Below are 63601 nucleotides of genomic sequence, written 5' to 3' on the forward strand. Positions count from 1 at the left end.
CACTTAATTTTAAACAAGAAATTCACTAGCGGTCCGGGCGCTTAAGCTCTAATGTAGCCTGACAGTGTGACGTGGGTTCGAGTCCCGATCCCGACTGCCTTTGCTGCGTGTCACTCCCCATTTGTCTCTGCCCGTTTCCTGTCTGTAGTTCACTATCAATAAAAGGCATTAAAAAAAATGTATAAAAAGAAAAGAAATTCACTATATTCATGAAGTCATTTATTTCCCCAAAGGAAGCAAGAGTCGATCTGAAAGACTCATATTTCACTCACAATGTATGTGGCATTTTAAAGACATTATTCCTTCTCTCAAGTTTACTACAGTGTCTTCTTGCCTAGAAATGCGGGCATAGAGTCCTCTTTCTCTCTCTCTCTCTCTCTCTCTCTCTCTGCAAAGAGTCACACAACATTCAGAGGTCTTCCTCACTCATAATTCTCCACAAATCTATTATCTGATTCTAATTTTCCTGTAATCAGCAGAGGTGAAAGTGTCAATTGTGTTTATATAAGATGTTAGTCTATTCAAAGACAATGATTTGTGCTGTGCAGACACAGGAATGCCCCTTGCGCAATGCTAAAGTCAAAACTCCAGTAAGTCATGATACAACACAAAATTAAGGTCATTCATGGACTAAATGCAACGGTGCATGCGCAAATCAGCAAGGCACAAGCAAAGCGTATACAGGCTTGTTATTCTATTCATGAAGTCAACTGTCTGTCATTAGGGAAAACAAAACAAACACAAAGAAGGTGTTGAACGTAAGTTAACACCAAAATCATTATCCATTATGTAAATATAATTCATTTTATTTTATTCATTTCTTCAGTGTGGTGTCTACTACTGTCTATCACATCTTATTATACACAAGGCAGCCGTAGCTTAGTGGTTACGAGGCCTGTCTGGTAAGCAGGTTCGCAGAAGGTCACCGGTTTGCTTTCCGACCCCGGTCTATGTGTCGAAGTGTCAATGAGAAAGGCAGTTAACCCCTAACAGCTCCCCCCAAGCGCTCATCATAACCATTTTCCAAAATGAATTTCAGGCCAGAAGAAAGACTCAGAAAAAAGGTTCTCAAATCAAAGAGGTTTCAAATTGGTGATGATGTCACAAAATCTCTCAATGACAGATCATCCTGAAAGCCTATCCTTTCTAACTGTATTCTCAGCACTTCACGGTCACACTGACATGTCACTGTCATTATTACAGGGGTCACAGGAATTAAATGCAGTCTCAATAATGCTGCACAAATGGACAATTGCACAATATTCCAAATGGAGGACATCTAATTTGTTTCTACAAATTTCTAACTTTGAACTACAGGCTTCATTACAGACAGAAACCCAAGGGGTGCACCCGTCTTTCTGATGTCATTCATTTTGTAATTTTGGCCAAATTAACAACAGTTCCAGTCTAGTTTGGAACACAACATCAATGAGATACCTCAGCCGATTAAATACAAAACAAAGGAAACAATTCTCAGCCTTTGCTCCCTTACATTAAGACTAACAATGCTACCAGTTTCCAAAGACAAAAACACATTCCAACTCAGAGGGAGCGATGTTGCTCTTTTTTTGCTTCCTGTAAAAACATCTGCTTTTTCCCCAGGCTCCGAACAGACAATGTTTAAACCCCCAAGAGATGTTATATAAATGTAGCCTTAAAGGTTAAACCCCCAAGAGATGTTATATAAATGTAGCCTTAAAAAAAAAAAAAAAAAAAAAAAAGTCTCCACTACTACATGAGGATATTGGATAAGTCGTGGGGGGGTCTTAATTTACCGTCATTCCTCCAGTACAAATACCCTTCAGAAGGAGTAAAACTATGGCTTTGGACAGGAAGCCGCAGAACCCCACAGATCCAAGGAAGGGATAGTTTGTCCCTGTTTTTCTGGAGGAAATCACACTCAAAAGTTGGTGGACTATCAAAGCGTGGGTTGAGGTACCTGCCTTGAGCAGTCATGGTGAAAACCATGCGAGACCCAAATCTTTGCGTGCATGCATGTACACAGACAAAAACATGGAAACACGCTTTTAAGTACAAATGTAAAAAGTGATGTCTGTCTTGAGTTGGATGTAACGTTACCTTTGTCTGTCACTCTTGGCTCAGACACACAAACATTATATAATATATACACACACACACACACACACACACACACACACACACACACACACACACACACACACACACACACACACACACACACACACACACACACACACACACACACACACACACACACACACACACACACACACACACAGTATATAAATATATAGCATTGTTCTTGAAAATGTCTTGGATGTAACAGTTATGTGGGAGCGTGGTGGGTCCATCCCCCTTGACCCCGATAATCCAGAAAATCGTTATCTGTAACGAGAAATGCGGAAGGCATTGCTTGTGTTCTGGACGGGGAGAGTTGGCGAGTTGGACCTGTTGCTTGCGAAGACCGAGAGTTGACCAGTAATTCAGAGAGATTAATAAAAGACCATTATTGGCGTAAATAAGCCTCTCTCATATTTTACAGAGGGAGTTATGTCACGACATGGAGCTCATTGAAATCAATGCCAAGACAAGACATAGACATTGATCTGACAATGTATATATAATTTGATGTTCAATAATTACCTGCTAATCCTTAATGATTTATGCCAATATCAGTTACCTTGCAAGTAATTGACATAGCCTATAACGTTAGGCTAACGTTAACTTAATTCAATTCACAATCCCAACTTTCCACATCCCCCATTCCATTTACCTTTGCAAACTTCAAAGAACCACTCAGGCGGAGTGGAAAGGGGGAACGAGAGGGATCCAATCCCCCTCGTTAGTGTTGCTGTAGATTTGTGGCTTTTGTGAATTAATAATCACATCGCAGACCACTTTGCCCCTCCAGCCTATAGGATACCCGTCTGTGAGGAAGTGGCAAATCAGGTGCAAGCTATCCGTCCGGCGTATGGGATCTACACACTACTAGTAGTACAGTAGCTCCTGTCCCATCGGCTGCAACTACTACTTTGCATCCTAGTTGATAACAGAATCATGTCAAACTAATTTCTCAGCAAATTATAGTTACACAAACATTGGCTTGGCAACATTGTCAACATAGTTTTGTTCATCATTGGGGACATTTCTAAAGATTGCAATGTCACGCAGTGTCTCTACCACACAGCGCCGTACTGACACATACACAGACAGAGGGGGCGAGAGGGAGAGAGCGAGCCTCAGACAGAGACGGAGAGATGGAGAGACAGACAGGGCGAGACTGAAATATACATACACATAGAGAACACAGTTTGTTACAACATTACATCATCAGACAGTATGAGAACATGCAGCCAGTGTGTAGACTTGAATAGTGCAGGTTCTGTTAGCCCTCAAACCATGTTTTTGGGGACATGGTTTCAGTTCAGTTTCGGTACAGTTTGGAGGAAAAATGTTTGAAAGAAATATTACCAAACTTCACACACACGCACGCACGCACGCACGCACGCACGCACGCACACACACACACACACACACACACACACACACACACACACACACACACACACACACACACACACACACACACACACACACACACACACACACACACACACACCTTGCAATGACAGAATGTTACGTTATTTTCATTTGACCATGCATGCTGCTGCTTCAGTTGGACATCTAGCAGGGCTCCAGACTAACTTTTTACATTGGTTGTACTGGTGCGCCTGTAACTGTCATTTAGGTGCACCAGCATATGATATCGTTGCTGCGGGGCAGAAACCAGCTAACTCCCTTTTTCAGCTTTTGCCTTTTTTCCCATAAATCAGTGCTATTGAACACCCTTTACGCCTGTGTGTTGGTTGAAAAAATATTGAACCAATGAAAAGTATTAAAAGGTGCTTCTGACAAAAGCAGCTAACTCCATTGGATCCTCAAACTTTCTGCTAAACCAGCTAACTCCACCAAAGGGGGGTGGAGTAAGCTGGTTTTGCTAACTCCAGGCTCCACCCCTTTTGACCTCCAACCTCATTGTGAACTTGGAGGTCCATTCAGCTGTTCTTATCAATGATGAACAAAACCTCCTTACTCCACCTTTTGTTTTGTTTTTGTCACTTCCTGAAAAATGAACATTTTGGAGTTAGCTGGTTTCTGCCCGAGGTATAATTTAGGTGCATCCAATGTTTTCACTTCAATTTTGCAACGCTAAATCCATATTGTATTGCATTAGTAATAAACAATGTGACAACATAGTATAGTTTACAAACGGAGCCTTTGGGTTGGGAAGCGATATCACGTATAGTGGTAGTGCATGCTTAGCCTGTGTGTTTTTAGTACAACACGCATTCATTACAGCAGCTTGCGACTGCTATAGTTGTACACATCAAACGCAAAAAAAACTAAAACTATACAATCTACAGTCTTCATGGTTTATCTGGTCAGGTATAGGCTACAGGTATATGTTCATATTGGTCGGATCGGCGGTGTGACGTAGGTCTGAAACGTAATAATTAGACACCGGCTTCAGAACAGATACAGTGTGCAGAAAGCATCCAGGTGGTTACCGTAATTACTCCAATAGAGGCAACCGGCCGCATGAGTTTAATTCAAATTACTATAATCCTTGAAATAAGTGTCGGGAATCACAAGTCCCCTCCACCCCTCAGGCATGAGCCACTACACACAGGCTTTCGTTCAAACACAATACTATGCTAGGTGGATTTCACAGATAAATACAACCAGAGATGTGGTGAAATCTATCTCCCATTGTACTGCTTGTTTGGAATGAAAACTCTTGGCCCTCCATTTTCCGCATGGCTGGACAACGCTCCTTTAGAGGAAGTGGTGTCCTTATTATTAACAGCCGATACGCTTTGAATATAGCCTATCTCTGATCTCTAGCCATCTAATATGGCTCAGATAAGAGCAACTAGAGATGGAAAGCAACTGCAGTGCCCAAATGCACTATATCGTTTCATATGGACCACAACAACAGACTGCTTAAACCCACACACATCCACATGAAAAATAATTATCACCAAATGAAAGTTGCACACAAAACAACCAGTTCAACAGCCAGATACTGTAGATGTTCAGCAAGAGGAGGAATACACCAACATAAACCGACAAACAACCCACACCACTCAGTTTTGAGCCAACTAATGATGAATACACCTGATGTTTGCATGCTGTCTGGCTCTGGTATACAGTAGCTTGCAAGTAAGTATAGCCTCCCTAGCACGAAGGACGCCTAGGGAACTCTCACCCAACAGTTTGTTTATTCTGCATACTTCAATAAAGCAATAAACCATCTTACAAATAGCCATTTATACAATATATGACAATTACTCTGTCACCTGACAGGCAACTGGCCATAGTTATACAACAACTTATGCCATTTACAAATTAGAGAACCCCTTCCATGAAGGCTCAGAGCATTTTCTCCACTTTTTGGAGGGAAATGGATAACAAAGCTTCAACGAAAAAATAGTTCAGATGCATTATGGATGAAATGCCCCTTTAAATAAATGCAGGTGACAGGGTCATCTTGTGGCCATTGGGTTCGACATTCTCATACCACTAATCTCAGTCGAGAATTAGCAACAGGGACATTTTTAGCTCCGCCATGGAACTTTCATCTTTTAACTCAAGTGCCGCAGGTGGGTAACTTGTAGCACCTACTCCAAAAAGCCAACATAACACAAAAATGCTTACTTTATGAAGTAGCTCGCCCCGTCGTCTGTAAATCCTTCCTCCCATCCCGCAGGTAAGTCTGAAAAATAAATGAACAGGCAAAGACAAGTTGGTGTTAAGTGTGGGTTGGGTTAAAGTTTGTTTTTTTTAGGCCTGTACTACTGTACTCTGTAAACACAATAGAAACAGCATGACCAGGTGAAAAGTAAACATGCACAAGCGGCAGTTTGCAGATAAGCCTGTTTAAAAACAAATGGCACGTTAGTTTAGAGCAGAGGTTCTCAAAGAGATTCCAGGCAGGGACTCTCTGGGTTCCTTTGGGGTCCATTTGGTTCCATTTGTATGCTGTCAGAGTTAAGGGGAGACCTTGAAATGTAAATGTTTGATAACCATTGGTTTAGTTTAAAGACTAGTCTGTCTCTACCTGAGCGAATCATGTGCCCGGAGTTGACAGGCTCCTCGGTCCGGGGATGGAGCCAGGTGGTGCTGCGGGTCTCATCACTGTGTTGTGTGTGGAGACAGAGAAGAGAGAGAGAGCGAGAGAGAGAGAGAGAGAGAGAGAGAGAGCAGGGGTGTTAAGTAACTAAGTACATTTACTCAAGTACTGTATAAGTACTTAAGTACAATTTTGAGGTATTTTCTACTTTACTTGATTATTTCAGTACTTTTACTTCTACTCCACTACATCTCAGAGGCAAATATTGTTCCTTTTTTTTTTTACTCCACTACAATTATTTAAAAACTTTAGTTACTTTGTAGATTAAACACACATTAACCACTTCACTTCAGCCCTATTACAGTATATACATTTCGGCCAGTTGACAATTGTGAGCTTGTAATGCCATTGTCAAAAGATTTTTATATTAAAATGTATTTGAAAAAACTTGTGAAAATGGGACATTCTGCATAACGAGTACTTTTACCTTTGTACTTTTTTGATACCATTACTTCTGTACTTTTTTACTCAAGTACATTTTTTTTTAATTCCTGACTTTGACTTGCAACAGCAGTATTTCCACATTGCAGTATTGATACTTTGCTTCACTTAAGTACCAAAACGCGAGTACTTTTTTTTCCACCACTGATCAGAGAGGAAAAGAAAAAAACACCTGTTACACCCCAGAGGAAACCAACGGCAGGCAGCCAGCCACACAGAGAGCCAGGGCTGAGGCGTGCCGCAGTAACTCAGCCGTTAAACCGTAAAAACACAACATAACGGGCTCGTTAAAACCCACTCACTTGATGAAGAACACCCTGCCGTCCCCGCAGACGCCGTACGACCAGCGCTCAGGTAAAGAGTCCCGGCTGAGCGGCGTCGCCATGATCCTCCCAGTCAGAGTCCTTCTGTTTTCATTCCCTTCTCCATGGAGTCTCCAGGGAAGCTCAGTGATCATTACGGTAACCGGAAGACTCGCCCCAAAACACGCTCACCCCTAGCTGTAGAATACAACTCTCGTAGACGTATTTATGATTCTGACGTTTTCAATCTACGAGAGTTGTAGGATTGATCCGCCATGGACACAGGGACTTTCACCACTATACCCCGTAGACACTCCAAACGTGTACAAATTGAAAATAAAAATAGGTGCTTACCGCCACGCCCCAAATGTAAACACTCGCTACGGGGTAGTAGTGTAATGTAATAATCCATATCTTTCAATAAAGAAGTGTTTTAATGCCGTCTGTGGCCGATTCTGTCGGAAGTTCCCAATTGGCGGTAGTAACGCGCTCATCTGGTGAAACCCGGAATTACGCTCAATGTAAACAGGAAGTAAACGAGGGTGGAAAAAATGGCGTTCGGCCACAGAGGGCATTAAAACACTTCTTTATTGAAAGATATGAATTATTACATTAAACTACTACCCCGTAGCGAGAGTTAACATTTGGGGCGTGGCGTTAAGCACCTTTATCTTCAATTTGTACATGTTTGGAGTGTTTACGGGGTATAGTGCTGAAAGTCCCTGTGTCCATGGGGGGCGAACCCTACAACTCTCGTAGATTGAAAACGTCAGAATCATAAATAGGTCTACGAGAGTTGTATTCTACAGCTACCAGTGGTTATTCTTGTATTCTTGTATTTGTTTTACTGAGGATAAGGTCAGAAATAATACATTTAGGGTTAGGCATAGTTGTACAGAGGATAAGGTTAGGCATATTAAAAGGTCATGAATAGTTTTACTGAGGATACGGTTAGAGTCGCCCCGGATTTGCCCCGGGGCGACTGTGTTTTGGGGCGAGCGTTCTGGTATTCATCATTACCGCTAGGGCAAAGAGCCTCTTAAAGGGGAGGGCTCATAGACCACAACAGTGAGAGGAATCCGTCAGTCTTGACTTTTTTGCCCGCAGACAATAATTGGGAGAAACTGCATGTAGATGGAGAGCATAATAATGCGCAGTGGTGTAAAGTAACTAAGCACATTTACTCAAGTACTGTACTTTACTGGAGTATGTCCAATGTTCAATACTTTTACTTCTACTCCACACATCTCTGAGGCAAATATTGTACTCTTTTACTCCACTACAATTATTGGAAACTTTAGTTACTTTGTAGATTTTGATTATTAGTAGAGTACAAAACACACATTAACCACTTACAGCCATTTTAAAATAGCAGATCTACTTGCTCACAATGCGTTGCGATGCCATGCATTGTGAGCTTGTAGATCTGCTAAAGATTTTTATACGTTTGAAAACTTGAAATGGGACAATCTGCATCATGAGTACTTTTACTTTTGGTACTTTAAGTCAATTTTGATACCAATACTTTTGTACTTTTTTCTTGACTATTGCTTCTTTAAGTAAAAAGTTAATAGTATTTTTTCCACCACTGCATAATGCCCATTTAAAACCCACAACCAGCTGATGTGCCATGTTATTATTTTTAATCATTCAACAAGAGGAAAATTGATTGTGCGATTCAATTAAAGGCTTCACTTTAGAGGCTTGAAATGGCTTAGCCCAAATACTTCAGTCATGTATCATAGTGACAGACAGTGAGACAGATAGATAGATAGATAGATAGATAGATAGATAGATAGATAGATAGATAGATAGATAGATAGATAGATAGATAGACAGACAGACAGACAGACAGACAGATAGCATAGATAGATAGATAGATAGATAGATAGATAGATAGATAGATAGATAGATAGACAGACAGACAGACAGACAGACAGACAGACAGACAGACAGACAGACAGACAGACAGACAGACAGACAGACAGACAGACAGACAGACAGACAGACAGACAGACAGACAGACAGACAGATAGATAGATAGATAGATAGATAGATAGCATAGAGGGGTAGACAGATAGATGGCATTACATCAGTTACGAAACACAGGACAGCTACATAATTAATTCATGACCATTGCTATCAATGCATTTGATCATTTTGCCATTTTTCCAAGACCTTCCTTAAGCTATCATTTCCAAAATTATTAAAATATGTAACATTTGCATTACATTTAAAAAAAATATGTTTTGATTATAAGACTGTCACCAGGGTTAACAGGAATGACTGTGTAATCACAATGATTGTAAAAGCCTGCTGCAAGCTAGAGTAGCCTGCATGAGTAGCCTAATTTTGTCTAAAATGTGTGATAAAAATCTAAAATGCATTTGGACTACAGTAGGCGAAACATACAACATACATTTCATTAACACTATGCTGTGCTATTCCTAGCCCCAGGAACAAAACATTCTTTGAATACTTTTAAGCACTTATATTCATTGTGTTACCATTGTAAACTGTAAAGCATGCCACCGACACATATAATGCATGGAGAGAACCAGGTGTTGTTGTTGGGTTGGGTTGGGTGTATGTTGTTGGTATAGGTTTCCTAACCTGAAGGTTGAAGTAGTCAATTAAACTAAAGCCTACGACAACAGTAATTCACAACTTCAGCCTTTGTGACCAAAAATACTGCTTGTTTTCACGTTAGTCAGTTCATATTTTAGACCATGGGACACCAGTGAGTGCAGTGGTGGAAAAAGTACTCACATGTTTTACTTAAGTAAAAGTATCAATACTGCAATGTAGAAATACTCTGTTAGGGTGCGCTCCCACCGCACTTTTATTTTACCTCTGGGGTGGAATCTGCCAATGCTTTGTCAATGCAAATGCGTGGATTCATGGTCTTGCAGATTTTTTCCAGGAATCCACGCATTTGCATTGACAAAGCATTGGCAGATTCCACCCCAGAGGTAAAATAAAAGTGCGGTGGGAGCGCGCCCTTACAAGTGAAAGTCTGGGATAAAAAAAATACTTGAGAAAAAGTACAAAAGTATTGGCATCAAAATGTACTTGAAGTACCAAAAGTAAAAGTACTCATTATGCAGAATGTCCCGTTTCAAGTTTTCAAATGTATACACATATTTAGAAAATAGCAGATCTACAATTGTGAGCTTGCAGATCGGCTATTTTCAAATGGCCGAAATGTATATAGGGCTGAAGTGGGTAATGTATGTTTTGTAATAATAATCCAAATCTACAAAGTAACTAGTAAAGGTTTTCAAATAAATGTAGTGGAGTAAAAGTACAATATTTGGATCCAAGATGTAGTGGAGTAGAAGTAAAATATTGGATATTGGAAATAGTCAAGTAAAGTAAAATACCTCAAAATTGTACTTATAAGTACAGTACTTAAGTACATGTACTTAGTTATTTTCCACCACTGAGTGAGTGCAATTCAGTGATAGAATGGATACCGTTGTCTGGAGCTGAGATCCGCACTGCCTGCCTTATTACACATGTCTACACCTATAGCTTGTTGTGAGTCACTTCAGGAAGCATGAGCTCATTATGGCTGTGTGTGGGGCCAAACGGACTGCTTATCGTGAAGGCTTGTGGCAGCTTGCTTATGACAACATGACAGCACGTTTTCCATCCAACCCCCCTCTCGCAAGGCCTATTATTTGAGTTCCTTGACTGAAGTGGCTTGTTTTTCACCTTGCATAGATCCAGGAATGTCCCTGTCCAAAGGCAGATAAGGATTTTTGTAGGAAATAAGACAAACAGGGTCACATTGATCACGGTATCACACTTTTAACCACATGAAACTTGGCATCCCTATGTATTCTGGGGTGAACATTTGGTGAAAGTAGCAGATCTAAGCTCACAACATGCCACAGCAATGTGACACGTTGTGAGCTTTTAGATCGGCGAAGAGTTTTGGTGTAGAGGAAAAAAGGAGGGGGACCAAGTGTAGACCCCTGGGGGTCTCTGGTCAATGAAGTATAGGGTTTAAATCTAAGACTAAATTAGTATAATGTGAATATACTCTATTATTAGTAAACACAAATAAATATATTTACTTCAGAGAACATTATGTTTTCACTGGAAAAATAATGAACCAGTTCCAAAATACAGAAAATGCTAAAATGTATATAATACCAGCTGAAATGAAAAATATGTTTTTCATTGTTTTAGAGCATATCCGGGTCATGGGGACATAATTAACAATAAATCAGAAACAAAATGTGTATTTTTATATCAAAAGTCCAATCTTAATTATTTCCTGTCATACGAAAACATAATGCGTTATTACAGCAGGTACTAACTAATTTCAACCAATAAAATGACTGGCACCTGTCAATCCCATCCCTCTTCCACGCCTAGGTATAAAATAGGGCTAAAGTGGTTAATGTATGTTTTAAAAAGTAACAATATATATCTGCAAAGTAACTAGTAACTAAAGTTTTCAAATAATTGTTGTGGAGTAAAAGTACAATATTTGCCTCTGAAATGTAGTGAAGTAGAAGTAAAAGTATTGGAAATTGGAAATACTCAAGTAAAGTACAAATACCTCAAAATTGTACTTAAGTACATAACTTAAGTAAATGTACTTAGTTACTTTACACCACTGCAGTACACACTCAACAGTACACTCAAGTTTGTGTGTCCTACAGATTTCAGTCTGATTTTCAGTCTTTGTGTGTGCGTGTGCGTGCATGCGTGATTTCCTCCCTTTCTTTCCCGTTCGGTTTTCTCTTTTTCTCACTCACAAAGACACACTTCCTCAAAGCGTTACACTATTCTCTCCCATAACACACATACTGTACACACACTCAATTACTGTGTGTGTGTGTGTGTGTGTGTGTGTGTGTGTGTGTGTGTGTGTGTGTGTGTGTGTGTGTGTGTGTGTGTGTGTGTGTGTGTGTTCCCTGTAGGCACCTCCAAACCCCTGACACAGCGGACTCAGGGAGAGAGGTCAGAGAGAGGTCAGAGAAGAACGTCAGCAGATATAAACACAGAACTGCTAAAAGGACAGAACCAGAGAGGTGTGTTTTCTCTTATCTGTGTGCGTGTGTGTGTGTGTGTGTGTGTGTGTGTGTGTGTGTGTGTGTGTGTGTGTGTGTGTGTGTGTGTGTGTGTGTGTGTGTGTGTGTGTGTGTGTGTGTGTGTGTGTGTGTGTGTGTGTGTGTGTGTGTGTGTGTGTACTGTGCATGCATGGATGTGTGCGTTTGTTTACCATCCCATCCATAGCACTTGTTTCTCCACTGTTGGACTACAAGAAAAACTGTACATTTGCAGTTTAGAACTCTCCCACCACACCCACATCACTCACATAGTAGAGTGTACACAGTGAATGTGCAGTGAAGCACACATCTCTGCAGACATGAGCAGAAACACACACACACACACACACACACACACACACACACACACACACACACACACACACACACACACACACACACCAATTTACATTTTCTACAGCTCTAGAACAATGGTTCTCAAACATCTTCACGTCGAGGACCCTCAAATGATTACCTATTTGACCACGGACCCCCTTCTGAAAACATTTCATGCCAGGGCTCCCATGCAAGATTTGCGTTGTTAAAATGTTTACAAAATACACACACAACGCATTGCATTTGAGCTTGTACTTCGGATATTTTCAATTTGCGGAAGCGGGTTAAAGTGGTTAAACTGGAACCCTGGAACCCCCTCAAGGACCCCTGTAGGGTCCCTGAACCTTACGTTTGAGAACCACTGCCCGGTTTTTGAATGGTCTCACTCTGTCCTATCCACAGGAATGTTGAGACAGAAATCATTTACTTTGCATATCAGTCATAGTAATACAGCAGCATCTCCTACGACAGCTGTTGCCAAGTGTTGCGAAGCCAGATGATCGGCATGCATGTGTGTTTCTCCATTAGGCGCTCTCTCTCTCTCTCTCTCTCTCTCTCTCTCTCTCTAGGCAAATTCACTCACATCTGTTCCCCCCACTGCACACAAACCTGTACAAGGTTCAGTTTCCTATGAAGTATACAGAACCAGATAAGTATTGTATCCAGGCGTGTCACAATGGTTTGTCAAACATTTCCGACAGCTCCCATATAAATAAGCATTTGGCCAAATTCTCCAATCTGAGTCTGTTTTAGCAGGAGGCGTCCTTCTCAATCCCTGCCAGCTCACAACATGCTATTTTTAGACTGGATTGAAATGGTATACTGCTGTGTAGAGACACAATGATTAGAGTAGGCATAGTCACACTTTGTAATGCAATACCCACTCCCAATTGGATTAACTAGATTGTTGCAATCTTTTCAAACATTGTCCTGACATTTTATCTTTTATCTTTCAAAATCAAGATTACCATCATCTCCAATGTATCTTACGGTACTTCTTCTTACTCTGTATCTGAGTTAACTGCTGTGCTGCCTTCTGGCGACTGAATTTATTTGGATCAATGAAGGTCTGTCTGTCTGTCTGTCTGTCTGCCTGTCTGTCTGTCTGTCTATATCTATATATCTATCTATCTATGAATGAATTACCCACCTGGGGATCCCCCTGGGACCACCGGGCCTATCCAGTGAGCCAGTCCAACTTGGGAGATTTGGGTATTAATGATGAATTCATGATGAATTCATGTATGAGTTCATCATTAATTAATTCATCGTTAATTAAGCATTAAATTACATTTATGAATTTGAATATTCATGAACATGGTAAGTTGTGACCAGAGAAATAATATAGTGTTAGATACAAGACAACTATGCTCAAGACCTACAGTAGATGGCAAGTGCTAGGGACTTAATTCTTTGTTGCATCCTTACCTGACAGGCTAAGCCAGGTCCACTCTACCTGCCTGTAAACCACAGTGTCTCATCATTAGGAGCTAAAGAATGCATTACTGAAAAGGGGAGAGAGGTAGGGGGGCTGGGAGAAAGAGACGAGGCCTTTTATGTTCTTCAATATAACATCTCACAAAAATATAAAGAAGAATTTACACCATAATCTAACCAATATCTAAATATCTCTCTCACTCTCTCTTCCCTATGAGAGAGAGAGAGAGAGAGAGAGAGAGAGAGACTGAAAGACTAAGAGAAAAATGAGAAAGTGTTAGAGATTGAATGGAATCTTATATCGAATCCTGAGAGTATGCCGGGGGCGGGTGGAATTTAAATATAGAATTATCTCCCCATGTATCCATCATGTGAAATCGGAGTGTAGGTAGGCCTGGACAAATGGCGGGGTGGCCATAGCTGAGTGGGTAGAGAGATCGCCTGGGAAACAGAGGGTCCCACAGGTTTGATTCCCAACCCCGGTCTACGTTATCAAAGTGTCCCTGAGCAAGATTTGGGGTGTTAGGTTTACAATTAGGAAAAGATTCAGGTTAAGGTTAGGATTAGGCATTTTAGAGGTTAGGTTTAGGTTTTGGTGTTTGAGTTATGTCTGATTTATACTTGTTGCATGCCGGTGTCATGCACCAAAAGAGGGTGATCTACAAGCAGTGAGCACAAGTAGTAAGCTTGTACTGTAGGTCGGCTACTTTCAGCTTCAGCGTTAGGATTAAACATTTAATTAATAATAAATATATTGTAAAAATGCCAAAATACCAGCCAAGGCTGCTATAGTCAGCCATTGCTTGGCATAGCATATAGCCACTTAAGCCCTATATTATACTTTAGAACATTTTCAAAAGTAAAAAGTTGACAACAAGTCGATGTGTGAATCATTGTGAGCTTTTAGGTTGGCTATTTTCTAAATGTTTTGAACCTTTTCACTTCATGCCAAAAATAGGGACACCAGGTTGACCGCAAAAAATAAACATCTGATACAGGACTGCCTCCACACACACACACACACACACACACACACACACACACACACACACACACACACACACACACACACACACACACACACACACACACACACACACACACACACACACACACACACACACACACACAGGCACAAGTTTGCCCATTGTTCATTATGCAAAACTCTTGTGAATAATGCAGGGTTGCTTTGTGATAACAGTCTGTGTTGTCTATGTCCAAGAAGCCCTGCTGCCAATTCCTCCTCAGACCAGGGCCATCATTTGGGGTCTCAGGGAATGGTAATTGCCACCCCCTAGTGTTCACATTTAAACTCAGATTCAGGTTCTTCTATACATGTTTTCTCCACCTCTGAACATTTTTTGCAGATTAATTCAATTTCCATGCCTGTCCATCTACATGTTATAGACACGTGTCTTGTTTGCAGGCATACATTCATTAGCCATGCAATTTCACCCTGCCGTCTCTATTTTGGGTCAGGGGTCATTATGTAGCAGTGGCTACCTGATGAACAAAATCCTAATACCTCCGCCCGGCCATGGGGGAATTCCCCTTTTGGCTAGTGGTTAAGATGTTGGGAGGCCCGAATTCGAATCCCGGGCATTACAATTATAGGCAAACATTTTCAAGAATTTTATTCTTCTCAAAAATTGTAGATTAGCTATTTTATTTATTTTTTAAATGGGACTTATTAAGTGGTTACTTTTTTTCAATGTGTTGCAATGCACCACCTTGTGAGCTTGTAGATTGGCTGTTTTTGGCAAAGAAAAAGGAATGGGCCAAGGATAGACCCTTGGGGGACCCCAGCCAACAAAGTACATAGGGTTTATGTGGTTAATAATACAAATCTATGAATTACAGCTTCTGTCTTTGAGAGTCGTCGTCTGCCCAGAACCTTCCTAATGTTTTCAATGTTCAAGGTGGCAACAAAATACAGGCAGTGACATTTGTGTACTTCAAGCCTCTACAGTGTGGACAAAAATGAAAATAATAAATTAGGGAAGATTCTGAATAAAAATAAACAATACTTTAGTCTAGAATAGATATTTTGTCATTAGTTATCTAATTAGGCATTAGCTAGACCCCACTACCAGGTGAATGTAGTAGTTACAGGTAGGTACCAGTTCCAATTAAAGACCAGCATTACCAGGAGGCCTTGAGGCTTGAGCACCAGATTTGCGAACCAGTTCAGACTGATGGGACCACGATAAAACACCAGCAGGCAACTGGACCATTTACTATGATACTGTACTGCCCTCTACTGTCCATTCTCTTGAGAAGCTTGAATATTTTAAAATGGAGATAGTCTCTACTACAAATGTGGATAGAGTTAAGGTTGACAATGCTGTAAAGAAAACTCTTCGGCCAATTTCAAGTTGGGTATAAGGAGCAGTGTGAACTCTAGTCTAGGGATGCTAACAGGTCTTTTAGGGCCCTATCTCTGTGTGCTCCAGAGTGTTGGTCTTAAAACACTTGCACCTTAGACCAGCTCTGACCTTGTCTAAAGCCTAGCGCCATCTAAAGTCCCCCGGCGCAGTATTTCCCCAATACTTAAATAGCACAGTACAGTACAGTAGAGTGACCTATATAATTCAACACATTCAACACACTCACATTCAGCCTGGTAGATGACATTTTTGAGAGACTCTGCATTGATGTTCAAAAAATAATGAATGATCTGCTGGACACTGATTAGACTGATACCAGGATACTGACACCAGGATACTGACACATAGCATCACACATAATCAAATATTAGGCTTGTGGGTTATGCAGTAATGTAGTTATCACAAAGGTAAACTATCTGTAATGCATAAGGACATTTCCACGAGGCTTCTTTCACTAGTTGAGGCAAGGTGTAGAGTACTAGAACTATGAACTACCTAATTTGCTTCATAGAAAATGTACTAATTTTAATAAACCAATCATATTTCACCTGCTATTTGAATATACCTGCTTGATTTTGGAGAGTTTAAACAATGTATAAACATTTATTTTTTCATGGGAATCCTTCATAGACATGAACCCAGGTAATGACATAACATTGTGAGAAAATCAAACAATCACACACACACACACACACACACACACACACACACACACACACACACACACACACACACACACACACACACACACACACACACACACACACACACACACACACACACACACACACACACACACACACACACACACACACACACACACACACACACACACAACCCCAAGGCATGTTTGTTAGAATAACATAGATGTTGTTCAGTGAACCACAAGATGGCAGCACAGTCATGTACAGAGGCTGAGAGGCATGACTTTTGTCTACATTCTAGAACCTCAGCTAGGTAAACGTTCTTACACTTCATCTATAATTAGATTGGTCTTTATTATTATTATTGTTTTATTTATTTTAAATGATATGAAAATGAATGACTATAATGATAAACCGTTTTAGCAGTGGATTAGGTCATCAGTCATCACAGCAATGAATGGGTGGCTGTGCACATAATCATGATCACACAGCAAAACCTTACACTTGCACAATAGTCATCTCAAAATCTAATGGCAGAATTCCATGAAACGTGCTGCATACATTTACATTGTAAAATCATCCATGTTAATTTAACTCAGAGTGTGTACACTCTCAGAATAAAATAAACACTGAGGATTTTACAATGCATGCTCTTTTTTCTTCTGGTGCCACCCTTTGGCCAATTTCCAATTTGGTTTAAGGAGCAGCACAGCCTGTAGTGGCTGGTACTAAGGAGTCTCCTAGTCTTGTTAATACTAAATGCAAAGCCATTTTTCCTACCTACAGTATACCTATACTATTTTATTTGCACCTGAAGAAAGCCATAAGAAAAGTGCACAGCAGCACAGGAAAGAAAACTGATGTTTTCTTTCTTTATTTCCTTTGAATTCAAAATGGATTAACAAGAAGTACAGAGCTTCAATTCCTGGTTCACCAACACCACAATCAACTAATAGTAAGAGATAATGCAGATCAAGTGATCCTAGAAGGATCTTATATAGGCAGAAGAGAAGAGAAAAGAGTTGAGGAGAGGGAACAAAGTACATTTTACCATCTACATTTAAAGTTGAATACTAATTCAATCTACATCATTATCATGTTGATAACGTTTATGAGAAAACCTTAGCTTAAATGTATTCATTTGTTTGTAACTACAGTATGTTCAGAAATTGGCTCTTGCAATATAAATGGCTATTATAATGTGCACATAGTATAACATCTGAAATGCTATAAATGTAATCGGAATATCCCAGATTTGTGTTTAAAATGTCAGAAATCCAAAGGAACGTTTTATGTACAAAATCTTATATTTTAATACAATTAATTGTATTGAGTTATTTTTTTATGAAATTATTTTTGTACCTAGAATTATTATCGTCAAACAGATGGTAGCATTGTCATGGAGAAAAGTTAACAGACCAGACAAGTGGCAAATGGCTAGACGAACTGTCTTTGCAAAGAATTACCTATTCTGTTAAAGGAAAAAAGAGACTTTTAAAAAGACTAGAGGTTCGGGCTGCAACGTGGCCCTCACACCTACGTCGCACTGCCGATCCGACCAATATGTCTGAGTCATGTGTCGGGGGCTTTGTCAGACCTGTGTCCCTTTTATGCCCATATATGGAGGTCCCTGATGTCATTAGTACATATGCCCATACCCTGTATATCGGCATGCCCATTTATGGGCATATTGGTTGGATCGGTTCCGGACAACTAGATATCCATATATGACCATATGTGGACATATCGGTCGGATCGGTGGTTCTGGACAACGGCATTATCCGAACGACTCAACGGCGGGCACCGCACTCCCTCAAATCCTTGATGATGTGCATGCCGAGTTTGATTGGATTTTAATATAGAATATGGGGTCCACAACTTTGGAATGGACACTGGGTTGGTTGAGTGATTCTGAGGAGGACTGACGTATGCTAGGCACAGGACTGGAGCCTGGCATGCCTCACAATACGTGGACTGTGTGGTGGAAGGAAGACTATGAAGTGAGATGTCTGTTTGAGAAACTTTCAAAAAAGAATTTGCTCAATTTGAGTTGTTTTGTTAGTTTTTTTGTGTGTGTATGTTGTTGTGGTTGTGTCTTGTTTGTTTGATAAAAATATAATAAAGAAAGTGTTCAAAAAAGAGAGAGGAAGGTGTGGAGCCCCTAGTGGTTCGGTGGAGAGTGGAGACCTAGTCAATAGCAAAAACCCTGAGTGTGAATTATTTGAACTGCTCATTGCTCAATGTTTTCATCTGTTAAGTAATGACTGTGGTCATGAAGAGGAGATTCATATGAAATGGAAGACACAGCTTCAAGGTGGAGTTTTAAGCTTTGAAGCTACTGACGTTATGTCTTTTCCACGTTTCAAGTTCATGTGAACCTGTATTTAGTGGTGGTTAGTATACAAATAGACTACCTTTGTCCTTTTTTTCTCTGTCATGAAGTCTATGTATCTGTTATCTCAGTTACCACTCAGACACAACAGCTGCTGGAATATTGCATCATCACACAGAAAAGATGATAAGAAAATATAAGAATAGAGGAGAGGAGAGGTATAATTGCGACCCAAGAGATACCAGTCTCTGCAAGCAAGGGGGGCAACTGTGTGTGTGTGTGTGTGTGTGTGTGTGTGTGTGTGTGTGTGTGTGTGTGTGTGTGTGTGTGTGTGTGTGTGTGTGTGTGTGTGTGTGTGTGGCTGCTGCTGCTGCAATCACCTGCAATTCTTTCGCCGCCACATCGCTCCTGTGTTGCCTAGAGATGCGGTCACCTAGGCCACCAAGCTAATGGTACACTGATACAGGAGAGAGATGGAGAGATGGGAGGTGGGCTGGGGTAGAATGTAGATAGAAAGATAGATGATATAGATATACAGATCTATACAGGTGAGAAAGAAAAGGAAAACAAAAGGGAAGAAGAGGAAAGAATCAGAGACAAAAACAGATGGAGAGCAAAATTACCTATACTGGAAACATTACATCTTCACTCTCATTAAATACCTTAATTACTACTAATTAGTATTATTCATCATCTAATAAGTAACTAATCTCATTAAAATGTAAATGAATTTAACTGAAGGAAAGAGTCAGGCAGGAAGGGATAGTAGGAATTAGGAAGCTGGAAGCTGAAATGGGGGAGGCGGGTGGAAAAGGAGACAGAAAGAGAAAAGGAGTGGAGAAGAGGGGGATCAGGGTCCTGGCCGTGCCCCCTGGCTAGTGAAGTCAAGGATCCCCCAGGAAAAGAGGGGGGAAGCCGGTGTCCAGCGTGTCCCTTCCTTAAAAAAGAGATTCCTTGCCTAGACACAGAATCTGACACGAATTCTGACCTGATGTTCAAGATTCAATGTTTCCCCCTGCCCCGAGCACCAGGTTCAAATCCGGGGTAGAAGAGGAAAGTTACATAGTGCTCGTTTAACTGCTTTCTACATTATTTTTTTTCTTACAATCAAAGTAAAGTAAAAGGTAAAATAGTGAAGAGGTAAAATAGTGAAAATAGCAGATGCAGGCTTAGCTATAATTACATATTATGTCATTATATGAAATATTTATAGATTATGAATTGATTATTTTGTTAAATTATAGATTGATTTTTTTTATAAATGATTAAATTGATTAATGCCATTAAGTGTGGCACCCCTAAAGATTTAGGTGACCTTAGATGTCCTTAATACGTTCATGATGAAGGTCACAGGAGTGGCCCCTGTGGAATTGTATGACTTGGGGACAACATTAAACACTTAAACCCTATATATGCTGCATTAACCCCCAAAGGATAGAACCCCAGGGGTCTATACTTTGTCTCCCCCCCCCCCCCCCCCAAAAAAACCCAGGTAGGAGCACGTTTCAGGGCATTTGGAGTCGATTGGTAGTACTTTGTAGTGACAATATTTTGGGTCCAGACTTAGCGAGCTGCAGGCACACTTCAAATTTCTTAGAAATGTTGTTTCTAGTTTCAGTTGCTGTTGGTAGTCATGGCTGCCAGTTCCCACCTGATGTTGTGTGGAAGTTCCGACTGCTCCAGACCGTACTGGATAACTGCTAGTTTGCACAACGTCTTCAAACTAGGACTCAAGTCTACGTACACATGTACATTGGTTGTTGATAATCCAGTGTGGTAGATACGGTCTCCCACCATGCAACAGCACCACACTGACAGGCCTTTGGGCTTAACCTTCTTCCAGGAGATGGTCTCTGGATTGAATTTCCACATATCGTTTGTGTTATAGTCAACGCCCGTGCCACCAATTATGTACAGTTCTCGATTGTAGGCAAAGGCTGCATGACCTCTGTGTTTTTCCCGAAGAAGCCGTGTAGAAGGTGTTCTCAGCCAGCGGTTGGACTCTGTGTCAAACACTCTCAAGTTGGTGTTCCAAGTTCGTGGCCTCCCCAGGCCCCCAAATACAAACATCTTTGTCCCGATGATGGTGGCAGAGTGACATTGGCAAAAAGTGTTTCTGGTGTTAATTGAAGACCAGACCATTGTGTTGGTGTCCAACTTCAAGAGGTCATTACAGAATCTACCACTGTTATGTCCTCCACAGATATACATGACCTTCTCTAAGACACAGGCTGAGTGGTCGACCCTCCCCTCTGGAACATTACCAAACACCTTGGTCTCAACCCATCTGTGGGCGTCGACATCAAATGCATAAAGCCTGTTGCAGTACTTCCCACTGTAGCCCCCCCAGATGTAGACGATATGTTCTATTAGCACAGCTGTGTGGCGAGTGTGCATCGAGGGAACCTCAAGGTGACGTTCTCCTTTTTCAGTTGTCAATGGTGGCAACTTCACCCAGCGTAAAGACAATGTGTTGAAGACGTGCACACCAATCTGATCCTTGTCCACGTCACAGACGCCTCCAAATGAGTAAATCGTGCGTCCTACAGTCACCGCAGCGTGACCTTCTCCCTCTGATCCCTTCGGATGCGTCGTCCAGCAGAACATGTCTCACAACCACAAACTGGATTTATCAAATATCGATATGTAAAAGAATCAATCTGCAAAAAATATCGATACAGAATAGAATATATAGAGTGTACTGATGTCATCAATATGATGTCATAGACTAGCCTAGACGCCATATTTGGGCATGCCTGGCACGCAACTCTATATATGGGCATAAAAAGGACACAGACAGACAGGTACAGAAATCTCCGTAATATTTAGGCATAAAAGGGAGACAGACAGACAGACGGGTACAATGGGTACTCTGACAACGGCTACAACGGGTATTGCATAGCCGGGTGGGGCATGCATTTCCAACTTGCATCGTTCTCAACTTGCATCGTTCCGAGTAGGCCGGCAGCGGTCTACAGTAGTACTATCAATGAGCCAAATACAGTCATTCCTACACACCTGGACACCTATAAACTGTGACAAGGGAACACCAGCCTCTATAATAATTCATTATAGAAACTGAACAGCTGAATATGATGAAATGCAAACAGACAAGTCAGACACAATCCTAAGTTAATTTGTAACAGCCTTGTAAAGAACATTCAGGGCATACTTGCCAGCATTAGCCTAGCCATAGATGGATAACACCGCAAGGTGGATCATGGCAGGATGCCCAGAAACCTATATAAAAGGATGAATGACCTATTCAGTCCCGACCTTTAGTGACCCAGTCAATCCAAACCTTCCCATATATGGAGATCCCCATAGATGGAGACAATCAACCTCCACAAGTCTGACATCATAGAATCTCTCTCTTAGAGCAAATAATGTCTACTAATGGGATAAGTCAGCACTGGTTTTATGTTTTAAGTCCACTTACAGGAAGTAGATAGACTAACTTAGAAGTAGTTGACAGACCATATATCTGCGATGGTTTAAAAGTTTTCTTCATCCCAAAAAGAGGATATCCCCTCCCTCCAATGGAAGTGAGTACGTTCAACCCCCCCACCCCCTACTGCGTGCTTGCTTTTCCCACCTCTGACCACGGAGGTAGTGTCACTGTCACCGACATCTGTCTCAGTGTTACACCGATATTGGTAACCCAGCGAAATATGTGATAATATGTGATAATCTAAAAGTACCAATAAGTATCAGCATCAAAATGTACTTAAAGTACCAAAAGTAAAAGTACTCATTGTGCAGAATGTCCCATTTCACAAGTTCAAAATGTATCAAAAATATTTTGAAAATAGCACATCTACGAGCTCATATTGTGAGCTTGTAGATCTGCTATTTTCAAATGGCTGAAATATATATAGGGCTGAAGTGGCTAGTGTCTTTTGTAATGATAATCCAAATCTACAAAGTAACTAGTAACTAAAGTTTTCAAATAATTGTAGTGGATTAAAAGTATAACATTTGGCTTTGAGATGTAAATACTCAATAATTGAAAAAAGGTAAAAAATAAAATAAAATAAAAAAGAATACCTCACATTTTACTTGAGTACAGTACTTGAGTAAATGTACTTAGTTACTTTACACCACTGACTGTAAGATATGACACTCATTGCTCACATTTGCACCATACCCTCGCGTGTGCATGTGATAGTGTGAGAGATGGTGGCGTCGCTAATTGATTTCGTCCTCTGGGGGCGTCGTTTCATCATACTAGTGTGTTTTTAACCCCTCTCTTACACCAGCCTTGCAGCAGTCGGAGTTCACAGCCCCGAGAGAGAGAGAGAGAGAGAGAGAGAGAGAGAGAGAGGGGGGGGGGGAGGGAGGGAGGGGGAGAGAGAGAGAGAGAGAGAGAGAGAGAGAGAGAGAGAGAGAGAGAGGGGGGGGGGGGGGGGTAGGAAGAGAGGGCGGCTAGATAGAGGGAGGGAAAGATCAAGAGCAAGGAGGGGAGGGATAAACCACAAAAGGGAGTGACAGGGCGCATTGTATTTAGAGACCCAGGGAGGTCCTCAATACCTTTCACCCATACTGAACACACTTTTATTTGGTTTATTTGACACACCTTCAGCAGGCAGCAAACCAGTTTTACTGGTTTTCCTTCTTTTTTTTAATAAATGTAGAATTTGCATACAGATGTGAGGGACTTTATTTAATTGACTATATACATATTTTTTTATATTTTATTTTAAACAAAAATCCTCTCTCTCACACTTATGCCAGTGTGCCAGAAGTTTTCGCCGGCTCGGCGAGGAAAGTGTGCCAGTGACCCTCCCCTGTGTCAATGTTGGCACCCTAAGGTTGCCTACCCCTGGACTACAGTATACTGTAGGCTAGGATCAATGCCAGTAGTATCAAAAATTTTGATACTAGGATACTTATTCATCAAGTTCTCTATTTTTTCTCTGAAAATGAATGTGCCCAGCAGAAAACAAGTATTTTTCTGCTACTGTAGGCTTACTAGGCTACTGCTGAATAATTTGCTATTAAACTATCTTTTTTGTATCTCTGACAATGTTACACCAGGCAAATTTGTCCTAGCATGTATTGTTGATCTAAAGACAAAGTATTTGGATAGAAATCACATCCTAACTCTGGCTGTGATTCACTTTGTGATGTTGGGTTGGGTTACCCATGTACCACACCCATGTACACCTGCAATAAACTATATTTATTTATTTATCTACCTAACACTGCTATACCAGCCCTTACAGTCTATAGTGTACATTGTATATTCTTACCGGTATGCTAATTAATATAGGCACGTACTAATGTAATGCATGTATTAATAATAATAATGAATTACATTTTTATTGCGCTTTTCTAAATACTCACTTACTCAAAGCGCTTTACAATGGTTCATTCATTCATACATACATCATTGTCTGTAACATGTATATTGTATGTCATAATATCATAGTGTACATTATATATATCCATTTATATTTCTATAGTGTACATTGTATATTGCATATGAATAGTTTCTCATTATTTTGACTTATACCTTTATATCTTTATATTGTTGCTTATCTTGTATTTTGGGTCCATAGCTGTAAATAATGCGGCTGTGTCTATGCTGTTGTTATTCAGTATAGACCAAAGCACCACCCTCACAAAGACAAATTCCTTGTATGTGCAATGATACTTGTCAATTAAAAGAATTCTGATTGATATGCTGACATATGAACCATAACTGTTGGAACAGTGCCAGGAACAGGTAGGTTAGATATATTACATTGGGGCAGTGTATACATGAATCCATTAAGACCTGGAACGCATCTGTGTCACGTTTTGATTTGAGCTAAAAAGCATTATTTTACACTTTGGCTATTCAAAAATAGCAGATCTACAAGCTCATAGTGCGGCACCGAGTGCCGCGCTACGAGCTTGCAGATCTGCTATTTCTGAAAATTTGTGAAAATGTGTGCAAATCTTATATATTGTTTTAAAGCGAACATTTTTAACTCTATTCTTTGCTTCTGGAAGTCCCTGGAACAAAATATTTTGAGATGGGGGTTGGCGGCCAAATACATATAATTTTGGGGGTCCTTGACATGAAAAAGTTTGAGAACCACTGACAGCAACATACGTTTTTTCAAAAAAACTGATTTAGAAGACATTTTGTAGAATCGGCTTCAGGTCTTAATGGGTGAATAGATTGATTGGTTATAAAACCGTGTCCATTCCCTGGAGGGGTATTGTCATGTTGTCCTTGAGACAGTTAACTGCTAACTGCGACCTCAGTGCACCTGTTTAGCAGCTAAGGGTAGAAGACTGCGTTATACTTGGCAGCTCCCCTGTGTGAACATGTGCAGCTGTTTGAATAGAAAGTAGGGCAGTTATAAGAGCATGCAGGTTCCACAAAACTATTTTCTGAGTAACTGCAGCTTTAGAAGAAATACGTGTTATGTGACCTGGGAAAGGGGAATAAGTTGTGATTTCAGAAATAGGAAATAAACTGAAGCACAATGAGTGTTATAAAGGGGAATCCGAAACGCAAAAAAAGACTGACTAAACCATTCCCTGCTCTATACATCTTTCTGATTCCCTGGGATCAAGTTGGCTGTGAAGTATTTGTTTCTGTTCCAAGCAGAAAGAAGAGAAACAAGATAATTCTCAATTTTCCATCCATCAAGCCCCCAATCACGTAAATATCACAGGATAAAACAAAATCCGCAATCACAATTATTGGCAAGCAAACATGACAGTGACAGACTCTATGAACTGTTATGGTGTGATACAAAACTTTATTTATTTTTGATAGCAGCACCTAATAACGAATGCCATTTGCTACAGACCGTTCTACAGGTAGATTCAGCTACATGACAGAGCTATGACAGGCTGTCTACATAGTTTGAGATGTCTCTCAATAATGACAGAAATATGCCTTATTCACAGTGCAGAAAGACAATCGAAAAATCTATGATGAAAGTGAATTAATTAGACAAAGATTTAAATAATTTTTAACAAAGATTTTTATATTCCTCAATGCAAACTGACAGTAAAAATAGAAATTAAGACAAACGGCATGAATGCCAATGGAAAATAACATTTTGGTCAGAGCATAATTATGTACGATAAGTGTTTAAATTGTCGCAAGAAAAAACATATAACACTTTGTTCTTTTCCAATTCCCAGCCTGTCATATAGCTCTATCACCATCTACCCATAGTAGCCTTCTAGTAGTATACACACCACTGCTCTTTTGTTCACACATAGAAAATATATATACAATTCAAATAGTTGAAACCATCAATATGAAAAACAGCAATAAATTACATTACTGGGTCAGTGTATAAGGCATACAAAAAACAACATTCCATACAATGAGGTTAATAGAATTACAAAAGTGTCGACATCAGTGCATCAGTGCTATTACAAAGACAAACAGCAGAAACTATGGGATTTTCTTTTTTGCCTTAAAATGTAATGATTCTTATTTTTTTACTTTCACTACGTACACAGTTACTGCTGTTTGGCTTGGAAGCGCATATATGCTTCAGACCATATTCGCCACGTGTTGAGGTACAAAGTTGTTTACTTGACATCAAACAACCATTAAGCCTATAAAAACAATGTCCCTGTTGCATTGCAACCAATTGAAAGTTCTCATAAAAAAAACAACGAAATAAATAGTTTTGATGTTTGAGGGTATCAGGGAAGGAAGGCAGAGTTTATTCATTTTGTCGTGCTGTCCAGGTAAGATCGGATCTTCTCCCTGTGTGATTGGCTGAAGCAGTAACCAATGGCCTGCTCCGTCTCCTTGATTCTCCTCCGGTGACGGTCGCGGTCACGAGCCATTTCCTCCCAGTGTCCTTTGCGAGACGCCTCTCGGGCGAATGGCCAGGTTCGCATCACATGCACCTCGACAACATTAGAGAAACGCACCTGAAATACACAGAGGACAAGACAGTACAGATGTTAGAATGAGATCCAGGATCCAGAATCTGAGGGCAGTGTTGCCAACACCATCTATTCAATGCTAATGCATAGACAGCTAAAACATAGTAAACTAAGTGTCAGCAAAGAGTCAGCAAACCTGACTTATCAGTTTTCTCGCTGTATGATGAAACTGGTTGTTAATAAGCTAAAGGTTAGTCACAGAGTACAGTATGCTGCAACAGCCACTAAGTCCTCCTGGAACTCAACTCTCTGCTGACTCTCCACTGTCATATGACCCAGCTTAGTCATGGCGACCGCTGTGTTGCTACCCGACGCTAAACAAGGGTTTGGCAGTACACATAGTGTGTATACGTGCCTTCTAAGGCGAGCGATATCCCTGACCTCACCCATCAGTTACAGTAGCTGATTACAAGTCTGTTTCTCTGAAAAGCTAGGGTTGGGATTTCTGAGATGATAATGGTACAGCATTACGATAATGACTGATGATTATTATTATGATCTTTATTATTATTATAATAATTGTTATGGCGGTGACCCTGCCTCTTGCAAAACTCCAAAGGCTCAGGTTTATACAAGAGTAAAATTTTACACCTGTTTTATGCCAATTGAACAAGCCCTCAAGTTTCATTTTGTCGTGTGTTTTTTTGTGTAATGACCTTTTTGTGAGTTGTCCTGGTCTTGCTGTCTTGCCTCTCCCCTGCAGAATATCCAGATGTTTGTCCAGGTCTTCTCCAGGGCACCAGAGTAGTGTCTCTGTGTTGGTGGGTCTTCCTCGGCCTCTCAAGCAGGACAGGCTTGGTGGCTGTTGATTTTGTGGGGCTCGCCCTCTCTTCTTTACACTGCTTATCTAGGGAAGATGCACTTTGTGTGGGATGTTTATCTGGGTGTCCTCCAACGTAGAGCTCAGGTGAGAGTATGGTGGCAGGTGAGGTGTGGAGGCAGGCCTGGAAGTTTAGGGGGTGATAAGGGTCATTGTTTTGGCTGAGGGACCTCCACAGTTGCTCCTCTTCATCTTCTGACAATGAAGGAGACACGCTGCTCTTTTTCTTCTCCGAAGCAACTAGCTTAGAGGAAGGTATAGAGGGGATTGGGGCGAGTTGGGTTCCCTTGGGGGGAGATGGTGGTAGCTCTTTAGCAGTTTGGGGGTCTGGGTTGGTGACTTTGCAGGCAGTGAAGCACATGGGGTTGTAAGGGTCCGCAGGGCTGCTGAAAAACTCCCAGAGGCTCTCACTCTCCTCACGGTCCAGTTCGACACACTGGGACCCCTCGGAGCTGCCCCAGCTGCTTTCACTGTCTGATCGACTGAACCAGAACTTCAGGCCATGGGGACCCTGTACCTCATCACTGGGCAAGACACCTTCTGGGTCACTGCTGCTGTCCCTTGTTTCCTTCATAGTTTTCCCCATGTTGGTGGTGTTTGTGGAAGTGCAGGCAGAGAAAAATAAGGGGTTGTATGGGTCACTGGATCTGGAGAGGGACTCCCAAAGCGCACTATCAAACTCAACTAAGGTTTGGTCCTCCTCGCTGCTCCAATGTGTACTCTTTTCCTCTTCAGAGGTGTCCTGTTTGGCATCTTTACAATAGGTGTCATCTACAGAAGTGCCTTCACACCCCGAAACAAAGAAGTTCCAATCACCCGGGAAACCCATCTTCCAGCTGGGGTGGTTTCCGATGAAAATACCGTCTTCTGTACCTGTGGTTCTTGACACAAAGTCGTCCACCAGCCCGCAGCAGAGATCGTCAGCGCGTAAACTGGATAGCAGCGCCTCGGCCGTGGAACCGCCAGCGAACGGGTCGCCAACCTCGGCGCAGAAATTGGAGAGTGGATTAGAACCGCCGACCATGACTCCGCTCTCACCGTCAAACAGAGAGGAGAAAAGGAAAGACTCTGTCGGGTTCGTCGCCGTACTCATGTGCTGGACGTGTTGGCCTGTCTCGTCCGTGATTCTCAGATGGACCTCGAACCTGAACATCTGGAAAACTAGAAAATATGTGAGATGTGAGAATCGGTGTCATAAAAACAGTTAAATAATACTTATTATACTTATAAGTACTTTGAGTGGACAAGAGGCATTCTATGAGTGCATATAAAGTCAAAGTGGTTCAGTGGTACTTCCTACTAGACATTTTCATGACACGGAAGGACCCCCAAATTGCTGCGTATTACAGGCTGTGGACGTTCAGGGAAATATGAAAATGCTAATATGTGATTGAGTAATGTCGTTCAATGTAATTGTCACTAAACATTAGGAATGTTCTGACCCCCCCCCCCCCCTACCTGCATTCAGTCTTGTCACCCATCCCTTAACTGTATGCACACCACCCCCATAAGGGAACATTTTACATTTTGATCAATAGATTTATTACAGAATTCTTTTTTTTAAACAGTGGATAGAGTGAAACCTATGATCTTTGAATTCATTCTTATAATTATGTCATAGGGCTAGACTAGGCATTACAATTTTCTCTCTTTGCTGGGGACTCCCTGGAACCCCCCCAAGGACCACTGGGGTTCTCCCGGACCCCAAATTGAAAATCACTTGGGAGTATGACAGGACTGGGACTTTTGACTGTACAAACCATATCAGTCGGTCGATCGTTAACTCATATCACACATGATGTCACCAAAGCGATTGTCAACACTCTTGAGGGTCACCTTTGGCACCATTAAAGTAAACATAGCCTACAGCCAAATTGAACATGTTAACAAAGTAGCTTGGCCCGCGGTAACGCACACAAAGACATGTTTGTGTTGCTTGGCAAGAATGGCAACAGTCCGGTCCAGTTCCAGACCAGTTGCGTGACTGCTATAATTATTGGCGCAGCTAAATAAAATGATAACATAAAACAAATACTGTTGTCTGTTGTAATCATACTGTCTTAAATGGCGTTTGTAAGTGTTTTATAAAAGCAATATCACAATTGAGATCGTGCCGTTAGCGTTGGGTCAAGACAATAATAATGCATTTTATCGATTTTGATATTTTTGTATCGTAGATACACAAATATCAAAATCGATCAAATAGATCTATAATAATAGTCTGGATCCAAGGCTACTGTTACTGTTATCAGCACCGACCGGGGATTATCTTCGGCTGGATCACAGCCGTGCTGAAGTACAGCACTCCCTCTAGTGTAATGTTGCATTTCCTTGTATTGTATTGTGTTCTCTTGAAATTCAAGGATACATCATCACCTCGGTGATCAAACTACTTAATTAAGCTCTTGCCCTCCTTGACAACACTTTCGGAGCACTTCAGTTGACTCAGCACCTATTCTTTTGTCATAATGATCTTACGGTTATAAAACGTTTGGTTGATTGATTGATTACTTTAGCGGTTTACAAAATAAGCACAGAAGCTACAGTTCTATACAAAGGGATGCTAAAAAGGATTAAACCCAAGAAATTACTATGGCTTGTTTCAATTGGGATCATGTAAATAGTAAAGTATATTAATAGTAAAGTAAGTAGTAACGTCATAGTACTCAAATTATACAATGTAAATACCTGACATGAAGCTGTAGTAGATGACCTGAACCAACAGGCAGAGTTGTTCCCACAGCCCTATGAGGATCTGTTTGGTCCAAGGTAGAAGAGCCATCCCTCCGCTCCCGAACTTCTCCATCGCGGTCCGGTGGTCGGAAACCTCGGACTGAGTAACACCGATCGTTGCCATTTTTGTGTCTTCCTATGGCGATCAATCAGACAAAAACTGGTCTTCACGTATTCTGGTATTCCTCGTCAAAAACAAACAGATTTCGCCACTGCGTCAGTGCCAGGTTTACGATGAAGTGTGGTCGCTTCATTTTTCAGCTAGTTGGGTGGTTTTGGTTGATTTACAGATCGCTCGTCAAAGGTTTTGCTGTATGTTCTCCATGTTTTCTATCGATGTGTTGTCTTCGCTGTATGTAGGAGTAATGACAGAGGATTGCAACACCATCCTAAAATAAACAAGGTTTCGACGTCAGGTACCGCTCTGATTGGCCGAGTTAAGTGTCAGTCACCGGAAGGCCAGCCCATATTAAGAATTAATGACGTCATCACGTGACGCATGGAAAGTGCCCGTAATTTCCCGACATACCCACATGTGGGGATGCCCTATAATATACTATTATTAAGTATTAATCAGGCCCAACTAGAAAGTGAATGACTTGTAACCATGTAGAGAACTGAAAGAGCAAATATGGCAGGCCTATGATCCATTGTTTTCATTATCAGACCAGTGTCTTTCAAGTAATCTTCCAACCTGTGTTAATTTTGACAGCAAAATTTGATTTAGTCTTTTGAATAACACCATTTAGTTGGTCCTATTTTAGTCTTCTGAAATTGTTTAGTCTTAGTCTAGTGTCTCAGTCGACTAAATGTCAAAATCTTAGTATTTTAGTCTTAGTAAAAAACAATTACACTGCAGCAAATTCTGATTAGTCCTTTGAATAATACCGCTTAGTTTGTCATATTTTAGTCTTCTGAAAATGTTTAGTCTTAGTCGACTAAATATCAAAACCTTGGTCTTTTAGTCTTAGTCAACAAAATTAACACTGCTTCCAACCCAGTTTTCTACTCTACATTGCCCTGCCTTTGAGTAGTTTCTGGTAGACAGGCATGGGTACGGTTTTCACCCACACCCACACACTCCCCCCCCCCCCCTTCATTCTGTAATAATACCATGACAAACAAGATGCATTTTTTAAATGTGCGTTGAAATTAAAAATGACAATAGTAACATGACAAACAATTGAAGATGCATTTTCAAAATGTACCTTAACAAAATATGCAGTGGGGTTGACCTTTATGCTTCATTCCAGATACATATGTGTCTTGCCGGAAGGTTTGTGTTGTTTGAGTTGACTTAAGTGCTACAGAACATAAAGCTTGAAAATAGAAATTGCTACAAATAATTTAAGACATGAGAACATTTTCCAATCTGAAATCTTTTTTTATTAAACCAAAGTCATTTTTTATGCCACCAATGCAGAGGCTGTAGAGGACTCGCTGTAGAAGAGGGGAAAAGAAAAAACATATACAGGGTTAATGTAACAAGGACACCAACTCAGTGACAGCACAAGGCCTGGAAATCACTTTGCATTTCAATTTCCAAAGCAAATATTGAACACACCCATTTAGTCACCATTCATACCCAACCTCAATTACACCATGTAATGAAAGCAAGAGAGCAAAATAATCACACCACTGAATAAATGTAAAGTTTAACAATCATTTATGTCAGTGAACGCTAAATGTTTTCTATTGTATAAATGTACATTTGCTTTTGTGTGAAGGTGACTGGCAGATGTGGCACCAGGTAGCCGCTCTGCTAATTAACCTCCAGTGTTCTCTGGCACAACAGAAATATCACAGCTCTAAAAAGGGAAGAGCAAGACAACTACTGTGCTGTATAGTCCATGGATTTTATGCATGCAATTTAGGCATTTAGCCGATGCTTTTATCTAGAGTGACATACAATAGACCGGTAACAAACAGAATGCAGAGAGAACAATGTAGTGCCTCAAGAAACTAGGATACCAGGTAAACAATGATCCTAGCATACGTCTAAACAACATGACATCTAAATAACATTCTGTACAATGAAACTATAGGATAACAGATAACAGGAGACCACTAGTCACTGTTGGGGACATGTTTAGCAGTTATGGTTAATTTATCAGTGTTTCTAGTTGGGACACCACAGAAAGTTACATATTTCACAATACACATTTTTCATTCACCCGTCTTTTAAAATCAGGGGAAATAAGTAACAATTTGGCCAGAATGTGACATCTTACAGCGGTGATCATCATCTCCAAAATATGTTCACAAATATGCAAATGACAATTTGTGTTTGCTTAAGGGTAATATAAAATGAAGGATCCAATACGTACTACTTCCAGTTAGGAGCCAGAACTCTCTTGGTTTTGTAGTAACGAGCCAGTCGGTGGATTCTGCTTTCGGTGAGAATGAGCCGAAATTTGGCATCTTTATCCTGTGAAAAACAGGAATACACATCTAACAGTTAACACTGATAATTAAATGCAAAGCAAGCTCTTTAGATCATTAGATGAACAGTCAACATGTGATCAAATGTGCAATAAACTTCTGGAATAATCTATACTAATTGTGATTACACCATTTAATGAAATAAATATATCTTTTTATTAATCAGCTGCTGTTTGTCACCAAGACAAGCAGGACATCATGAATGCCCTCCAACATTGAAACGAACATTAAGTTGGCGGTATACTTGAAACAAATGCCAAGTTGCCAGGATTCAAACTGCAGTTGGACACAGCATCACATCTGTGTGTTTAAGCAAGTGAGCAGGATATTTTATTTAACCTTGCTTTAATTTCGTCCCCACTGTTACATCAGTGAAAGCTACATTTGTTAAGTTTATAAAGCTATAATTATATGTTTGAAGGTGACTGGCAAAGGTGGCACGACGCCACTCTGCTAATTAACCTCCAATGTTTCTCTGGCACAACAGAAATATCACAGCTCTTACATTGAAAGAGCAAGACAATGACTGTGCTGTGCTGTATAGTCCACGTATTGTATGCATTCAACCAATGTGCAAAGGTTTACACAAAACAAAAAGTTCATCGGTCACATGAAGTGAAAACAAATGACTCACCGTTTTCACATTGTAATCATTTGAGATAAGCTGTTTACACCATACGCCCTCAAACATTTAAACTTGCCTCGACTGTCTTAATGAACCGCCTAACAGAACATCCTAATGTTAGCGGTATACTTGAAACAAATGCTAAGTTGCCAGGATTCAAACTGCAGTTGGACACAGCATCACATCCATGTGTTTAAGCTCCATTCCAGTGTGGCAATATGAAGCAAGCCAGAAACATTCACGTTTCCAAATGCATACCGGTGGGCCTGTGCAAACTACAATGGTCATAGATGCAGTGCTTAATTTTATTATTCATTGTTTTCCTGAACTCTCCACATGTGTTCATAGTCTGAGTATTGACAAAACTAAAAGTGTTTGTTTTTTTGTTTTACTTCCGTGTTGTGTAAATATACAGTTGGTAGCTAATATATGGTGATGTTTGTACCTTCCTATTTCTCTCCAGATGCTTCCTGATAGCCACCGCCTTCTTAATGAGGTGGTACAGGTCCTCGGGGAGATCAGGAGCGAGGCCCTTTGACTTCAGGATCCTGAGGATTTTGTTTCCGGTGACAAAACGCACCTGGGCCACACCGTGGCTGTCCCTCAGAATCACACCTAGATTCACAAGAGGTTGAACATGGTCAAAATATATCTAGATGAGTTTTTAACATATCTAGAGGACTAGAAAACACCAAGTCAGTGATCGCTACACTAGGCCTGGGAATCCCTTTCCATTCCAATTTCCAAAGGTCTAATACATCCATTTACCAGTGGGCTTCATGGCTATACTCATCAATACAAAACAAGTGAGCAGAATATTTTACTGAACCTAGCTTTCATTTCATCCCCACAGTTACATCAGTGAACACTACATTTGTCAAGTTCATAAAGTTATAATTGTATGCTTGATTCTGTGTGAAGGTGACTGGCAAAGGTGGCACCAGGTCGCCACTCTGCTAATTAACCTCCAATGTTTCTCTGGCACAACAGAAATATCACAGCTCTTACATTGAAAGAGCAAGACAATGACTGTGCTGTGCTGTATTGTCCATGTATTGTATGCATTCAACCAATGTGCAATGGTTTACACAAAACAAAAAGTTTCTTTCACATGAAGTGTATACAAATTACACTACTGTTGTAGAAATTTTAACCATTTGAGGAAAGCTGTTTACACCATACGCCTGATTTGTACTTATTCACAGGCCAGTGTATCACACCAGAAATAGCAGATCTTCAAGCTCACAATACATCACACTATTACACAAGAGCTTGTAGAGCGGCTATTTCTGGTGCAAGACACAATGTGCAATCCAGTATAACTCAGGCTTTATGGCACATTAAATGAGTTTAGGTTTTATTTTATTTTGATTAATGCTTTCACTTTTGTATCACATTTATAAGGGATAGTGACATGTGATGCAGCTAACTGTTAACAGTTGCAACCATTACACTGAACCATTTTCCTTACTCGGGCAATTGCATAGTCTTAAAATGACACTGGTGGTCTGGAATGTTTAGCCTCTTGGCCATGTTTACCAAAGAATACCTTTTGATTTGAGGAAGCCATTTGTTTCAGTTCATTTCAGTACAGAGTGAAAATCAACTTGCAGAGACAGGTATATTGCTCGATATGGGTAATCCAACACTAAGTTAACTGTGGTTATATTTTGTCAGTTTGGATTTAATTGATTTAATAATACCAGGGGAGGTTGATTGAGCTTAATTCTAACTTTAATTAACCATTCAATTATGGCCGGCCAACATTGACTAAATTATTCAGTAATACTGTAACTATACAAAATGTTTTGTGTGGAATATAGCCAGAGATGCAAATGCACCACATACCTTAAGTAAATCCAAAAATAATGAATGACATGTTCAATTTAAACTAATGATTATAGAACAGTAATCATTGAACATGTTACATTTGATTATTTATTTCACACAGCTCAGAGCTTTGTTCCATGGTCTTATGTGTAAATCTAAACTGAAATTTGCTTTAGTTTTTTTAAGAAGCTGGGAACACCCAAAGCACCAATGTTGTATTTCTGTACACAACCGTATGTAGAAAAACACTTACCAATCTGAGATGGGGTCAGGCCTTTCTTGGCCAGCTTGAAGATCTGCTCTTTGACGTCATCAGATGTCAGTTTCAGCCACTGAAAAGTAGGTTTCAAAATTCACCACTGACCAAACGAGTAGATTTATGTGTGCTTCCATGTGTTTAGTGTGGTATAATATACTCACGGTAGGAACACTGCGGCGGTACGGTAAGGCCGACTGGGACAAGCCCTTTCTGTAAAACAAATAAATAACGTTAGCTAAATGCCGCAGTCACATTAACATCATCAAAGTTAACTTTACTTGTTTGTTTAGACAGGACATCGCATATTAATGAACATTACATAGCAATGCATCGTAAATACATCGGATTTGGCAAAGACGCTAATTTACATCCGCAGTCTACACAGAAAACATGAAAACAAAAGACAAGACAGTGGAGTACATATTACACAATGAAAAAGGCCATAAATACACGAACATGGTACAAAGCATATCTAATGAAGGCTAAGACTAAATCAAGTTACACGTTGGCTCGTGTAGTATTGCACTGGGAAGTTAGCAGCGTTTTAGAGGGCAATATATATGTGTATACTAAAGTGAGTGGTGTATAAAGTATAGTATTGAATAAAGCAGGGGTCTTCAACAGGGGGTCCACAGAGTTACTACAGGGGGTCCAACAAATCTTTGTGATACGATTTTACTTTTATCTTAACCACTTGAACACTAGCATCCCTTTTCTGATGAGAACTTTAGCCAAAAATAGCCGATCAACAAGCTCACAACTGCGAGGCGTTGTGAGCTTGTAGAACAAAAACAAGTTTAATGTAAAACACAACATAGGGGGTCCCTGCTTCATCTCTCTCAGCTAGGGGGTCCTTGGGCTGAAAACGTTTAAGACCCCTGGTCCTAGGGTTTTGTTTGGACTTTAAGCTGCATGGGGACGAGTGGTGTGGTGGGCCACCTACACTAGCATCGATATACCTAACCAACGGATGCCATCATTATTATAACTACGCTATTCGTCGATAAAAGCACAACTGACCACTTACAACGACACCTCAAACATTAAGGGGAATGACAAAACGACTTGAGTTTGGACATAGTGTAATAAAGAGAGCTGGATGTCACTGTGGGAGAAGAGCCACTTAGCATCTCTAAGCTAACACCGACTGGAAGTCAGCCATGTAAGTGAAGACGCCAAAGCCCCGGACTGAGCGTTCACTTCGGATAAAACCTATTTTCCTGCTTTTAGGTCGAATTGGAGAGCTGGAAACGACGGCCGAATGTTCTTAAGAGGTTTATAATGCGTTATCTCTCGCCAAAAACTACTTTAACCGGTGAAATATCACCTTTATGTGACAAAAACGAAAGCCTACCCGGGAGCGTGCATGCGACCCATGATGGCGGTAGAGGAAGAGAGGCCGCACACGCGACGGAAAAGGGTCTTGTGCGCCTGCGTGGGAGGAAATGACGTTGGCTCGCGCAGGCTGCTGATCCGGTCTAGGGCGGATACGGAAACTGTGTGGGCTAATATATCAGTGGTGTAAAGTAACTGAGTACATTTACTCAAGTACTGTACGTAAGTACAATATTGAGTTGTTGTTTTTGACTTGACTGGAGTACTTTTACTTCTACTCCACTACATCTGAGAGGCAAATATTATACTTTTACTCCACTACGGTTATTTGAAAACTTTTACTAGTTACTTTGTAGATTTGGATTATTATTACAAAACATACATTAACCACTTCAGTCCTACATACATTTCGGCCATTTGAAAATAGCCAAGCTTACAATGCGTCGCGAATGCGATCCGACGTATTGAATACATAATGATGAATTTCTACTTTTCGTACCTCGTACATTTTGATACCAACACTTTTGTACTTTTACTCAAGTACATTTTGAATCCTGGACTTTTATTTGTATAGAGTATTTCTACATTGCAATATTGATACTTTTACTCAAGTTAAACATTTTAGTACTTTTTCCACCACTGTGTGTGTGTGTGTGTGTGTGTGTGTGTGTGTGTGTGTGTGTGTGCGCGCGCGCGTTTCTACTCATATTATATTAGGATAATATAATGAAGGTGAGCCTGAAATGCCATAGAATACACTGGATAAATAATCCCTTCTATTTTTGGCAAGAAAATAGAGACATCTCTGTGCATCTAGACCAGTGGTTCTCAAACTTTTTCATGTCAAGGACCCCCAAATTGACACTTATTAGCATGCAGACCCCCATTTCAAAAGATATGCCAGGGACCCCCATAAGATATTTTTTTGTTTACGGCTCTAGCAGTGATTCTCAACCATTTTAATTTCAAGGACCCCCAGTTTGACATGCATTAGGCTACAGACCCCCATTTAATGGCATTTCTATCACTTGGACCGCAATTTATATTGTACAAACCAGCGGTCATTGTGTGCTCAGCTGAGAGCTGGTATCCTGCCTCTTGCTATTGATCAGACGTTGGAGTGGTTGTTTAATTATGAGGTATTTAAGACGGCACATTTTGTTTCTAGTGTCTGGAGTAGAAGACAATCTCATCTCTTCAAATAGGTTCTTGTCCGGACCTCTGTTAAGATGTGAGGTAACAGGCCCAATGTTGTATTTTAAGTTGTATTTATGTAATCTGCCATGGGCAGGAAGCTTGAGTGTTTTAGTTTGTTATTTGTTTGTTTATTGTTTTGAATTATTATGTTGGTTCATCGTTTGTTAAATTAAATGCTAGTGTCCTGTAAGTCCATATGGGCTGAGCTTCCTTTGGAAGCATGACACTTTAATAAAGAAAAAAATCAATCAATCAATGTACAATCTATGTCAATTTAACTCTGAGAGTGTACAAATGTGTCCATTTGTACACTCTCAGAGTTACAGACCCATAAGGGGCCATTTGGTGCCTAATCTATCATTTAGCTGGGGACCCCCTGGAACTCCCTCAGGGACCCCTGGGGGTCCCCGGACCCCACTTTGAGAACCAATGGTTTAGATCACATGACGAGAAAGGTTTACAGTCAGAATGGGGAAGTTGTGTCAACTTGTGTGTGAAGTTCAGTGGTGTTAAGTAACTAAGTACATTTACTCAAGTACTGTACTTATAAGTACAATTTTGAGGTATTTTGTTTTATTTTACTGCAGTATTTCCAATTTTCAGTACTTTTACTTTTACTCCACTACATCTCAGAGGCAAATATCGTACTTTTTACTCCACTACAATTATTTGAAAACTTTAGTTACTTGTTACTCTGTAGATTTTGATTATTATTACACAACTTCAGCCCTATATACATTTCGGCCATTTGAAAATAGCCGATCTACAAGCTCACTGAGCTCTGCTATCTAAAAAAAAAGAAGAAATATTTGGAATATTATTAGTGTGTGTGTGTGTGTGTGTGTGTGTGTGTGTGTGTGTGTGTGTGTGTGTGTGTGTGTGTGTGTGTGTGTGTGTGTGTGTATATATAAATAAATAAATATATACATATATATATATATAAATCATGATTCATATACTATAAATATTTCATATTGTGTTACTTTTAGACAATTCAATTATGAATACATAAGCATGTGCTCTTGGTCAAATTTAGTTTTAGTCTATGTGGTGCACTAAACCCTAAGACCAGCAGAGGGCAATGCTCCGTAGCAGCAAACAGAATGTTTGTGCACAAGTGGTCATACCTGAAAATAGCTGCTACATCCCCATTTGGTGCATGAGCTCTCTGTTTCAGTGGTTTTCAACCCTTTTCATATCAAGGTCCATTATTTAGTCGGTATTTGAGCCACAGACCACCATTTGATGAGATTTAGCCTCTCAGACCCAAAATGTAGCATTTTTCGTTGTTGTTGAATAAGATTTTGTCCACAATTCCTGTATTGATGTGGTACCATAGGAGAGAGGACAGGCAAACGTTGATCAAAATAACAATTCTTCTACATCCTGATCCTACAATTGTGTAGACTTATTGTTGATTAAGTAATGCAGATGTTTAACCATAATTGAACTCTTGAGAGTGTAAAATGAAACCAAATGGACCCTCTAAGGCCCTCAAGAGTTAAAGATCTACCTAATGAGGGTCCATTTGGTTACCAACTCTCCATCATTTAGTTGGTGACCACCTGGAACCCCCTCAAGGACCACTGGTTGAGAACCACTGCTCTATTTTATCAGAGTTATCCACAGTGTTTTCCAATCAGGTGTCTATTGTCAACGGTCAGGTATCTTTTTATGTATGGAAAATAGCAGTGATTTTCAAACCTTTTCCATCTCTGAATCCAAACTAAGTAAACAGTGGTTTTAGAAGTTTAGACTAAATTAAATTTTGCATTCCTGTTCAATAAGTCTTACTCTACTGTAGTAACACTACACTGATTTCAGTGAAATCAGTGCACTTGATAGTTTCTTCACATTTTTCACTACCACTCCAACCACCCCCCATGCCCACGGCCACCCACTGTAAGTTTGCTTTCTACTGTAAGTTTGATTCCCAAGCCACTGAAATGGAGTTGAATACTTAATTAACTATTTAATCATGTCATTCCATGAAATGGATGCAATATGTAATTTCTGTTTTAAATAATATTACCTCTTAAAACTTCCAAGAAAACATGTTTTCCCACCTCAGGAATAAAAGCCTTTCATTGTCAATTCTGACAGGAGACATCTGATCTGCCCAACATCAAAATTGCTGTATATTAGCTTAGCCTACACTATACATATACAGCAGCATGAAACATATGTTAAGCCTCATATAATATAATAAATGCTGCTGAGAAGTGATCATCTATAGTAAAAAATGTATGTCTTTGTGACTCCTACCATGAAAATCTCCCACAGCCTCTATAATGTTATGATGTTTTAACAATTGAAGGAATGAAGAAGAGTTCTATCCACATATGCATTACGTCGTCATGCTTTGTAAACTTTAAGTCCATCACAGTACATTTTCCACAAGGCTGAGTTTATTGTCATTATCATGTAGCCATCTTTCACATTTCAAAACATACATAAATTGCCCCTGAAATCTCCTTTTTCCCCCCTTCAGAAATATACCTGCATTTGAAAACATTATTTTGCAATTCAGAAATGAATTATCATAATATAGTAACATCTACAGTATAAACCAAGCTAAAAGACGTCTTTGTTCCAAATGGAATATATATATTTAAAACCAGTATTTCCTCACAGGATTGGTATATACAGTCACACTACAAGGGGGCTTACATTATGTATTCGAAGGAGGCGCTAGAGCAGTGGTTCTAAAAGCCTCAGGGTTCCTTGAGGGGAAACGGACCCTTACAGGACTGTAACTCTGAGAGTGTACAAATCGAACTAAATATTTAAGGTTCCATTTATACACAGAGTTATGGGGTCCTTGAAATGTTGAAGTTTGAGAACCACTGTGCTAGAGGAAAGGCCATGGGGTCACTATAAATCAGTAGGGTTCATCCTGCATTCCACACATTGAATTTAGAGATATATTCTGGACAACTGGAACTTTGGCCCAACAGTGTCATCATCATATGTGTTCTCTCTCCTGATTGGAAAACAATTGGTATCTAGCAAAATGTATTTTACATTTTCTAAAGAACTGGAGATATGGGGGGAGACCCATATCTGTTATTTAACAGACAACCTACAAAAACCAGAGTATTTAAAACTTATTTGAACTGGGGAAATATCACACTGCTTTCAACTTCAAATATAATATGATATAATGACGACATTCCATTTCTTCATTTAAATCTAGGCCGAATTTACCTGAATTATTAAGGGTCCAAGCACGTCTTGTTTTTTCAACATACCTCACTCAGGTGCACCCCACAGGACTCAAGCCCACTTAGTGTATGTGGGTTGTATACGGATTGGAATGATTTCTCTTTAAAAGTGCATGAGCAGATAATAAATCACTTCAATATTACAATTTAGGCATTGTAGTAGAGAGACAGTGTAGTAGTGCCTCAAGAAACTAGGATGAAACGTTAATCAAGAACCTAGCATCAGCTTAAACAATATCAAAAATATGAATCTGTATACTGAAACTATAGGATACCAGGTAAAAAAAAAAACGAACCTAGCATCTGTTTAAATAAACTGCTAATCTAAATTACATTATTAATATTGTGGTCTAGAAAAACAAGCCTAAAACAACTAACAAAAACATGAGAACGAATGACCAATATCTTGGTCAATCGCTAGGATCAATGGAGGCAGAAGGTGGCAGGAAGGGGTACAGGGAGAGTGAAGTGCTAGGGGGTGAGGTCGGCGTGTGGAGCGCTGTCCCGAGGTGTGCTAGGGAATGTTCACCTTTCATGCCTTGGCTGATCTGAGTGAGCAGGAGGGGTTGTAGGGTTGGATCAGGCTTTGAAGGTAGAGGGTGCCATATTTCCTTGTAGGCCAACATCAGTGTTTTGTCATCTGTGTGGGCAGCAACTGGGAGCAGGTTGGTTGAAGACCGGACGTGCTGCTGCATTCTGGATCATTTGGAGGGGCTTATGTGATGCATGCCGGGAGGTCAGTAAGGAGGGAGTTACTGTACAGTAGTCAAGTTTTGAGATGACTGAGGAATGGACACTGATGGACCTGACTATTCTGATGATCCACCTGGAGTTTTAAAAAAAGAAAATGGATTACTGGATTGTCTTACTGCAACCTAAATAAAAGCAGCTAGAATGCTTTTACAAAACAAAGAAATTGAGTTTCACCTCTTTCTTCCTGTCCAGCTTAGCGTGGAGACCTGACACATCACTGGTATTGACATGGGATGTATTCAGCAGCTGGAGGGGACAAACACACAACATTGCATTAAGGTGGTGGAGTGGAGGACTGGGGTGATGTGACTAGTTCAGCTTCCTCACAGGGCAGGATGCATCATTTACAGCAGAATAATTACTACAGTGAGTGATTTGTAATAAATCTACTTTCAAAGTGATTGATTGCACACCCGCTCCTGTATGGTCTGATGAGAAAAGTGTCGCTCCTGGTAAAGTCAGACTGGGATTATCTTTCTCGTTGCTGCTGTGTCAAGGCGCATAGTCAGAAACATAACTGCACGCTTTAACTTTTTTGTCTCAATGCTTATAGCAACACAACATGTCGCAGTAGTAAAACAAATAGTGTAGGGCAGGCTATACGTGAACAAACCATCACATGGAGGATGGTCGTTTTCCAGCATGCTTTTTCTACATGCTTGAAAATGTAATGAGATCACATAACCATGAGATGGTTCAATGGCCAGCTCTTTGTAGTTTTTAGACTGAGCCAAGCAATAGACCTGTTAAACCTATACATTGTTATACCTTTCAATCCGGAACAGCATCTGTGTCACATTAGTTGTTGCCATATATACAGTATATAGCAACATTATCACTCTTTTTTTTTATCAGAAAACTTTAGTTAGAAGGCGTTTTAGAATGGCCCCAGGTCTAAATTGGTTAAACCATTGTCTGTCTAACTATAAACCAAGTAAAAAAGGTGAAATTAACCATTCTTTAATCCAAGGGTTCCCAAACTTTTCAGGCCGCGACCCCCCAAAATAATCATATTTGAACAGGGGACCCCCACCTTGACAAGCACTAGGAATTATAGGAAGTTAGTTTGACTCTGTTCCGCAGATAAATATTGTGAAAATAGCAAATCGGCTATTTTCACAATGCGTGCCTCTTTCTTACATAATATTTGACAATTTGGTATTAAAAAAAGGTCTTAAAAGTCCCTAAATTATCACTTTAGAAATGCAAATACACAGTTTGAGAACCACTGCTATAATCGATGGTCGTCATCAAGGGACAACTCCATGTTTGTAGACAGAAATTATCTGTAATAGGCCTGCTGTTCCATTCCAAGACCAAGCTTTTTAGGCCCAGAGGACAGAGAGAGAATTGCTGTAGTGTTCATAACATACTGCAACTCCTACTAATCTTAAGGATTATTTTACAGTGGTTGACTGCCCCTGTCTCCTCTGCGACCCCGTCAGTTAAATCTACGGTATTAAAAGCGACGGGCGGCTGCACCACTCCTCACCTGGTCAGCGGTGCTGTAGGCTACAGCTTCTCCTGGGTGGAGGTCAGCTCAGAGCAGACAAACTGCTCCTCGGTGAGATGTTTCTTTTTTGTCTCCTCTAGCCTGCAGTGTGAACAGAAAAGCTAAATTAGTTAATATACCAGCTAAATGAGTTAATATAGCATCACAAACATTGGCCATTTGAAAATAACCGATCTACAAGCTCTCTGCCCGATCAGAATTTTTAAACATAAATCTTGTATGGGGGTCCTTGGCACAATAGCTTTTCAGATGGGGGGTCTGTTGCCAAATATATCAATTTGGGGGTCCTTGAAATGAATGTTATAAGTTGTTATGCATAGTTATAAATATTTATAACGAGTGTTATGAAGCCTTATAAGTGCATTAAGAATGCATTATAGACCCAGCCTTTAAGTAAAGTGTTACCCCAGTTTCCTTCACAGCAGAGCTCTGTTCTGAACACATCCTAAACAATACTAAAGGAATATTGGCATAATGAGTCAGACAACAGTTTATATAATAGTTCTTACATACTGTACCAGGCTCCATCACTGGTGGTTTCTTTTGGGTCCAGGAGATTCCATTTCATGCTCAAACCTACCAAACCTAGGAGGGGCGTCTACCTTGCACAGGTGTTGTCGTGGCTGGTATCTCCTGCCTGGAATGCTTTGGTTTCTGTAACATGTTTGTTTTAACTATGGATTGTCCTTAGTCTGATCCCTTACCCTTTGAGCTGCTCGGCATGGTGGCACCTGCCAGGAGCTTAGCTCTCTGGGTCACTGGGATAACGCAAGCTCCTCCACCAACGACAAGGTGACAATCCTAGGAGGAGATCCCAATTTAGTCATCGCCAATTCCCAATTTTCCCCAAGTGTCCTTAGGTCCCTGTTGCTGGCACCACAACCACCTCCACAGCTGGAGAGAGGTATAAGCTACTGTGTGCATCCTCCCTTACACACTTGCCAGTAACTTCCGCTGTGCAGCAAAAAGGACGGTCACTTGATCTATCGCCAGATTAAGTTCCCACCCGTAAACACGGCCAATTGTGTTTGATGGAGCGCCCGGGCCAAGTTGGAGGCACCGCCGTTACTGCTGGGTGTTGAACCCAGCTTTCTGCTGCGGTGGTGGGAGAGTGTGTTTACCTCTACCACACCCAGACGCCCCATAGACAGACAGACAGACAGACACACAGACAGACAGACAGACGCTAAAGGCTCAGGACGCCAGGGCTAGAGACCATCACATAGACAGACAAATGTTTTTTTTTTTTTTTTTTTTTTTTGGGGGGGGTGGGAGGGGGGGGATTTCCTGAACAACACGCATTTCTAATACGACTATTACCACTTGATATTAAAAGTCAGAACCCTATCAAGTCATCAGCCAACAGAATAAAAAGTCAACAACCACCCCTTAATTTAACCTCAACTTAACATTAAACGACCTATCAATATCACAACATTATAACAAACAACATACAATCGGAGCAACAGTGTGCCCCAGAGGCAAGGACACACCCTGGCATCAGCCAACCTGATCCTATCACGACACACTGACATCATTGTTGGAACACTATGAATAACAATTATATTTCTGGTTGGCTTTTAGCCTCCGTAAACAAAAGTTGCACATAGATCTGCTTACTGTTTACATAAAATAAAACATTAATAGTGGAAATAGCTGATACAAGCTAAAACATTTTTAACATGGAAATGATTATTACGATTATGATGATTATGCAAAAAACAACTGCGATTATCTCAAATAATTGCGATTAGGCGATTATGTAATAATTGTGACAGGCATACTCACCTACTCACAAACTGCGACCTTTCCTTTAAGTGGTGCCTCCCCGACAGGGTTTCCACCAGCATCTAGTCCAGTCCCGGAGCGGTGATGTCCACTGAGGCTACTGTTCTCTACCAGCATCTAACTCCAGTCCCGGCGCCTCCTGTCCCTCCGCTCCTTCAGGTGGTGCTAGCAGCCCCTTTCAGGGGTTCCAGGTGCCCCATGCGCCTCCACTTCTAAGTGGTTTTCCCTCCAGCTTTGAATGGGTGTTTCAACAATCCCACGCCTGTCTGCGTTACAGTCTTAGACGTGGCTTGCTTCGAGGGGGGCTTCTGACGATGGTCTCATCGACATTAGCCTCCCTCTTGCCCTGCGTAGAAGGGGAAGGCGCCCCGTTGCTGAAGACAAAACGCCTCCGTACCTTATCGCCGGGGAAGCTACAGAACACAGACAGCATCATCTGTCCGTCTGTCCTGTACACGGACACCCTGAACTGGCGATGGAGCACCCGTCCCCCCTTCTCCCATGTCGTCTCCACACAGGAGATGACTCTGGGCAGCTGCTGACCAGAGACCTCCACTAGGTCGTACTGGTTGCGGGCGTGCCTCCACCCATTGAAGGCTGATGTTAGGGTGTTGGGGTGGGGCGGAGTCACCAGGGACTCGGAGAAGACCTGGTAGAGAGCCGTATCTGCAGTGGGCATCACCCCTGGTGGCTTCACGGTGTTCTGCTTCCAGGTGTGGCTGAAAAGACAGTAATACCATTTACTTACCTTACCATCCCACAGGGGCTCTGGCTTACGAGGCGGCACCGTGAAGTCCTTTGGAGGCCTGAGCAGCTCCTTGTCGACCAGTGTGAGCGAGGAAAGGTCCCTCGTCTGGTCGATGCGAGTGTACAGCTCAGGGATGCACGCTGTGATGACCTCCATGTCGTCATCGGACAGGGGACGGTTCCTAAGGTTGTCCACGTGAACGTTGATCAACCTGTTGTTCGCCCTTCTGGAACGTTCTGCAATGGAAAACACAACATTAGTTTACTATTGTTATTCTTAACTGAAAGATTCCTTAAATTCCAAATCAAACTGCATTAAAAAAAGAATGTGGATCTATTGAGGTGAACGAGCTAAACATCAAACAGCAGAAATTGATTACAGTAATTAATCATTGGTCAAATTAGAGTAACTTACTTGCAAATCCAGAGGAAGGCCCAGGGACCAACGTTCTTGTAGAAAAATAGGAAGCCGACTTGTTGATCAACTGGATGTGATACAGCTCCATCCTGCTCTGTGGAGAGAGAGAGGGGGGGAGAGAGAAATAGAGAGAGGGAGCGAGAGAGAGAGAGAGAGAGAGGCTGAGCACTGAGAAGGAGAGAGAGTTGAGAGCTGAGAAAGAGAGAGCTGGGACAGCTGTGAAAGGGAGAGAGAAACAGAAAGATATGTCAGTTTGTTATGTTAGTGGTGGAAAGTAACTAAACATTTACACAGATACTAACTGACTGCAGCCTAATTAAGTACAAATTTGAGGTTGGCTACTATAGTAATATGGAAGTAATCCGAGTAGGCTTGCTTCTACCACCATTGAATTAAATATCATTGTGTGGGGGGAGCCTATAACTGCTCTCCTCCTGTGAATTGAATACACAGGCAGTGGTGGAAAAAGTACTCAAATGTTGACTTAAAAGTATCAATACTGCAAACAGAATCTGTTACAAGTAAAAGTCCGGAATTCAAAATGTACTTGAGTAAACGTACAAAAGTGTTGGCATCAAATTGTACTTATGTAAAAAAAACGCATTGTGAGCTTGTAGATTGGCTATTTTCAATAGGGCTGAAGTGGTTACTGTACGTTTTGTAATAATACATCTACAAAGTAACTACAGTTTTCAAATAACTGTAGTGGAGTAAAAAATACAATATTTGCCTCTGAGGTGTAGTGGAGTAGAAATAAAAGTACAGAACATTGGAAATACTCCAGTAAAGTAAAAAAAATAGCTCAAAACTGTACTTAAGTACACTACTTGAGTAAGAGTACTTTACACCACTGTACACAGGACCCCAATGGAAGCCATTGGCTTTCTTGGGTTTATCCTTTTAGCATCCTTTTGTATGAATCTGTACCTTTTTTTTTTTGCAAACCGTTAATACAGTATTTAATCAATCAGTATTGACAGTATTGACAGTATGACAGTATCGTTTGCTAAAGTAGAACAGATCTACAAGCTAAACACAGCCCTAGCTCTGAACTCCTCTAACGCTATGGACCAGAGCTACAATGGCCCCACAAATCGATTCAGGTTGTTAGCTTAACGTCTCTTGAACGACAGCGCCAATTGTTTGTTTTCAATTATAAACAAGCTACAATGAGACGTTTTGAATGTATGAAACTCATTTCAACCCAGTACAACCAATTCAAATGACATTTCCACCTTAATCCCAAGAGCGTTTTGAAACGTTTTTTGAAAATCAACAACACAACATACATAAGAGACAGCAGACGTTACACAGCTATAAACAAGCTAGCTGTCATTTCGAAAACGATCGTGCAAAGACGGCAGCACGACCGTTAACGGTAAACAGTAAGCAGATCTACAAGCTCACAACGCATCACGATGCATCTGGCGTCGTTGTGAGCTTGTAGATCTGCCATTTCAACGGTTGATGCTGTCGTTAACATGACAGCAACGGCCGTTGGCGCATCGCGAGCTTGTAGATCTGCCATTTCAACGACAGCACGACCGTTAACGGTAAACAGTAAGCAGATCTACAAGCTCACAACGCATCACGATGCACCTGTCGTGTAAGTTAACATGACAGCATCGACCGTTGAAATAGCAGATATACAAGCTCACAATGCATCGCGATGCGTCTAGCGTCGTGTAAGTTAACATGGCAGCAACGGCCGTTGACGTGTCGCGCGACACGTTGTGAGCTTGCAGATCTGCCATTTCAACGACAGCAGCACGATCGTCAACGGTAAACAGTAAGCAGAAAAGTCATCCACTAACAATTGTAGCCTCTAAACTTGTGAAAGATCACGCTACAATCAAACATAATCAATAAAATAGCATTAAAATGACAGTTCCCCCCTAACCCCCGGCCCCGAGCATCATGAAAATAAATCAAACTCACCAGTTGTAGAGGAAAAAGTTGGTTGAAAAGCAACAAATTAGCGCTGCTGCAAGAAAAAAAGTAGAAAAGTAGAAAAAGTAGAAAAGTAGAATCTGTAGGTTCTTCTGGTTGATGGTTCCGTCTGTTAGTGGCTGATATAGCAGGTAAAGTGGCTGTTAAGCTCTGGGTAGATGCGAGTGAATCTATGAAAGTCTCAAACACATCTAACGCTGCTCGCCCTGCTTAACGATTTTATACCTGCAGCATCCCGTGATCCCGCATGAGCCCGCCTCTCGCTCGTCGCTGATTGGTCAGCTGTCGGTAAACAATTTCAAATACGAGCGAACTCGTGATGATAACGTCATCGCGTAACGTAACAAACGTATGTGTGTTTATTTTTGAAATGCAATTGTTCTTTTTTGATTTCGAATAAGAAAAGACTATTTCTGGTCATTATGTGACACAAATACGTTTAGAGGAGAAAATATTAATTATTGAACTAAAACAATATATATTTCCATCCTGTGTGCAGTGATGGAAAAAAGTACTCACATTTCATACCTAAGTAAAAGTATCAATACAGCAATGTAGAAATACTCCGTTGCAAGTAAAAGTCCGGAATAACAAATGTACTTGAGTAAAATTACCAAAAGTAGAAAGTACTCATTATGCAGAATGTTTTCAAATGTCTAAAAATCTTTTGAAAATAGCTCATCTACAAGCTTGTGAGCTTGTAGATCTGCTATTTTCATATGACCAAAATGTATATAGGGCTGAAGTGGTTAGTGTATGTTTTGTAATAATAATCAAAATCTACAAAACAAGTAACTAAAGTTTTCAAATAATTGTAGTGAAGTAAAAAGTACAATATTTGCCTCTGAGATGTAGTGGACGGAGTAGAAGTAAAAGTACTGACAATTGGAAATACTCCAGTAAAGTAAAAAAAAATACCTCAAAATTGTACCTGAGTAAAGTACTTTAGTTACTTTACTCCGCTGACAGTTTACGTGACATCACGTGTCAGAGCACGTTCAAGACAGCCATTAAGCAACCGTTCTGATCTGCTGTCAAGCTACTTAATAGAGGATATGCGCAGGCTTAAAGTGAATGGCACATCGAGTGGCAAAGCGAGTAGTCTCGCGTCACCAGACTACTATTCCACAATCTCTGAATGCTATGTCGGAAACATTTGTAAATTGTGGGAGGCAACAGTCTGGCCACGCGAGACTACAAAGCGAGTGGCAAAGTGAGTTTAACATTGTTTAATGTTGTTTAATGCAATCAGATATGACTTTTCTGTTTGGATGCATGGGCTGTCAAGGCCAGAAAGTATTTTTTTGACACTCAGTAGTAGGCCCAGGCATATCCTCTATTAATGGGGTTGTTGTGTATTGGTTTAGATCAGTGGTTCTCAAACTTTTTCATGCCAAGGACCCCCAAATTGACACTTATTAGCATGCGGACCCCATTTCAAAAGATATGCCAGGGACCCCCAAGAGATTTTTTTTTACGGCTCTAGCAGTGATTCTCAACCATTTTAATTTCAAGGCCCCCCAGTTTGACATGCATTAGGCTACAGACCCCCATTTAATGGCATTTCTATCACTAGTTGGACCGCAATTTATATTGTACAATCTATGTCAATTTAACTCTGAGAGTGTACAAATGTGACCATTTGTACACTCTCAGAGTTACAGACCCATAAGGGTCCATTTGGTGCCTAATCTATCATTTAGCTGGGGACCCCCTGGAACTCCCTCAGGGACCCCTGGGGGTCCCCGGACCCCACTTTGAGAACCAATGATCTAGACATTTGCATGATTTTTCAGCTGCTTCCAATTGTTGAGATTGAAAACCTGATATTTCTCTGAATGGCGATTTTATGAGTTGCCACAAGAGGGCAGGCTTTTAAGCTTTTATTTCAACCCTGAAGCTTCTATCAAAGGTACTTGATTTGTATTTTTCATAATCATAATAAACATTGTTGTCATCAGCCAATTGGTTGATGTTTAGCTTTTTATATAATACTGTCAATTAATCATCGCCTATCACCAGTGATGGAAAAAGTTCCCCCATTTTTTACTTAAGTAAAAGTATCAATACTGAAATGTAGAAATACTCTATTACAAGTAAAGGTCTGGAATTCAAAATGTACTTAAGTAACAGTACAAAAGTATTGGTAACAAAATGTACTTAAAGGAGACACACCATGAATTTCTTTTGGGGGGGGGGTATTTTTTGGGCTCCCCAGTGTCTCTTGTACCCCAAAAAATATATTTTTTTAACATTCAGTCATTTATTCTCATTTCAGAGATTTTCAGAATGGGCGTTTCTGAACAGGCCATCTCAGAATGGCAATGTTTGCTTACATCTCGAACCATTCTGCCCATGTATTTTGACAGACAGAATTGCTCAGTAGCACCCCTCTGCCCAACAGGACGTTTTGGTATTGCAGCTGAAAGTGCTTTATAAGCCAGAGAGAAGTTAGTTGGAATGAGTATATCTGAGGCTTGATTTAGGCTCAAACCTTTTGAAAATGGTTTGAGGGACATACACCATATGATATTAAATATATATATATTTTTTTAAATTCATGGTGTCTCCTTTAAAGTAGAAAGTCCTCATCCTTAATGAAATAACTATAAATCAAGTACTAGACATACGTTCTTGTGAATGGATGACCTTGCTTAATCCCCATTGTGTCTAAATGTATTTGATTAATACCAGTTTTTAATCTTCTGTCATATTTATGTCTTAGATTAGCATATTTAGATCTTTTCCAGGTTTAGGAATAAGAGGGATGATTCCTTGCTTCATAGTGTGTGGAAGTGGAATAACCTAGTTTTCAATACTATATGAAGTTTTTAACCGATTCCGAAAAGTGTCTGTAAAATGATCCCATATATCCATCTGATTTGTCTAAGGATAAACATTCCATAGCCTTTTCTAATTCTACCATTCTCCGTTGACATTTATTGTGACCTTGTTTGAATTTTTGACCCCAGAAGTTAGTCATCTCTTCAGGGGAGCCAATGAATTTCATGAAAATCTGCCCACGTTCTCAAGTTATCTGGTAATTTATGGTAAGGGTACACAATGCAATAATACAGGGATTTACGTGAGTTCACTTTGCTTCATCCGTGTCCACATGCATAAACACACAGGAACACCACGTCTAAATAGGCAAACTAATAGGCAAATTTGACAAAAATAGCAGATCTACAAGGTCACAACGTGTCACGTTGTGAGGCCTACAGTAAGTCTGCATGGTTGTATCAAACATTGTCAGTTATCTTATTGTATATACCCATCATAATCACAAAAAGAAAATATTGAATCAAATTCCTTAATTTCTGTATAAACGACTTGATACATTCATATATTTAATACAATTTCTCAAATATGATTGATATGATTAGAAAGTATTAAGTAGTAAGAATGTATCCATATATTATAATATACTATTAATAAGAGGTCCAACAAGAAAGTGAGTGACTTCACTGACTTGTAACCACGTAGAGAACTGAAAAAGCAAATATAGCAGGCCTATGATCCATTGTTTTCATAATCAGACCATCGTCTTTCAAGTAATCTTCCAACCCAGTTGTCTACCCTACATTGCACTGCATTTGAATAGTTTGTAGACAGGCATGGATACGTTTTTAACACACACACAACCCTTCATTCTGTAATAATACCATGACAATTGAAGATGCATTTTTAAAATGTACCTTAACAAAATATGCACCTTTATGCTTCATTCCATACATATGGTCGGTCTTGCCACCAGGTACCACACTGAGTTGACTTAAGTGCTACAGAACATACAGCTTGAAAATAGAAATGTCTACAAATAATTGAACACATGAGACCATTTTCCAAATTAAACTCTTTAATTAACCCATTAAGACTGGAACGCATCTGTGTAATTTTAGATTTCTTTGGCTATTCAAAAATAGCAGATATACAAGCTCATAGTGCGGCACAGAGTGCCACGCTACAAGCTTGTAGATCTATTAAGCTAGCTGTTTTTCTAGCTATCTTGAGAAGAAAAATCTTGAACATTTTAACTCAAATCTTTGCTTCGACCTGGGGATCCCTGGAACAAAATATTTTGGGATGGGGCAGCCTTAGTCTTAATGGGTTCATGCCACCAGCGCAGCTGCTGTAGAGGACACGCTGTAGAAGGGGGGAAAAAGAAGAAAAACATACAGGGTTAATGTAACAAGGACACCACCTCAGTGACAGGACAGCACAAGGCCTGGAAATCACTTTGCATTTCAAACAAACAAATATTGAACACACCCATTTAGTCAGCTTACAGATCAGTCATACCAAACCTCAATTACACCATGTAATGAAAGCAAGTGAGGAAAATAATCACGCCACTGAATAAATGTAAGCAATTTAACAATCATTTATGTCAGTGAACGCTAAATGTTTTCTATTGTATAAATGTACATTTTGTGTGAAGGTGACTGGCAGATGTGGCACCAGGTAGCCGCTCTGCTAATTAACCTCCAGTGTTTCTCTGGCACAACAGAAATATCACAGCTCTAAAAAGGGAAGAGCAAGACAACTACTGTGCTGTATAGTCCATGGATTGTATGTATGCAATTTAGACATTTAGCCGATGTTCTTATCTAGAGCGACTTACTGGTACTACGAACTAGACAGGTAACAAACAGAATGCAGAGAGAACAATGTAGTGCCTCAAGAAACTAGGATACCAGGTAAACAATGATCCTAGCATTTGTCTAAGCAACGTGACGTCTAAATAACATCTATCTACCGGTATATATACAATTTGAATCCTGCGCCATGTCGGTTGTCTGTAACGTTGTATGTAGCCAGTGTGACGTCATATGACATCACGGTCGTGACATCACGATGAGACACGCCAGTGTGACGTAATCTCACGACAGCATGACATCACATCCTACCTATAAATAGGTAGGATGCACCAGTTCGACGGCTTCCATCCTCAACACAACCCACGCCGACGACCCTTTACACAAATAAACTGCTAACTTCATCTCCTGCGATTTCAACTATCTTTTCACATTGTACACCACTGCACACTCCCCACAGGTCTGCCATACCAGGTCTGAGTAATCACAAAGTGGGTTTTGGTCATTGGAGAGGTGATGCACGTCACCTCTTTCTGAAGTGGGTACTTTCAAAGCCTGCCGTGGATTTAGGAGAGCACAAAACTCTCTCTCACACTGTGAGGTGCCTGTAAGGTGGCACTGCAAAGTGAACGACGCGTCACGCTAGACGTTCGGGCCGCGTAGCGGCCCGAACTTCTAGTTCTGTACAATGAAACTATAGGATGCCAGATAACAGGAGACCACTAGTCTCTGTTTGGGACATTTTGAGCAGTTATGGTTAATTTATTAGATTCTAGTTGGGACATCACAGAAAGTTACATAATCACAATAATTTTTCATTCAACTGTCTTTCAAAACCAGGGGAAATAAGTAACAATTTGGCCAGAATGTGACATCTTACAGTGTGATCAGCATCTCCATTATATGTCCAGAAATATGCAAATGACAATTTGTGTTTGATTAAGGATAATATAAAATGAAGGATCCAATACTTACTACTTCCAGGTAGGAGGCAGAACTCTCTTGGCCTTGTAGTAACGCGCCAGCCTGTGGATTCTGCTCTCTTTCAGAATGAGCTGAAACTTGGCATCTTTATCCTGTGAAAAATACAGGAATACACATTTAACAGTAATTAAATGCAAAGTAAGCAGAGCTGTGTAACATTTATTTGCCTCTTCTCTTGGCCAGTGCGCACTCGTAAAAGAGACATTGGTCTCAATGTGATTTTACTGGTTAAATAAAGGTTAAATAAAAATAAATAAATAAAAAGCTCTTGAGATTAGCTGAACAGTCAATATGTGATCAAATAAGTGCAATAAATTAACCTAACTTCTGAAATAATCTTAACTAATTGTGATTACACTATTTAATGAAATAAATATATTTTTTCAGATGCTGTATGTCACCAAGACAAGCAGGGCATCATGAAGGCCCTCAAACATTGAAACGTGCCTCGACCGTCTTAATGAACCGCATAATAGAACATCCTAAAGATTCAAACTGCAGTTGGAAACAGCGGGATATTTTAGTGAACCTAGCTTTAATTTCGTCCCCACTGTTACATCAGTGAAAGCTACATTTGTTAAGTTCATAAAGTTATAAATATATGTTTGATTTTGTGTGAAGGTGACTGGCAAAGGTGGCAACAGGCTAATTAACCTCCAATGTTTCTCTGGCACAACAGAAATATCACAGCTCTTACATTGAAAGAGCAAGACAATGACTGTGCTGTGCTGTATAGTCCCATGTATTGTATGCATTCAACTTATGTGCAATGTTTTACACAACAAAAAGTTCATTGTCACATGAAGTGAAAACAAATGACTACTCACTGTTTTAAACAAGTGAGTTTTAAACGAGACATGAGCCTTGTTCATCAGCCTGATGACAGGCGGTGCTTTCAGGCTGGTCTCGGACCTTTGCTCTTACTTGGACCTATCCGTGGCTTATACCAGTGACAAATTACTTTGCTTTTTTTCTTGCTCTTCCTTATGGACCTACTTGCGGACTATACCAGTGTCAGTCTACCTTATGTGGATAATGCGGTCAACACGCCATGACATTTTGCACCTTAATCCCTTGTACAACACACTGACCTTTATTATTATTCTAGCACCTTAACTAACGTCCATAAGCATATCATGCACAGTATACATCTGTTGCTATGCTCACGCACCTTAAAGTATATCTTATCTCAGGTTCTTGTGTAAATATGTAGATAACTGTTCTCCTTTCCCACTTTCCTCCCCCCTCCTTCTATTTCTATGAAAATGACGATACGATGGGAACTATGCACAAATTAATTCCACCCACTTTTTTGCTCTGTAAACTTGTGATGTGACAATAAAGCTGATTCTGTTATTATAATCATTTGAGGAAAGATGTTTACACCATACGCCCTCAAACATTTAAACTTGCCTCGACTGTCTTAATGAACCGCCTAACAGAACATCCTAATGTTGGCGGTATACTTGAAACAAATGTTAAGTTGCCAGGATTCAAACTGCAGTTGGACACAGCATCACATCCACGTGTTTAAGCTCCATTCCAGTGTGGCAATATGAAGCAAGCCAGAAACATTGACGTTTCCAAATGCCTACTGGTGGGCCCGTGCAAACTACAATGGTCATAGCCAATTCAGTGCTTCATTTTATTATTCATTGTTTTCCTGAACTCCACAGGTGTTCATTGTCTGGGTGTTGACAAACCCAAAAATATATTTTTTGTGTTGTGTGAATACACAGTTGGTAGCTAATATATGCTGATGTTTTACCTTACGGTTCCTCTCCAGGTGTTTTCTTATGGCCACAGCCTTCTTAATCAGACAGTAGAGGTCCTCTGGTATTTCTGGCGCGAGGCCCATGGACCTGAGGATTCGGAGGATCTTGTTTCCCGTTATATAACCCACCTGGGCCACACCATGGGAATCTCGCAGAATCACACCTAGATACACAAGAGGTTGAACATGTTCAATCAAATATAACTATGAGTTTTAACATATCTAGAGGGCTCACTGTAGAAAGAAAAACACCAAGTCAGTGATTGCTACACTAGGCCTGGGAATCACTTCACTCCAATTTCCAAAGGTCTAAATACATCCATTTGGCATTTACTAGTGGGCTTCATGGCTATACTCATCAATAAAAAAACAAGTGAGCCGGATATTTTAGTGAACCTAGCTTTCATTTCATCCCCACCGTTACAATCAGTGAAAGCTACATTTGTCAAGTTCATAAAGTTATAATTGTATGTCTGATTCTGTGTGAAGGTGACTGGCAAAGGTGGCACCAGGTCGCCACTCTGCTAATTAACCTCCAATGTTTCTCTGGCACAACAGAAATATCACAGCTCTTACATTGACAGAGATAATGACTGTGCGGTGCTGTATAGTCCATGTATTTTATGCATTCAACCAATGTGCAATGGTTTACACAACAACAAAAAGTACATCTGTCACATGAAGTGTAAACAAATGACACTACTGGAAAATTTAAACATTTGAGGAAAGATGTTCACACCATACACCTGATTTTTACTTATTTGAAGGCCAGTGTATCACACCAGAAATAGCAGATCTTCAAGCTCACAACACATCACACTGTAACACGTTGTGAGCTTGTAGATCGGCTATTGCCAGACACAATGTGCAATCCAGCATAAATCAGGATTTATGGCACATTAAGGTAGGGTAAGTGATTTACTTGGGCTATAATAAGTGTTAAATATCTCTATATTCTGATAGTACTCTAGTATTTGTTCAGTAAAAGGAGTCTCCCATGTCTCTCCAGCTCTTTATTAAACAGAAAATGCATTTTCAGTGCCCTCTTCTGATTGACTTAAAATGTGTCACCTACCTGAAAATGTACTATATTCTGTTTACTGAAGAGCTGGAGACCCCTGTCAGCTATGTAGCAATGATTACTATCAGAATATAGTACTTTAACCTTTTTAACAAATGTATATATATATATATCACTTACCCTACCTTTAAATAAGTTTAGGGGCAATTTAGTATTATTTTGATTAATGCTTTCACTTTTGTATCACATTTATATGGGATAGTGACATGTGATTGCAGCTTAACTGTTAATCATATGCAACCATTACACTGGACCATTTTCCTTATCTTGCTTACTCGGGCAAAAGTAAAAAAAAAAGTCTTAAAATGACCATACTAGCAGTCTGGAATGTTTAGCCTGTTGGCCATGTTTACCAAATAATACCTTTTGATTTTGAGGATTTCAATAGTGTGAAAATCAACTTGCAGACAGGTATATTGCTTGATATAGGTAATCTAACACACTAAGTTAACTGTGGTTATATTTTGTCAAAGTCTGGATTTAATTTAATTAATAATACCAGGAGAGAGGTTGATTGAGCTTAATTCTAACTTTCATGAATTAACCATGTAATTATGGTCGGCCAACATTGACTAAATTATTCAGTAACAATGTAACTGTAACATCTTAACAACACAAAATGTTTGGTATGGAATATAGCCAAATAAAATAATGAATGACATGTTCAATTTAAACTAATTATTGTAGAATAGTAATCATTGAACATGTTACCAAATTTGATTATTTCACGCAGCTCAGAGAGCTTTTCTGTTCCCTGGTCTGATGTGTAAATCTAAACTGAAATTTGCTTTAGTTTTTTTTAAAAGAAGCTGGGAAAGCCCAAAGCGCCAATGTGCAATGAGGGCATACTTGGGCAATACTTTAAGGTCAACTGTTGTACTTTGTGTACACAACAGTATGTCGAGAACACTTACCAATCTGCGATGGGGTCAGACCTTTCTTGGCCAGTTTCAGGATATGCTCTTTCACATCTTCGGGTGTCAGTTTCAGCCACTGAAAAGTAGGTTTCAAAATTAACCACTGACCAAACAAATAGATTAGTGTGTGCTTCCTCCATGTGTTTAGTGTGGTATATACTCACGGTAGGAACACTGCGCTTGTATGGGATGGCTGACTGGGACAGGCCCTTTCTGTAAAACAAATAAATAACGTTAACTAGACGCCGTAGTCACATTTCTAACTATATAAAAGTTAACTTTACTTTACTTATGAACATTACATAGCAATGCAACGTAAATACACTTGATTTAGCAAAGATGCTAATTTACATCTGCAATCCCCACAGAAAACTAAACTAAAACAGGCAGACAGCGGAGTACATTACACTACACAGGGAAACAGACAATAAATACAAGAACAAAGGTACAAAGTATCTGTAAGTAAATCTATTTAAGGCTAAGACTAAATCAAGTTCCACATTGGCTTGTGTAGTATTGCACTGGGAAATTAGCGTTTTAGAGGGCAATATGTGTGTATACTAAAATGAGGTTGCTTTCAAATAGTACAGGACAAGTCAAATAAAGAGCATGATTATAAATGGTAGCAAGTTTGGTTATCAAGTAACGATTTTTTGTACTTGGAAAGGTAGGACAATCTCTTATGGCCAATGGAAGGTTAAAGGCTTTTGTAGATATAATGATCAATGGTTGTTGGGGTTCCTTGGGGGGGTTCCAGGGGGTCCCAGCAACTGCGTTAATATAGCATCACAATCATTTTAACCACTTTAACCTTTTATACTTTGGCTATTCAAAAATAGCAGATGTACAAACTCATAGAGCGGTGCTATGAGTTTAAAGCTAACATTTAACTCAAATCATTGCTTCTGGGGGTCCCTGGAACAAAATATTTTTACATGGGGGTCCACGGCCAAATACATTTCATTTTGAGGGTCTTTGACATGAAAAGGTTTGAGAACCACTGACTTAAAGGGACATTTCACTTAAAAAAAAAAGAATTGGGTAATTTAATCATCTTTAATCAGTATTTATTTCATTAGACACAAACCCATTGTAATTTTAACCATGATAGATTCATAAAGAAGACCCATTCTTGGTTCTGGGGACTCACACTGCCCTCTTAATACGTGAGGGGGCCCGTGTTCTTTCAAATACTTTTTTCATAAAAATAAAAATAAATTTAGAACATGAACATTTTTAATACAATAAAAAAATAAATGAAAAAAGTAATCGAAAAAACATGGCCCCCGCACGTATTAGGAGGGCCGTATGAGTCACCAGAACGGGTGCTATTGATGAATGGTTAAAATGGAGTTTGACGTTACAATGAGTTAGCATTGGAAGGGGGTGTGTCTGATAAAATGAATACCAAATATCTAAATCAGGGGTCTTCAACAGGGGCTCCTCAGAGTTACTACAGAGGGGCCGCCAAATCTTTGAGATTTTTACATTAACCACTTCAACCAAGCATCCCAATTCTGAGGATAACTTTAGCCAAAAATAGCAGATCTACAAGCACACAATGCCTGTAGATCTGCTATTTTCGGCAAAGAGGTTTGATGTAGGGGGAAAAGAGCACACCAAGTACAGAGTGGGTCAAGTTTACTTAGTATGGACGGTTTGTGTGGTTAAAAGTCTGAAAACACATTAAAATGAATCCAACGCTGATGACAGTGCTGTCAAACAAGTCTATGAAGCTATCTATGAAAAGATTATCTTCTATACAATATTGGGGGTCCCTGCTTTATCTCTCTCTCAGCCAAGCGGTCCTTGACCTGAAAACGTTGAAGACCCCTGATCTAAATACTGAATGAGCGACATATAAACTATCTTGGGTGTTCACAAAAGCCTGAGTAGATGACAAAACGACTTCAGTTTGGACATGTAATAAATATGTCACTTTGGGAGAAAAGCCACTTAGCATCTCTAAGCTAACATCGACTAGCCAGCCGCGTGTTAGCGACCAGTGTTGCCAGATTCTGAGAGAGAAACAAGCAACCAGGTCTAGGAAAACCAGCCCAAAAGCAGCAACTATGGGCCACATCATGAGCAATTTAACATATACATCAGCTATTTGAAAAAAGCAGATCTACAAGCTCACAACCCATCGCATCGGAACTTGTAGATCGGTTACTTTCAAATAACATCTTGCGGGGAAATTATGATAAGCAGATCTGGCAACCCTGTTGACAACGTCAAGGCCGGACTGAGAGTTCACTTCAGAAAATAACAATTTTCCTGCTTTTAGGTCGAATTGGAGAGCTGGAAATGACAGCAGAATGTTCTTAAGAGGTTTATAATGCGTTATCTCTCGCCAAAAACTACTTTAACCGGTGAAATATCACCGTTATGTGACACAAACGAAAGCCTACCCGGGAGCGTGCATGCGACCCATGATGGCGGTAGATGAAAAGAGACAGGTGAAGGGACGGAAAAGGGTCTTCTGCGCATGCGTGGGACGACCTCGACGACCTTCGACCTCGACGCAAACAGTGCGTTGTCAGACTCGTGTCGCAAAACGATGACGTTACATTTCCAAAGCTGTATTCTGATAGTAAATAGTAATCAGTGTTTTGTTTAAGTAACAGTCATATATTTAATGTCTCTCCAGCTCTTTATTAAACAGAAAATGCTTTTTCAGGGCAGGATACCAATTTTATCCAATCAGGATAGAGAACTCAGTCAGGCTATAGATTAAACAAGTGAAATTGGAAGTGATGACACAAATAAATGAGTTTAACAAATTGCAACTGGAACACTATAAAAATGAAGCTGATAAATGAGTACTTTCCTGATTGGCTGAAATGTTGTCACCTACCTGAAAAATGTATTTACTGTTTGTTAAAGAGCTGGAGAGACTCCTGTGACTGAACAAACTATAGCAATGATTACTATCACAATATAGTGCTTTAACCTTTTAATACAAAACTTTGTTTTAACCAAAATCACTTACCTTACATTTTGATATACCAAGTTTTCACAGAGCTATGAGAATATAAAGTTTGTAGTATATAATATAGTAGTTCTGTACACAGAAGACAAAAAATAATACTGTAGACAGATAGAAAGAGGGAGACTGTAAATAAATAGATCAAGATAAAGACAGAGGTACAGTCTGTGTTAGTACTTTTAAGATTTGTTTAATATATTAGATCTATTTGATTAGATTTGATTACATGTATTATTGTTAGTATTATGACATTTTATTATACATTTTTGGTTCCAATATGCTATATAGTATACAAAGGGTGCGTTCGGAAATTACGCACCGGAGCACACTCGCCTATTAGTTTGTATTGGCCAGTGTGCTCAGTGCTGTATTTTCGAACGCGCCCATAAGTGAATATATTGTTGGGTCATATAGCTGAGGTTGTACTGGAAAAAACCTAACATAACCCTGGACTTTAAGTAAACTTTTGAGGTATTTTTACTTTACTGGAGTATTTCTAATTTTCAGTACTTTTACTTCTACTCCACTACATCTTAGAAGCAAATATTATACTTTTATAGATAGAGATTTTGATTATTATTACAAAACATACATTAACCACTTGAGCCTATATACACACACATTTCGGCCATTTGATTTTTATACATTTGAAAACTTGTGAAATGGGACAGTCTGCATGATGAATACTTTCAACTTTAAGTACATTTTGATAACAATACTTTTGTGGCACTGCTAAAAACACCCAATTACTTAAATGTGTGTACTTATAAATCAAATGAAATATAAGTTAACTTTGTAAAGTGCAGGGTGCTTAAAGCTAAAATCAATACATGTGAAAAGGGCAAACTACCCTACCTTTAGGAGGTCTGGTCCTCACAGTTAAACGTTAAAAAGGCAACAGGTTCGTATGACAGATTTAAAAGGCAAACTTGCGAAGGTGAACGCTTGATTTGTATTGAAATGAACCCCAATTACAGCGGCGTCTAAAATAGCCAAAACACAATAATAAAATACCTAATTAAAAAAGGGCCCACTAACTAAAATAGAATAAAAACAATACAAATGAGAAAAGTTCCGTCTAGCTCAGTCCGTGGTAGCCACCCTTCCTCAGGCCAGGCCGCAGTGCTTGGGCTCCTTCACATCTCCCAGCTCCTTCTCCCAACAACCTTCTCCTCTCTCAGCAGCTCACTTATGGCCTCGACTGTGTTCTCCCTCTGTGTTTTATATAGGGCTCTCAATTAGGCTGCCACACCCAGACCCAGGTGCAGGTCCTTATCACCCAGCCTAGGTTAGTGCAGGTCAGTGGAAAGAAATATAAAGACATGCAACTCAACACTCAGAAAAAAAAACACAGCAAATATCACTCCGGAAAACAATAATCTCACATGCATAATCTGAACATGCACACTGAGCGGTACAGACTCTCATTCATGCCAAGTGCCAGCGCCATCAGACTCTACAATGCTTAAGAACTCTCCCTAAATGCATGTTGTCGGCCCTGGTCTAGTTTGTGTCCATCTGTTTGTTGTGTTTTTGTTTGTCTGTTGTTTACTTATTTATTTGTTACACTGTGCTGCTGTAACGCCACAATTTCCCTTTGGGGATTAATAAAGTATTTCTCATCTCATCTCATCTCATTTACCATAGAAAATACAACACAAAATCACGTAATAAACCAAAAACACAACGCATAATCTAAATTTCCACCAGCTCACACTTTTACTCAAGTAAATTTTGAATTATGGACTTGTAACAGAGTATTTCTACATTACAGTATTGATACTTTTACGTAAGTAAAACATTTTAGTACTTTTTCCACCTGTGTGTGTGTGTGTGTGTGTGTGTGTGTGTGTGTGTGTGTGTGTGTGTGTGTGTGTGTGTGTGTGTGTGTGTGTGTGTTTCTACTCATATTATATTAGGCTAATATAATGAAAGTGAGTCTGATTTACAATTGCTGTTCAAGGAAATGCCATAGAATAAGCTGGATAAATAATCCCTTCTATTTTTGTCAAGAATATAGAGACATCTCTGTGCATCTTTGCATTTGCATGATTTTTCAGCTGCTTCCAATTGTTGAGATGGAAAACCTGGTATTTCTCTACAGATTGCATGGCGATTTTATGAGTTGCCACAAGAGGGCAGGCTTTTAAGCTTTTATTTCAACCCTGAAGCTTCTATCAAAAGGTACTTGATCTGCATTTTTCATAATCATAAACATAAACATTGTTTTGTCATCAGCTAATTGGTTGATGGTTAGCTGTTTATACAATACTGTCAATTAATCATCGCCTATCACCAGTGATGGAAAAAGTTCTCCCATTTTTGACTTAAGTAAAAGTATCAATACTGCAATGTAGAAATACTCTATTACAAGTAAAAGTCTGGAATTCAAAATGTACTTGAGTAACAGTACAACAGTATTGGTATCAAAATGTACCTAAAGTAAGTAGAAAGTACTCATTATGCAGAATGTCCCATTTCACACAATTTCAAATTTAAAAAATGTATACAAATCTTTTGACAATAGCAGATCTACAAGCTCACAATGAGTCGCGACACATTGTGAGCTTGTAGATCGGCTATTTTAAAA

At 40.0% G+C, this 63601-nt stretch overlaps 4 protein-coding genes across 10 annotated transcripts in view; all 4 read right to left on the reverse strand.

Moving 5' to 3' along the window:
- The window catches only part of plekha7a (pleckstrin homology domain containing, family A member 7a), a 189053-nt gene extending 182005 nt beyond the window's left edge, over nt 1-7048 (reverse strand). For all 7 annotated transcript variants that reach the window (XM_084058989.1, XM_084058992.1, XM_084058986.1 and 4 more), the window contains exons 1-3: nt 6919-7048; nt 6104-6180; nt 5701-5758 (exon numbers count right to left, since the gene is read on the reverse strand). In XM_084058989.1, the coding sequence (XP_083915115.1) occupies nt 5701-5758; nt 6104-6180; nt 6919-7001 (218 nt within the window). In that variant the 5' untranslated portion in view covers nt 7002-7048. The remainder of the gene's footprint in view (nt 1-5700; nt 5759-6103; nt 6181-6918) is intronic.
- An 18823-nt stretch (nt 7049-25871) lies between these two features.
- Nucleotides 25872-30934, reverse strand: LOC311047098 (uncharacterized protein). Its single transcript, XM_084059687.1, has 3 exons — nt 30543-30934; nt 27691-29015; nt 25872-27019 (listed from the first exon to the last, which is right to left on the reverse strand). The coding sequence occupies exons 1-3, from the start codon at nt 30709-30711 to the stop codon at nt 26810-26812; spliced, it is 1704 nt and encodes a 567-aa protein (XP_083915813.1). The 5' UTR covers nt 30712-30934; the 3' UTR covers nt 25872-26809.
- Nucleotides 30935-31950: 1016 nt separating this feature from the next.
- On the reverse strand, nt 31951-37169 carry LOC311047092 (small ribosomal subunit protein uS15). Its single transcript, XM_084059678.1, has 6 exons — nt 37098-37169; nt 35905-35953; nt 35738-35816; nt 34100-34269; nt 32915-33015; nt 31951-32027 (listed from the first exon to the last, which is right to left on the reverse strand). The coding sequence occupies exons 1-6, from the start codon at nt 37118-37120 to the stop codon at nt 31994-31996; spliced, it is 456 nt and encodes a 151-aa protein (XP_083915804.1). The 5' UTR covers nt 37121-37169; the 3' UTR covers nt 31951-31993.
- A 15611-nt stretch (nt 37170-52780) lies between these two features.
- On the reverse strand, nt 52781-60456 carry LOC311047106 (small ribosomal subunit protein uS15-like; the record flags this gene model as incomplete). The annotated part of the gene is made up of 6 exons (XM_084059697.1): nt 52781-52814; nt 54242-54342; nt 56019-56188; nt 58020-58098; nt 58187-58235; nt 60434-60456. The coding sequence occupies 6 exons, from the start codon at nt 60454-60456 to the stop codon at nt 52781-52783; spliced, it is 456 nt and encodes a 151-aa protein (XP_083915823.1).
- Between the last annotated feature and the right edge of the window lie 3145 nt (nt 60457-63601).

The sequence above is a fragment of the Gymnoscopelus microlampas genome (assembly GCF_963454915.1).
Source record: "Gymnoscopelus microlampas genome assembly, chromosome: 6".
Taxonomy (NCBI): Eukaryota; Metazoa; Chordata; class Actinopteri; order Myctophiformes; family Myctophidae; genus Gymnoscopelus; species Gymnoscopelus microlampas.

Bases quoted from the DNA above. Each gene is read 5' to 3' on its own strand.
- LOC311047098 (XM_084059687.1), bottom strand. From the start codon at position 30,711: ATGGCAACGATCGGTGTTACTCAGTCCGAGGTTTCCGACCACCGGACC. The intron at 29,016-30,542 runs GTATTTACATTG...CATATTTTCTAG, and splicing joins CTACTACAGCTTCATGTCAG to TTTTCCAGATGTTCAGGTTC. The intron at 27,020-27,690 runs GTCATTACACAA...TGTGTATTTCAG, and splicing joins CCAGGACAACTCACAAAAAG to GTGCGTTTCTCTAATGTTGT.
- LOC311047092 (XM_084059678.1), bottom strand. From the start codon at position 37,120: ATGGGTCGCATGCACGCTCCCGG. The intron at 35,954-37,097 runs GTAGGCTTTCGT...TTTGTTTTACAG, and splicing joins GGTCGCATGCACGCTCCCGG to AAAGGGCTTGTCCCAGTCGG. The intron at 34,270-35,737 runs GTAAGTGTTTTT...TTGTGAATCTAG, and splicing joins CCTGACCCCATCTCAGATTG to GTGTGATTCTGAGGGACAGC.